Raw genomic sequence first — 70,861 nt, 5'->3', positions numbered from 1 at the left:
CTCTGGGGTCCTCCCACAAGACCACCCATCAACCCCCCCCACACCAAGCCATCACCAAGGGGTCCTCTGAAAAAAGAGGCATGACCCCAGCTACTTATTGGCCCTTGAGTTAGTCAATCACCTTCTCTCTGCCATGAGGGCTGTCTGGGAGCAGCCAGAGAGGTTGAAACACAGAGAAGTGACCAGCTTGGGGGTTGGTGAGGGGAGTAAGGAGGGTATAGGAACACGCGTTAATTAAGCACCAGATATGGGGCAGGCTTGCTCTATTTCATTAAATCCTCCTAACAGCCCCTTATATTATGCCCACTTTACAGATGGAGAAAGTGAGCCTCTCCGAGGTTAAGGCACATGGCTTAACTTGGGATTTGAACCTGGATCTACCTGACTCTCCATTGTTCCCCTGATCCCCACCCCAGGTGCTGAATAGACACCATCAGATGGACTAACCGCCCTGGCGACAGAGCTGGTGCCATTTCCCAGATCTCCCTTGGGACAACCTTGCCAGTGACCCCTTCCTCCCTGACCTCAGGGTCAACAGCTGGCCTGGCCGATCCCAGGGTTGGAGGACGCCTGCTGCCTTCCTGTGGGGCTGTCTCCCTCCCACCCCCCTCTCCATTCTCGCTTACAAATGAGAAAGAAGAATAGAATTACACTTTGGCTACACAAGACACAGAATTAGCAGGATTAAATATAAATAGCTATTAAAAGTGCCTTATAATTAAATTCATTTTCCAGTTATTTGTTTTACACACACACACCCGCCCACACTCGTGCACACACGCATGCGCTCCAGGCCGCAGCTCCACACAGAGTGGGTGTCAGGGCCCCAGCTGCCAACCAGCCTCCTCCCTACTGTTGCCTCTTCTTTGGAGTTCTGGTGCCTGCCTCTCTCCCTCTTCCGCCTCTCTTCCTCACCCCCCTCCCTGGCCCTGTTTCGGGTCCCTCCACGGAAACCACGGCCACTGCTGTTCCCACGTGCTGAGCCTACTATGAGCCAGACACCTGACACCGTCACCTCCTTTGTTCCATCCGAAGATACAGTTTTCATTCAATAAATATTTGTCGAATGCCAAGTACTTAACATGCACGATCTCATTTAATCCACACAATGACACTCATTCCTTCATTAGACAAGAATTAGTTGAACACCGACTACACGCCAGGGTCTGGTAAGTGCTAGCAATACTTCAGCCAACAAGACCGGAGCCTCTGTTCTTGGGGAGCCCACTTTGAAGAAAGCGCAGAGCCAGAGACCAGGCCAGGTGATGGGAAAGATGCAGACGTCACCTGAGTTGGGCCAGGAGGTGGTCAGGTGGGACGGGGACGCACAGAGTGGGTGTGCTGGGGAGATTCTTCCCACTGTGAGCTCCTCGAGAGCCAGAGTGTGTCCCACCATCTCCCTGTGTCCAGGGGAAGAGGTGGGGCACAGAGTGGGCACGTCATTCATGATTGTCAGCCTAAACTGACCTAGCCAGGTGTGAGCCCATCTCTGCCGCCTCTCACGCTATGCCCTCGAGAGGCCCCTCCTCCCCTTTAGGACTCAACTTCCTTCTCTGTAAAATGGGAGTAAACCTAGCCCTATCTACATAAAGTACAGAGATGAATACATGTAGAGAGCTTTGAACTGTGCCTGGCACATAGTAAGTGCTCAATAAGGGCTAGTTGCTTTTATGACTACCATTATTACTACGATTACTGCTATTACTGTTAACCATCTCACCTATGGAGTTGATCAGTCACGATAGGAGAGAACTAAGAAAAAGCCTCATAGAGATGGGAAGGATTATAAGACCTGAAATAGTGGGGGTGGGGAGGATGCCCTGAGAGGAGTACAGTGAAAGTCTATGTGGAAGGGGTCACACAGGGAAGGAATATTTCCAGCTAATCCCTGGAGGGCTTCCTGGAGGAGGGAGCAGTGCTTTTGGCCTCTCCATCTCAGCTCCCTCCCCTCTGCTCTCTTGGCCTGATCTTCAGCTCCTTCCCATGGGAAGACCCCAGCCCCAGAGCCTGGACTCTAAGGGAAGGGGCACTTCAAAACCTTCAGCCTTTGAATCCAGCCATTCAACCAGCCCCACTGCCTCCTGAGCCCTGGGAAAGGAACGAGAAGAAAACCCCATCCTTCTAAGGGATCAGATGGCTAGGAGGAGGGCACATGTGTCCAAGATGAACAGGGTCTGAGACAACACCAAAGTAAGGGCATGACCCCAAGCAGTGAACTGTGAGGCCACCAACATTTTCTAGTCCCTGCTGTGCATCAAGCACTCTGCTCCATCATCTCTCTCAGGCCAAACAGCCACCCTCTCACACAGTGGTACGACCCTGGCCCCTTCGGAGGAAGAGACTCAAAACCCAGAGAGGTCGGCAGTGACTTGCCCAAGGTCACAAGACCTGCAAGTGGCAGAGTCGGGGATGGATAGACCCCAGATCCATCTGATCCAAGGCCTTTCCTTACCCCATGCTGCCCCTGAACCAGAGAGGCTCTGCTGGGGGCCACAGGGCCAAGGAAGCAGCGCTCCTGGACTGCCCACCCTACTCGTCCCCCGCAGAGCCCCTGCACTCAGCCAGCCCCAGGAGCCCAAGAGTAAAGGCTTCTTGTCCTCAAAGTAGGCAGCTGAGCTTGTTAGCACAGACTCCATCCTTTCCTCAGCGAGGACATTACTTCATTATCCAAAGCCAAACATAGCCCCACGGTGTCCAGCAAACACCCTCAGGCACCTGCAAAAGCAGCGCTAATCGATGGGCAGCAAGAGGCCTGCTCTGGCCCAGTTTCCACACAGGGCTTTGGGGCTCTGTCCCACCTTTCTGACAAATACCAGGGAAGAGAAAGGAGCTGTGTCGGATGAGAAAGATTACAGGTCGAGCAATAAGACACAAAGACCCCACAGACAACCCACACCTATTGTCACTTGCAGATGAAATCGGCCAACCCCAGGTGAAGGAGGGAGGGCGGGAGAGGTGGGGGTGGGATTCTGGTAGCAGGCCAGGCTGCAGCACCGGAGAGCCGAGTGGAAATCCCGCAGTGTCCATGGTGATGGACAGCCTTCCCTTGTGCCCACAGGACAGAGACCAGCCCCTCAGCAGGGGCACAGCCTACGTTCTTAGATTCATCGCTGCCACCTGCCCTAAGCCCATTGGATGGGCTTCTCACCATCTCCCCCCCACACAGGTGGCCTCACGCCAGCCCCCTCTTCGGTGACCATGCTCTTTCCCCCTCCTTTCTGTCTGGCCAGAATTGGTGTCACCTCTTTCAGGGGCCTTTCTGACTACTGCATCCTGCAGGGACCTGCTCTGCCTCATGGCTGGAGCACTTCTCACAGGCCCCACAGAATCAGGCACACGGTTCTGGGGTGCCTGTCGTGCCCAGCTCTCGTTGCTGTGGTTGCTGTTGATGTGTGGGTCCTGTTGTGGAGAGAACAGAGATCTGGCTGCCTCCATCTCTGCTCCATCATTGAGCTTGGAATAGAGACAGGCCCACGGTAGGTGCCTGATAAGCGTTGATTGAACACTAGGAAATCCTCCTAAAGCCTCCCTGCGCCGCGACGGGGGACACCTGGGGAGTTTAGAGACCAGGGCTGTAGTCAGCTCTCATGCTACGCTTCTGTGCGCTCTGGGAAAAGTCACTGGCATCCTCTTGGCCTGGGTGCCCTCACCTGACAAAGCAGGGCTTGAGTCAGAAGGACAAGCTGCAGGAGACGGCGAGCCCCAGGCTGAGCTAGGTGCTGTTCGTGGTGCTGAATCTGGGGGTGGCCCTCTCTGAGGCTGGTGGGCACGAGAGCTGAACCGAGCCCAGAGACAGAGGACTGGAGGGAGGGAAGGCAGGCACAGCTGAGAGACAATTTATTTGGACTGCTGGCTCTGGGCACTGCCAGGGTCTGTCAGCATGGGGGCCACATGCTCAAGCCTCAGCCATTGGGGGACCAACAGTCTGGCCAGGGACCCAGAGTCACATGGAGAACACCGGTGGAGGAGAGGCTGGAAGCACACGCATCATAATGTCTCCATAAACAACGTAGGCAAGCCTCGCAGGCATCGAGCTTCCCAGCCCAGAGCGCCCTCCCAGGCATCGCCACGCTCCCTCCCCGCACACCTGAGGCGGCACAGGGAACCCCTTATGGACCCGCTTAAAAGAAGAGGCAAGTAAGGCTCGGTTCCTGGACGCTTCTCACTTCCAGAGTGTGAGAGGCTACTGCCGGATCCCCTCCTTCTCCAAACTGGGCCAGGTGCCTGTCTTCATGAGAGATGAGACAAAGAAAGCATTCGCTCTGGAAGGGCGGGCAGCAGGCCCAGAGCTGGGAGAGAAAGTGTGAGCAGGGAGGGGTGGGGGAAGGGAGGGAGGAAAAGAGAAAGGGAGGGAGGGAGGGAAGGAAGGGAGGAAGACAGATTCCACTGCGATTGAGGAACAGATCTTAGCAGGGCCTTCTGCGGGGCCAGCGACCGTCCGCTTCTGAATCATCTCTCCAGCAGAAACTCCATAATTATGGGTAATAACCATCACTCTGATTTGCACACATTGAGCACCTTTCAGCCTGAGATCTCCAAGTGCTTTGCCAACATTAATTAATTCATTAGGCATGCCTGCTTCCCTGGGCCAGGGTGACATGACGCCCCGCCCAGCAAAGCACAACTGACTCGGCTACTCAGCCGGTGGGTGGCAGTCCCAGCATGGGCACATGTTGGGTGTCCTGGGGGAGGGGCTCTGAGGAGGAGAAGACTGCAGAGCGGCCCCTCTGGCCCTGCATCCTGGCTCAGTTGCCCCCCTCAGAGGTCGAGTCCCTGCCCCGAGGCACAGCTTCCCTGCCCCAGCCTACTAGAGGACCAGGGCCAGAATTGTCCGGCGCACAGAGTCGCGGAGCCTCAGCTGTGCCCTCAGTCACTGGAGACCTTGGGAAACTCACAAGCTTCCAGGAAATCGTTTCTTCACTTGTAAAAAGGGGCCCGGGGTCTCCAGCTGCTAGGGTGGTTGTGGAGATCGCGGCAGGCAATGTGGGTGGGAAGCATTTAGACCTGACCAGGGTTCTGCAAAAGAAGGATGCTGCTTCACCCTCTGCCAGCCTGGTCTGTGGGAAATGGGACCAGATGGTCACAGATGGACGCACAAACCTTCGCTACTGGCTAGGACCCTCCTACGACTATACTTGGGCACTCAGTCCCCTTCAGAAACACGGAGACGCCCCTCACTCCTCACTCAGTCCTGCCCCTATTGCCCACCCCAGGCCCCGTCCCACAGTGGCCTCGGTGTCGGAGGCCCTAGGGATCTGACTGGGAAGGAAGCGGTTCCCTGAAGGCCAGGCTCAGAATCAGGGCCAAAAGGGAACTCAGGGGTCAGCAGGCTGTAGCCCCAAAGCAAGGCCCTCCCCAAACTCAAAGAGGGAGGCCAAATCCAAGTCATATCCTCCAGGTCCTGAGAGTGCAGATGGGAAAAACTGAAGCACAGAAGGGAGACGGATACAAGCTTTGAAGTCCCACCTGGCATGGAATCCTAGTACCACCATTTCTTTGTGCTGTCACCTAGAGCACGTCACTACCTCCCTGAGCCTCCGTTTCCTTATCTGGAAGATGAAGTGGTAAAATGCCCTTGGCTAACAGCACTGCCTACACGGCAGGTGCCTAACAAATGGAGCCGTTGTCATTAATTACGCTGCAGTTATGCTGCCTATTTAACACCTTCCCTAAGGTCACATAGAAAACTCCATAACTGGATCCTGGCTTCACCTCACAACTCTTTACTGAGCATCTACTATGTGCCAGGCACTCTGCTGCCCACCTCTCCAGCCCCTCTGCTTTGTACACGTCCTCTGCCCAGGGGGTTGGCTTCCTCCCTGGGGAGGCAAAGTCTCAACTGCAAGGAACATGCGAGTCCACATCCATGCAGAAGGGCTAGGGTAGGCCACCTCCTGCCCCCCACCACTGGCTACACCCTGCCCAGCTGGGCCCACTTCCTTCCTTGACGGGTCCTGATTTCTACATGGACTTCTCCTCATATGGTGACAGAAGATGACCCCTCATGTGCAAAGAGTGCTTTACAGTTATAGAGCCCATGGTCCCCTTGGGGTCCATGAGGAACTCAGGGTCCAAGGAGCTCAGACACTTGATACCCACGCTCACAAGCACAGTCCCACATGCATAAACAGTAGCACACAATGACACAATCAGGTGTGCACTGTCATACACACAATCACACGAGATACATGGTGACACACACCCATGGACACACCCTCTCACACAGAGCTACACAACACACACTGACACACAATGACAACTACACACCCACGAACACACACCATGAAGGGGAGGCCAAGCCAAAGCGGTGGCCCAGGCTCAGCACGGCTGGTTGGTGAGGCAATGAACACAAGACTGTTTCCCTCCATCTGGGCATCTAACTGGTTTCCCGTCCTTCTTCTGCACATTTTCATCACGGTCTTAAGAACACCTGTGTCAACACGCTAACTTGAAAGATGATCACAAAAGTGCCGCCTCAGGGGAATGTGCCCAGGGCACTGACCCTGCATTCCCCTATTTCCACCCACACATCTTCCCCCACAGGGCACTGGATGGCTCTACACGTGTGCACGCATGCCCAGTGCTCCACTACCCGCACACACTCACAGGCACTCTCATGCACACTCACCCGGGCTCACACATGCTGACCTTAGGGACACCTCGGAGCCCAGCCCTAGGGAATGGCCCCACTTCTGCTGTGCAGGTCTCCCCACACATACCTGCAGCCCCTGCACCCGGGGGAGTGGGCCAGAAACCCAAGGAGTCCCTCTATCCTGGAATAAGGTGAGATGCTCAGGGCCTGCTGCCTCCCTCCTTGGCCAAGCCACCCTCCCTTCTCCCTCCCCAACCAGTGTCCCTGTCTCCGGATCATCTCTTCCAGGAGGCCTCCCTGGTCCCCAGGAATCATCTTGGCTTGATGTTTGAGACTATGTCTTCGAGAATGGCCTTCTCAGGCAGTCTGCCCCGGGGTCTTGGCTGTGGGCTGAAACGGAAGGAGGTCCAAGCCTCTGGAACAAGAATGGTTGTGAACCACTCTTGCGGGATGGTAGGGTGCTTCCCCAGGCTTGGGTTCCTGCCTCGCGCCCCCAGACTGGGCTCCTTAGGCATCGACCATGCGTAGGGGTTGACTCCAGGGACAAGGCATCACAGGGGAGGGGCGTCCAGTCAGCCAGAGCAAATCTGAGGTGGGCATGGGAGCACCACATCGGCAGAGACTGGGCCCCCATAGACCTCATGGTGGTCACTTTCCATCTTTGTTCCTCAGTTTCTTCATCAGTCAATGGAGATATTGTGAAGACCAAGCCAATGTGCTTTTGATCTAAAGATGCCATGTAGGTGTTAGGATCTCATGGTGTTTTCCTGCAGGGTGTCCTCAGGGAAATCTTTTATTCCCTTGACCACACAGGGTCCTCAGTGGACCCTGAGCCACAGAGATGTCCCTTCAAGTCCCCAGAGGAGAAGAAAGAAGGTATGGAGACAGGGTAAAGAGAGCCAGCAAGGGGCGGGAGGTTGCCCTAAGGCACTGATAGAAGGATGAAGAGGAAAAGAAAGGCAGCCATAGGCATCTCTGAGCACTGGCTGCCTGGAACTGCCCAGAACCTGGGGCCCAGGCCCCCACCCCAGCACAGGCCTCAGGGCACAGGGCCCCTGGTAAGAAGCCCAACCACCAGCTTGTTAGCCAAGACCTGCTCTTTAATCACCGCAGCCGCCTCTCTCTGCCTTGGCTGTGTCAGGCCACAATAATATATGAAGAACATTCATTTATTCACCAACTTCCCACTCAAGAAAAGATATATGACGTTGTAGGAATGGGTTTATCCTGACACCCAGCTTTCCGCAAAGTGAGGCTAATTTAAACATTTAAGTCAACAGCTCACCCCTCCCATTGTCTCCCAATTTTTTTTTTTTTAATGGTGGGAGGTGAAGGATGGGAGGGAAGTTGAAAATGCACAGGCCTGCATGGCTTGAGGGTTAGAGGCAATGGAGGGAGAGGAAAGGGATTCTCGGCCGGCTTTCCCTCTGGCCTCTCCCCCCACCACTCATCCTGGCCCCATCTCGGAAATAAAATCAGTGCAACAAGTGGGTGTGGAGGAGAGAGCACTGACCCTGGGGTCCAGAGTCCTGCTCCATCTCCAACTCACTGCACCCTGACAAGCCCCTCCCCGTCTCCGGCCTCCATTCCCTTGTCTGTAGAGCAGCGGGTTGAGCAAACTAGACCGCATCCAGGTCATCTCCAGTTTCTGGAGCCGGGTTCCTTTGTCCACTTCTGGGCATCTCCTCACCCCTGTGGTCCACCTGCACGCTCTTAGGAGACTAAGCAGGACTATAGGCCCTGCCACAGAGAGCCCTCAGGAAGGGCTGGGATGGCCGCCCTGCTAGGGAGAGTCAGCTGAACCTGGGGGAGCTCAGAGCAGGCTGGGCAGTGAGGGTGTGCTTCACGGAGGAGGCAAGGCTTACATTCGGGCCAAGGGAGCAGCTCTTTAAGAGCACAGCCTCTGGGGCTGGATGCTTGGCCTCAAATCCCTGCTCTCCCATCTATTCTGTGGACTTAGCAGATTGCTTACCCTCCCTATGTCTCAGTTTCCTCGTCTGAAACATGATAACGAGAGGGCCTGCCTCACAGGGTTCTTGAGAGCATCAGATGGGGCCCCCATCCATGAAAAGCCCCTGGTACCACGCTCCACACAGAGGAAGTACTCAAGCAACACCAGCATCACCATCATCAGGGGTGGGCCGAGGTGGGGGGGAATATCTGGGTGAGGTCCGTCTGCCCCAAGTCTCCCCACTTCAGCCCAGGCCTGTCTGAGGTGTCCCAGGGCGGGGTCTGCTCCTCTCAGCCCATCGGAAGCCCACCAGGCCTCCGACCAAGGCAGCAAGATTTCTCTTTGCTGCAGGCCGAGACCCAACCACCCCACCCTCCATGAGTAAGAATTAAAATCAGGGGCTTCTCTGAAGCCCTGGAAAGCACTTAATAGCAGGGCAGGGGAGCAAGTAGCAGGCACCCAGGGGGCAGGCATGTGACATGAGTAAATGAACGGCCCTCATGTGTGTGTGTGTGTGTGTGTGTGTGTGCCTGTGTGTACGAGCACACACGTAGGCACACACTAACTTTCCCACAGCTCCCCCTCCCTTCACTGGCCTCTGACCTGAGGTTACAAGCCACCAGCTGCCCCCAGAATCCTTGGGCCTGAGAGTGGGCCAGTGTGGAGGTGAGGTACAGACTGCAAGGGCCCTGTCCAGATGGAAGACTGGAGATCAACTGGGAAGAAGGACAGGAAGCCTGCTAACCCCCTCAAGTGGGCCCGGGGCAGCAGGCCATGGCCAAGTTACTCTCAGAACCTCAGTTTCCTCACCTGAAAAAATGAAGCCAATTAACACCAACTTCACAAGGTGGCTGTAACGATTAAGCGAGGTCATATACTGAAGCTGTAAAGATTAAGCGAGGTCATATACATACCCAGGGCCTGGCACACAGTCGGTGCTCAGTGAGCATCCCCCACTGCCCCTCCTCTAATTTCGTGGGTGCTGAGAAAGCGGAAAGCAGTTTTCCTCTCACACCCCACCGGAACAGGAGACCCCATTAGACAGTGACAGATTGGAGCTGGCGACTGGGGAAAAAGGAGGCAGCTTATGTGGGGGGCGTCTGCATCTCTGCAAATCTCACTCTCATTGAGCGTCCCATGAAAACACGTTGATTGGTAGCACAGCCACTCTAATAAAAGAGTTCCTGTGTTATTTTTACAAGTCATGACTGAACAAACATGCCAGATCCTCTCCCCTGGCCACGCCCGAAGGGAGCCTGGCATCTGAGCCACATCTTGTAACTGGGATGCCACTGCTCACCTGATGCCAGCAGCGTCCATACCTCAAGAGGCCTGGAAGGCGGCCACGCCCCAGAAGGTGACAGCCAGAGGGCCCCAGAGAGACACGCCCCAGAAAGCGTCACCCAGGCAGGCCTGGGTGACAATTCTTAGGAGGCAGCTTTTTTTTTCCTCCTCGAAAGGAAGCTTGTCAGTGACTCACGCCTGTTTCCCCGCAGCAGCCCGCTTCTGTGTTTTCGCTCAAGCACACCTGATGGCTCCCTCCCCTGCAGGGGTGGAGGGCGCCCGGGGGTGGGGAAGGTGACATTTAACAGCCCAGGCTGGGTGTGGAAATGTTCAAGGAGGCAGAGTGAGCCCGACCACTGAGGGTGTCCTGGGCCCCAGCCAGTGACCCCAGCCCCGCTGGGCCTCAGTGCCTATCTATAAAAGCAGAGGTTGGACCATACACAGCGCTTGCAAACTGGGCAACGGAATGCTTTATTGGGCCTGCTCAGTGGTTTTTAAAAGGTTCGAGTCAGTTGCCAACTTTTATGAATCACATAGAAATCTGCACTTCTGGTTTCTCTTGGAAAAATCTGATCTGGCCACAGAGGTCCCGCACTTCCACGTGGCAGCAGTCAGCTGGGGCTGACAGTGGCCCGCCAGGTCCCCACAGTCCCCACCCAGCCTGCTTCGCTCATTTCCATTCCCTGCCTGGTCCCTGGAACCTCTGAGTCTGAGACCCCCCGGGCTTCCAGTTCTGAGGTTCCAAATCTCTAAATCAGTATGAGCTCACTGTGCTCTGCCTGGGGCTGGGGGAAATGAGGAAAAGGAGGAAAAGGAGGCTAACAGGACTCACAGCTAGACCCAGATTGAGGATACAATCTAGGAACATATAAACCGTGGACTCTATTGTGAAAGGTTTTATTTTGTTGCTGCTATTAATAAGTATCCATGTTTAATTCACACCATTCTGTTAAACCAAACACTTGCTCCAGTGTATGGGGTGGGACAGTGCTGGGACCAGCCACCCAACGGTGAGGGACCAGGCCATGACAGCCCAGTCTAGACATAGGACCCCACACGCGATCAAAGGCTGTCCTAGTAATTTGCTGATAGCACAGAAGCTCAGATGAACATTCTCTGTTTTCAAATTTGGGGACATACTAACCACTTTAAAGGGTTGAGTTGTAATTGTGCAAATACACAGAATGAAATAAAAGCTTTTTTCCACTATGATTGTGCTCTTTCCAGTTAAGATGCCCAGTCTCTAAAAATACCATTAATCTGGTCCAGGTCAGGTACAGGACATTCCAGGTAAATAATCTCCCACTGTAATTAAGGGCTGGAAGGAGAGATTCTGACAGAGGAGTTCCCAGGAGGGAGGGCATCAAGGGTTGAGGGAGCCCAGGCAGTTTCTTGGCCTCAGGGCATGAACCCAAGTCCCCTTATGGCTGCCTGTAGCTCCTATGCCCAAGAATTCCCCCAGGGGAGTGATGTCAGAGGAGATGACCCAAAGGAGCTCACTGAGGCCCTGCCACATGCCCAGCCCACAGAGCTTCCATCCCGGCTCATGGCCTCTCTGAGCCTCAGTTTTCCCATCTATAAAGTGGACATGAATGATGGAGTGAGGCTTGGCTTGCAACTGTGTTCAGGGAGCAGGCTTCTGCTTCCATTTCCCTTGTTCCCCAAGAAAAGGCCCACAAGCCACCTGAGACCCAGTTCTAGGCTGTGCTATGCTACTAACTGCTGGCTGTGTGACCCCCAGGCTAGACCCTGAACATCTCTGGCCTCGTGTCCCCCATCTGTAAAATGGGGCTTTACACCCTCTTGGGTCTTCTGAGCCCTAAAACTTGATGAGCCAGCCCTGAAATCACCTGGGCAGTCTTTGTTGAAGCCAGAACAGTCTAAGGCCTCCTGGTACCTGGGGGTGGAAGAGGACAAGGAACAGGCTTGGGAGGTGCTGAGTGAAGGCAGAGCAGGTCGAGGGGTGGGTAAAAAGCAGTGACACGAGGACAGTGAATGCAAGCCAGTCTTTTAGGACCCTGGCTGTGGTGGTCAGGCCTGGATGGAACGTGGGGCAATGGCACACACCAAGCGCATCTTATGCTCAAAGACCCAAGTGCAAGGGCAAGATATAGTCTCAGAGCTCCAGAGGAGCAGGACTTGGGCAAGCCTCCTCCGGTAAGCCTGCACTGATCACCTTCCTCTCAGGACCCCACTCCCCACAGGCCCACATCGATTCCTGATCAGGCCCTCAGTGTACAGATGGAGTGAGGTACCCTGCCCAAGGCTCTCTGCACGGAGCCTCCCAACCATCCCATGTTTCACAGCCAGGAGATCTGGATTGGAGCCTGGGAAAGCAAGACCACAGTGGGAGAGCCCTTTGGGGAAGCTACACAATGGACAAGGCTTCAGCCACCAGGTCTTTGCCCTTCACCCAAACTCAGGCCTCTTATCTACCTGGTCAACACCTTTCCACTTCTAGCACTCAGTCCGTGGGCCCCGTCCTCCACGAAGTCTTCCCTGACCCCCCACCCAAGGGACACACCACTTCCTCCACTGGACCACCCACCCCGCGAAGCAGTCCCTCACATCTCTACCTCTGTCCCAGGGGCCTTCACTGTAACATCTACTCACAAGGCTGCCTCCCCACGGGGCTGGGAGCTCCCTGAGGGAGGGACCAGGTCTGACTGTTCTCTGTCACCCCGGTACCAGCTTCAGGACCCTGCTTGGCACATAGTAGGTGCTTAATAGATGTCTAAGGAACTACTGGAGGACCAAAGGTGAGAAGGCAAGAGAGACCTGGCCCAGAAAGGGAGATGCCCACCCACCCCCGCCTCCCAGGCAGGCAGGCATGCCCCTCCCCACCCCGCCCTCACCCAGTTGGCAAAAGCTGCAGAATTAAGCACAAGTTATAATTAAGACGGGATGTTTGAAGAGAAACATAATCTCCGTTTCCGTGGGATCCGCGGGCACAACAGTAATTAACATCTCATTAACATTTGCCTAATTAAGCAGTTTATGAAAGTGTATGGATTTGCATACTGCCATGCCAGGCTCAAGGCAGCAAAATTAACCCCTCAGGCCCCGGGTCGGGCTGGGAGGCTGGGAGGGCTGGGTGAGGCCTGGGGAGGAGGTGGGGTGGAGTGACACCAGTCAGCAGAGGCTGGGGGAGGGGATGGTCCTCACCTGCCCACCTAGCACCACCCCCAGCCCTGCCTTACCAGCCTCTCCGCCAGCCTGAGGGCGGCCAGTTCACTCCTCCCCTCTCCCCACTCTCTGGGCCAACAGCAGAGTTTCTCAAAAAAGACGTTTTTTGACAAGGAAATGAAGGTCATTGGTCCCACCCCCTTCACTACCCACAAGCTTTTCCCGACCTCCCCACCAACCCCTGAGGGTCTGCCTGGAAGCCCACGGCTCACCCCAGCTCCTGGGTGCCCACCCTTCCCTGTGGCTCTCTGCAGGGAACAGACCTTCTACCTAAGAAAACCTTTTTAGCTTCAGGTGCTTTTACCTGCATTATCTCATCTCACTCAGCAGCTCCTCCCACCACCTCCCCGAGGGCTGTGTGAGTGTCACCCCATTTTATCCCAAAGGAGAGAGGCTCAAGGCAGTCCAAGATCACAGAGCTGGCGGTGGCAGACCCCTGGGCTCTGTGACCCCCAAACCCCTCCCATTTCCCCAGGGGCTCAATTCTGGGGGCACAAAGACTCCCAGCCAACAGTAACAACACACACAGCACACTTGTAGCCCCACCTTGGGAAAAGGCAGTCTGCTCCTTCTCGGCTCCCCTGGACTCCTATTAACCACCCTCCTGGGGGCCTCCTCAACGCCCAGCCCGGCCACCACAGGTGGATCTGAGTCGAACCAGAGTCACCCGTGATGGGCCATGGCGGGAGGCCTCGGTTCTCCAAAGGAGACAAAGAAAGGGGCCTTTTAGGACGGTGTCAAGGACCAAGAAAAGCATTTCTCTCTAGAGCACTTTGAAGCCTTGAGCACTGCGTGAATTTTGGTGTTCATTAATTATCCTCTTACTCCTTGATCTCCGCTCCCACCGCAGTGATGCCCACCGTTCGTGCTCCTGGGACATCTGTCAACTCTCTCCTTCCGAGGGCAGGTTCGGACAACTTTTCTCAGTGAAAATTTAGCAAGATATATCACGAGCCTTAAAAAAATTCTCATTCCCAACCGGCTATAAAAAGCATAAGCCATAAAGGTGAGAAATCTGACTTTGTTACAATTTAAAGCATCTGTGCTATCAAAGACACCACGGAGGGAAAAGACAAGCCAGAGACAGACCCGAGGAGTACACCTGCAGTACGCATAGCCAACAAAAAACTTGTTTCCAGGCTGTATAAAGAACTCTGCAAATCAATAAGAAAAAGACAAATCGCCCACTTTTTGTAAAAGGGAAAAAATAGGAACAGTCAATTGGTGGATGAGGAGACCCAAAGGGCCAAACGCATGACAAGACGTGCCTCAGGGCAGCAGAGTTCCCAGCAATGCCAAGTAAAACGAGATACAACTCTGTACCCATTAAGTGGGTAGGCATCTAAAAAGTCACCGTGCCAAGTGTTGTTGGGGACTATGGGGCAACAGGACAACTCCTGCATTGCTGGTGGAAGCAGAAGCTGTCGCGAGCATTTGGGGAAACAATCTGGCCTTATCTCATAAAGCTGAAGCTGCATACAGCCTACCACCAAGCAATTCCACTTCAAGAGAGACTCCCACACACACACCAGGAGGATGCACAAGCTCACAGCCGCCTTGTTTGCGAGAGTGAAAAAGGGCAGCGCTCTGAATGTCCGCCGGCAGGACAATGGATCAGGGGCAGGATGTACAGATCAACTGTGGCAGGTTGAACACGTGCATTTACCTTCACTCCTTTCCAAAACCCCATTACAACAAGAAAGGATCTTTTTTTGTACATAAATCCACCAGGACAAAGAACGGAAGAAGAGGAAAAGAGCAACATAATTTTGGAAGTTGGAAAGCAGATAGGTGAGCGGTAATTGATTCGGCAGAGCTGAGAAAGCAAGTGCCGGTCCTAGTACCTGGCAGAACCCACCAAAGGCTCGGCAACTGGAGGCACCAGGTAACCCTGCACAGAAGGACTGGTCAGAAGGCAAGAAGCAGGTAGACCCCAAGGAGCTCCCAGCTCTGCCCAGAGAAGACTGGGAGACACCAGGCCGAGTGGGGTGTGGGGCACCATACTGAACACGGAAGGAGTCAGAGAAAGTTTATGCGCTGGATTTCAGGTCTCGGCTCCAGCCTTCCACCCCCACTCAGCTCCAGGAGGCCCTGCCATCAGGGCTCCCAGTGAACCAGCCACAGCGAAGCCACAGTTGATGAGTCTGCCCCCAAAGAGGGGACACCAATCAGCCTTTAGTGCCCCAATGCTAAATAAGAGCTACCAAACAAGCATTACCAGACATTTGAATGTCAGCTCCACCAGCTCGAGGACTTTTGACCATTTTGTTCAGGGCTACAGAATGGGGCTGGTGCAGAGTAGGTACTCCATAAATTTCTGCCAAGTGAATTAACTGAGGAAACCTCTAATAGGCAAGACAGAGTCCCAAACAAGTAAGCAAACAGAAAAAAAAAAAAAAAAGCCGACCTGAAGGAAACAGGCAATGCAGATAAAAGGAAACTTTAAAAAAAATAGAGAGAGAGTGCTATTATTATCCTCAGAAATAAAATACAGTATCCATGAAATAAGAGTTGGATGCAACATATTTTAAAGAGAACATTCAGCAAATAAAAAGGAATCTTTGAAATTTAAAATTTACAAAGCAGAAATCAAAAACTCTATTAGAAGGGTAGAATGATAACACAGAAGAGATCTCCTAGGAACAGGGACAGAAAGGTAAAGAGATGTGACAAAGGAGGGAAAAGATAAGGAAGTTAGGGGTCCCTCCGAGAAGCACAACACGTGGCTAATTGGAGTTCTAGAAAGGGAGAACAGAGAAAATAGAGGTCAGGAAATCACGAAGGAGGAAATCAAAAACTTTTCTGGAGCCGAAGAACATGAACTTCTAGCTTGAAAGGGCAGACCCTCACCAAGGCCCAGCACAGTGAGTTCTCAGAACATGGAGGGAAAGAGAAGGTCCTACAGGCTTCCAGAAAGAAAATCCCAGGTAGGATGCCCAGAATCTATGCCAGAGCAGCCATGGACCCCTCAACACCAGCACCATAAGCAACGTTAAAGCAACAACTTTAAAGGGAGGGCCCCCTCTAAATTCTGGGAAAACAGATCTCTATCTGGAATTCTATACCCAGTCAGACTATCAATAAAGATTCGGGCAGAAGGAAGAATTTTCAGACGTGCAAGGTCTCAAAACATGTACCTCCCACGCACCTTTTCTGGAAGCTATTGGAGGATGTGTTCCACCAAAATGAGAGTGTCAACTAAGAAGGGAAGCAAGACATCCAACCCAAGAGAGGTGAAGGGAACCCAAGTAACGGAGGGGGCCCATCCCAGGGTGCCCGCAGCACAACGGGCATCTAAATAAACTGAATTGGAGCAGGTCAGAGGCTCAGGGAGAAATTTCATCCAGAAGATGAAATTGATAGAGTACTTTACGTGTTTACTTATGTTGAGAGGAGATTACCCAACTGGGGGAGAATTGGGAATCGAATAAGTGATAAGTATTTAAAAAAAAAAAAAAAGGCCCTAATCCCTCCCACCCCTCCAGCCCTGCAAGAAGATAGTGATAAGCTCCAGGGAAAACACAGCTGTCAAGAAAGGAAAAGTAGGGCTTCCCTGGTGGCGCAGTGGTTGAGGGTCTGCCTGCCGATGCAGGGGACATGGGTTCGTGCCCAGGTCCGCGAGGATCCCACATGCCGTGGAGCGGCTGGGCCCGTGAGCCATGGCCGCTGAGCCTGCGCGTCCGGAGCCTGTGCTCCGCAACGGGAGAGGCCACAACAGTGAGAGGCCCCCGTACCGCAAAAAAAAAAAAAAAGAAAAAAGAAAGGAAAAGTAATCAGAGTATTCTATGTGGCTCAGCTGGGAAACCAAGAATGTGGTGCCTGGAGTGGAAGCAGGGGGATGGTGATCAAATGGAACTAAATCCTCAGCTTCTTTTTTTTTTTTTTAATATTTATTTATTTATTTTTGGCTGTGTCGGGTCTTAGTTGCGGCACGTGGGATCTTTTGTTGCAGCGTGAAGACTTCTCTCTAGCTGTGGCGCGCGGGCTTAGTCGCCCACGGCATGTGGGATCTTAGTTCTCCGACCAGGGATCAAACCCGCGTCCCCTGCATTGGAAGGCCGATTCTCAACCATTAGACCACCAGGGAAGTCCCTAAATCCTCAGCTTCTATAGTAAAACTCACTAGGTAATGCCTGAAACTAAACCAAGGAACAGCCATACAAGCCAGTTATTTAGAAGAAGGGAAGTAAACACACAAACGATCCACAAAAGAGTTGAACGAGTTTGCTCCAGAGGAGTGGCAAACGGCCCAGGGAAGGGCAGAGGACTGTAGGGTTTACGACAAAGTAACACACACGGCCTCACCCACTGCCAGTGGGGCCACCTCTGGCCCTAAACACCACAACCCCTGCCCTAACCTGTGACTGTTCATCGTCCCACCAGCACCCCAGCCTCCTGGCCAGCTCCTGCCTCCACCCCTGCTAGGTTTCAACGCCTGGGCCCCTCGCCCTCCCTCAAAGGGGCAGAAGCAGGTCCCCTGGGGCAGACAGGGAGGCCCTCAGCTTCCTCTTCCTCTGCCTCTTCTCCCTGGTTGGGGGCTTCCTGAGGGTGGGGGTCTGTCCAAGCCCGCGGTCTACTGAGTTTTTCTTTCCACTTTTCATTCAACAAATAGTTACTGAGCACCTCCTCTGTCCCAGGCACTGGAGACAGGGCTGTGAACAAGGCAGCAGCACATTAAGCAAATAAAGCAATAAATACAAATTGTGGGGAGAGCCATGAAGGAGGAGAACCAGGTCTGTGGAAGGAGAACTCTGATTTCTTCATGGGGACACTGAGGGGCAGACTGGGATGGTGACAGGGACACAAGTCTCCTGTCTAGAAGGAGGAGAGGAATAAGGTGGTGGGGAAGGAGAAGCATAAGAGTCTCTACCCCATCCCCCCTCACCCGCTCCCCTTTGTTCCCCACCCATCACCCAGAGCTCTACCCCCATCCCCCTTCACCCGCCCCCCTTTGCTCCCCACCCATCACCCAGAGCTCTACCCCATCCCCCCTCACCCGCCCCCCTTTGCTCCCCACCCATCACCCAGAGCTCTACCCCCATCCCCCCTCACCCGCCCCCCTTTGCTCCCCACCCATCACCCAGAGCCCTACCCCCATCCCCCCTCACCCGCCCCCCTTTGCTCCCCACCCATCACCCAGCCAAGACCAGGGCCAGGCTTGTCAGAGGACAGCAGGAGAGAGCAATTCACGGCCCAGGCTTTTAATGGAAATTGATGCCCACCTTGCCAGGGTGTTCTACACTCTCAATTCATTCCTCTCTCAGGTCAGATGAGGCACCTCAGCCCAGTGGGGAGGGCAGGGCAGCAGGGTATGGGCGCAGGGTCCCTCTGCCAGAGAGTTCTCTCTGCCTGCTGCAGCCCTGTCACCGCAGGTCTTCCTGCCCTGTCCTTCCTCCATGAGCCCTGCTTTCATTCAGGTCCCCCTCGCTCAAGATCCTTCCATGGCTCCCACTGCTCTCGGGCACAGTTTATAGGCTCTGGCGTGCAGTCCCGGCTGCAGCCTGCCCCAGGCCAGGCTCATGGCCACAGAGCTGAACTAGGGGCTGATGACCGCTGAGCACCATCCTGGCAGAAACAGAGGAGGCTTCCCATGGCAGGGCGAGGCTCAGAGCAGGAAGCCTCCACCAGCTGCCACAAAGTCAGCAAAGGCCTCCAGAGGGGCCACGCTGAAGCCGGCCTTGGGGTGAGCGGAAGTCTGCCAAGAGCTCCAGGAGAGGGCCAAAACCCCACTTGGCCCATTCCTACCTCCAGGGCTTTGCTCTTGCTGGGCCACTTGCCCAAGGGCCCTCCCTTCTCCCCTCTAGTTAGCCCACTTCAAGTCCTCCTGAGGCTGCTCCTTCAAGCAGCTTTCCATGACCTCTCAGTCTCCCCCGTGACTTGGGCCTCTCTCCTTCCTCCCCTAGCACAGAGCAGGTGCTTTGGGAGGTCTGTCGGCCGACAGAGTGGCCAGGGTCAGCAAGGGGTCAAGGAGGGTACATTCCCATGGGAGGAATCGCCCTCCTTCCCTGCCATACTCCAGCTTGGGCTGGGCAATGTCAAAGCCGAACACAGCCATGGATGGAGACAGGGGAACTGACATGGAGAGAGAACGAGGGAAGGAAGCCAACCCCTCAGCCCCTCGCCCACTGCTGTGGACAGCGACCACAGCTGACGGTGCCGGACCACTGTCATCCACTTGCCTATGCTCCCTCCCTCACCTCACACCATGAGCAGAGACGGTCCCTGGGAAGAGAGGTCAGGGCGGACCCGAAATAGCCACCATCACCCAGCACCTCCTAGGTACCAGGCACCTCACGTAAGACCTGCCTTCTGTTACATGCTCCCTCAGCGCTAAATGTGCCACATACGTGAGCTTGTTTAATTCTGAGACCCTGCTGTGCCCCATTTTCCAGTTGGAGAAATTGAGTTCCAGAGAGGTTTAGTGACTTGCCCACAGTCACACTGCGGTCAGTGGTGGGGCTGGGATCTGGGATCACATATGCCAACCGGGGGAGCTTAATTCTTCCCAGGGACCTCCTGAGATGGGGGTCCCTGGGATGCAGGGACATACAATTTGGGGCCTGCATCCCAGGAAGCAAATTAGCCTTCGTGCTCTCAGCTGGAGTGGCGGTGCCCAGCGGGGCCGATCATTGCTGCCATCTATCACTCCCCATAGATGGGGAAACTGAGGCTCTGGGAGGTCACAGCTAGGAAAGGTGGGTTCAGATCCAAGCCTGACTCCAGACCCAGGGGCTCTTCCCCAGGAACGATTCATCCTCCTCAACTGGGCAGGAGTCAGTAGGCCCTTTCTGAGCCCCTGGACTGGCCAGGGCTGGGCTTAGCCATTCCGGGCCAGGGACACAGGAGGTTGAAGCTCCCAGCCTGGCCTGGCAGGCTGCCGCCCAGGGCCAGAGAGAGCCCAGACACCTGCCCCCTTCCACCCCCTGCCTTGGCCAGTCAAGTGGGTGGGCTGTGAAGAAAGGGGCTGGTCCCACCTTCAGGCTCCCAAGTGAGGACTGCGACCCTTCCCTGGGCTCAAGTCACCCAGAAAGCTGAACCCCACACCGCACCCAACACAACATCTCCTCACCCGCAGGCACCTGGTGAGTGAGACAAAGTCAGAGGATGAAGCCAGATAGAGGTGGGATGAGAGCATCACAGCCCTGGGGGAGGAGCAACCCCGCTTCTCGAGTTGGGCCAGGGGCTCCAAAAATCCAACCTCTTGACAGTCGAGGACCCTGGACCTCAAAAGGTCTGTGATTCCTAGATTTCATGCTTCTCAGAATTTTACATCTGCCATCACTTTTGAGCACTGACTAATGTACAACATCGTATGGCATTTGCCCCCTCCACCATCCCACCAGGAGGTGGGTTTTAACTCACTTTTCTCGCAGGGAGCGGGGACCTGCCCAAGGTCGCCAGTGAGGAGAGGCAGGCTGGGTCAGACTCTGGTGCGCTAACTGGGGCCGCTATGCACTCAGCCCACGGCCCATGAGCCCTCACAAATCCCACTGTCCCAGATGGGGCGGGAGGGGAGGGCAGAGGGTCTGCAATAGATTCCTCTGACCTAGAAAACCAAGGGTCTGAGAGCCAGGATTTCTCAGCCCCGGGATTCTCCACTGAGAGTTCTCAGAGGGTAGAAAGGAAGCGCCCACACTGCCCTGCCCTCCAAGACCTTCTCCAAGTTCTAAAGACAAGAGCTCACAGTGTTGATGGAGTGCCCTGTGCATGGTGGGGCTGGGCCTCAGGGCCCCGGAAGCCGGGCCAGGAGCCTGGGGCGGCACCCGAGAGGTAGAGGGGGCCAGCAAGGACCTCGGAAGCCACTGCCACCCCTCTGCCTGCAGGATGCTGTCGGGCCCATTCCACAGATGCAATAACTCGGGAAGGATGATTCTGGGCTCAGCTCCACATCCTGCTCCCATCCCAGCTCTGGCCCTGAAAATCTGTGGGGGGTTAGGCAGGCTGCCTGCCCTCTCTGGCCTTGAGTTTGTCTCTGTTCAGTAAACTGGGTCATCCCTCTCCAGCCAGGCTCCGGGGTCTGGTGCTAGCCCCGCACTCTGATTCAGAGGCCACTGGGAAGATGGGATGCCCATCTCCACCGTGGGCCCTGCCTCTAGACCTGCAAAGAACACCATTCAGGCGGCATCCTCCGTGTGGAAAGAAGAACCCTGCAGCCCTTCTTCTAGACCAGAGTGACCACAGGTGCTCTGGGGCCAGGGCTGGCCGGTAGCCTGGAAACTCTGCTAGCTTCTCCAACCTGTGCTCCCTGTCCCTGGGAGTGACCTGGGCAGACGGTCCCACTCTGGCTGGACCCCCGCACACCCCTGGTCAGGCAGCAAGATGAAGTAGAAAGAATGTGGAGTTTGGGGTCCCACAGCCCAGGTTCAAAGGCCGCCCACCAACCCCTCCAATTCCAGAGCAGTTTGGGGCAAGTCTTTTAACTTCTCTCGACCTCCTCTCAATTTCCTCCTCCACAGATGGAGCCCACAAGCACGCCCCTAAAAGGAGGGGATGCGTGTGAGCAGGCGAACTGGTGAGACAGAAGCGGGAGACTCTGCCCATGCCTCCCTGAGCAGTCAGCCTGCCCCCAGGTCCTGCCAACCTGACACCTCGGTACCACTTTCAATGCCCAAAAGCCACTGACAAAGGGGGAAATCTGTAGTTTAAAATAAAGTGGAATTTGCCTGTCATTAAAATGAAGTTTGTCACCTCTATCATAAATTGTCCCTCTCAGCTGCAGGAAAAGGTCCATTAACACATTTCTTTTCCTTCTCCAAATGATGTGAGAGTGGGTAGGTTTGAAAATCCCTGTGGACAGTAAAAAAAAGCCAGAAAAGCCCTCCCCCCTACCACCTCCAGCTGCCCCCCAGAAGCCAAAAAAGTCATTGTAATTATCTGGCTGGGAGCATCCTCGGGAGAGTGCCTTAGCAAGGTTGTTAAGGCACTAATTAGCAGGAACCAGCTTCAGCTATGGGGGTTGGGGGCCAGGGGAGCGGCCTTCAGCCTCTCCCTCTCATCCTACCATCCCCCAGCCTTCCACCCACTCAGCTTCACCTGGTTCATGGGCACTTGCTCTCAGAGCACAGGTCCCTGCAATAGCCCTCTCCCTTTGAGGCCTCAGTCTCCACATCTGAGCTATGGAGACTGACCCCTGTGACTGCTGAGGACTCACAGAGCCCTGGATACCCTGTTCCTGGGAGGCTTCATTGACACAGACAGAACGATAGAGCATGGAGGGGGCAGGCCAGTGGGGGGAAGGGGTTGCCTGGAGCTCTGAGCGCTTTCAGTTCCGATGTTAGAACAATGATGACCTATATTTAATGAGCACCTACTATGTGCAGGGCTTGACGGAATGGACTCTTAATCTGGGCACAAGAGCCCCACGAGCTCGTCCCTCCCAATGTCCTTTACAGATGAGGAGGCTAGTCACAACAAAGTTGAGTGACAGCTAGTAAGTGAGATCTGAACAGAGGCAGCTAGTATCCCAACAGAGGCCGGGAAACTGAGCCTGGTCCCCACCCACCCACCACCCCTGGAGCCCATGCATCCCAGCCCCTGATTCCACAGAGAAAGGACATGTGATTTTCTAGCACCTTCCAGCACAAATGACCCTATGAGAGGGAACTACTACTGTACAGTGATATACAGAGATAAAGGCACTCCCCAGGGTCACACAGACCAGGAGAGTGAGGATTTTAAGAATAGTGTCCCTGCTCCCACTTCACAGCCCCAGAAACTCACTTGGGGCCGGGCAGCCCCCCAGAGGCCCTGCCCGGAGCAGAGCTCTCCTCCAGTGCCCTCACCTGGGAACCTGCATGAGGCGCAGCTGCGCCTCCATGGTCTCAGAGACCCCATCTGTCATGCCTACTCAGCTGTCTCCAGGCCCCACCCAACCCTCCCTTAAATTCTGAGAGCACCCCTCGGCTCCAGCCAGCCCTCACAAACAACATCCCTCTCATTCCCACACCTCTGTGGCTCCAAGGGGGTCACTGGGCCATGAGCTCTGGGAGGGCTCCCAACCTCTCCTGAGATCCAACCACCAGAGCAGCTCTGATCCCCGCCCCGCCAGACCTTCTGGGGGCTGCAGGCCAGCCCATGCCCTTTCTGGGGAGGATGGGTAAAGGGAGCCGGAGTCTGTGGAGGGGCAGTCTAGGGGGTGGTGAGACTGTGCAGGGAGGGTGCCTCAATTTCCCAGAAGGTTTTCTTGGCTCCTTAAGTGAGCAGGGAAGTGTGGGCCTTCACTCACACGAAACGATGGCCACACCCGACAGGTCTGTCTCCCCTGCCTGATGCCCACTCTGTCCCCAGCCAAGCCCTCCAGCCCCTTGCCCACTTCACCCAGGGCCCGCTGCCCCTCAAGCACCTTCCAGCTTAGATTCCGCCTCAGAATCAAGGAGCAGCCGCTACCCGATTCCACTCACACCCCCATGGACACCAGAGTTTGTGGGGCATCCTGCAGGAGCCCCGTTCCAACCACCATTGCCCAATGCACACACACACACACACACACACACACACACGCTCATACACACGGTCCCGGGTGCCTGCCCCCGGCAGAGCGTGAGCGCCCACCACCCACGCAATCCACGTGCCACCCAGTTCAAGCCTCTGGTATCAGTAATGAGAGCAGCAGGCCAACAGGTCACGGGGCTGATTGCCACCCAGCAGCGGCAGATGAAGGGAAGCGTCCTGACCCTGGGCTGAGCCCTGACTCTGTTCACAGGGATCAACGATGAGGATATGGGTACTCCTGGGATTCTAGCCTCCCTCTTTACCTGGGTTCAACTGTCTGCAGAGGAAAGTGGCCAAAAGGGGCTGGAGTCAGTGCCTGGCATCAGGCCCTAAGGTTCTTCCTCAGCAGCTCCCAGCCCACAGCCTCAGTGCTCCTTGCTCCTGCCCAGAGAGGCCAAGGGCTCTATCTGAAGTCACACAGCAAGTCAGACACAAGCTGGCACTAGAACTCGGGTCTCCCATCTCCTGGACCTGGGACTCAGATGCAATGCACATTGTAATAGGGGCAGAGCCACAGACACAATTCTCATGTCATGGGCCATCTTATCTCCTAGAACTCAGGATGACAGTGCCTGCCTCGGGCCTAGAAGGATAGGCCCCAAACTCTCCCCTTTCTCTATCAGGAATTCCTTCTCCGGTCTCCTTGGCCATGGTCATTGAGCCCCTGCTTACATACTTCTGATGAGAGCAAGCTCACTACCACCCAAAGCAACCTGTCCATCTGTAGCTCTAATTGGGATGCCCCTGGCCAGACGGATGCCCCTCTGCCATGGGGCAGTTGGTGGCCATTGCAGGTCGGGGTCTGGGGAGAGGGCTCTGGCCCCTCAGAGATTTCTGGACAACAAACGCAGCCCTCGAGCCTACCATTTTCCAGGTCCCAGTCCCTCCTTGCCTTCTACCTCCTGTTAGTGTCCCGGAGGGCCCAGGTGGAGGCCCAGGCTGGAGCACTGACTGGTCGGTGGCGGAAGACTAGTTCCTTGCTCTCTCTGAAATGAGACAATTTAGGTAAAGCCCTGGCCCCAGAGGCTCTGGCAGTGTGGGTCCATCACACTCAGCCCTGGACAGGGCCCTGCATACCAGGCACGACCAAGCCTCCCCAGTCATCTCCTCCTTCACACCAGACTCCCTGCTCCTTGTGATACAGCCTCCCACAGCCTGAGCCAAGGCTCTCCAGCACTCTGCCCTATGTCTGTGTCCCTCCAGGCCTAGAAAAACATTGTGTCTCCCTGCCAGCTTGGCCTGTCTCTGAGGTTGGCCCTGGGCCAGAGGCTGGAGGGTCTCCCCCAAACCCTGGCCAGCCGCAGGCACCCCACTGTCACCCTAGATGCCCAGTTCCAAGCCCCCATCCCTCCATCAGCATCCCCGCCATGCCCTCATTAGCACAGCCGGCTGTCCCGGAGCCCCAAGCTTGCCGAGTTACAGCCCATTCATCCCTTCCAACGTCCTTGCCACCGCCACCGTGGGCCCATATTATGGCATGCACGTCTGCCAGACTGTGGCCGCCACCACTGCCACCATTTCCAGGGAGACAGACTCCGTTTATGACATTATCAAAAAGTCCAGCCCCTCCCTCCCCCTCCCACCTCTTAGCCCCACCTCCCTTTATGGGGACGCAGATTTGGGCTGTAAATATCACCGCATGTCTTACCTGCAGATTCTGATGGGCCTGAATACATTGCTGCTGCGGAGGACACCACAACCAAAAGCACGCAGCCAGCGCGCGCTCATAGGCGCATTAAGGCCTCACTCTGGCTACCCTGGCCACCCTCCCTGCCACACCCAATGCCACCGGAGAGTCCCCAGCCCACCCCTCACCCATGCACCCCATTTCCCTCTAAGCCCTAAAGTAGAACCTGCTCACAGTAGAGGGGGGCTGGGGATGGGTCACCAACCCAGGGCTTTGCGGGAAGGAAGGTAGAGAGCTGGCCCTGACTGAGCCCCCAACTTGGGGGCCCCAACATAACAGACCCTTTACATATCAGCCACCAAGTCCTTCTCCCAGGAACCCCGCAAGCAGCTAGTGTGAAGAGGAGAAAACTGAGCATCTAAGTTCACACGGCTGGGGAAGCTGGGATTCGAACCCAGAACTGGGGACTGCAAAGCTCCTTCCGCCACGGTCCTGGCCCCCCAAGGCCCGAGGGTTAAAAGCTGACATGTTATAAGCATTTTACATGTTTACATGTAATCATTTAAGCCTCACAATGACCCCATGAGGCTGGCACTATAAATACACCCATTTTACAGACAGGACACTGAGGCAGAGCCAAGGCCACCTGGCTTACAGGTGGAGGAGCCAGGATGCAAAGCCAGGCAGGCTGGCCCCAGAGCCCAGCTCTCAGGGGCTCTCCTCAGAGCAGCGTTCTAGCCTGGCCAGGTGAGGTGTTCCCACCACTCCGGGAAGACTCAGCCCCTTCCCTGCACCCACCCCACAGAGATGGGCCTTGTCACCGAGATAACACTAGAGGAGCGAAGCCCAGGCGCTGGGCCTGACACGTTGTAAGGGTTCACCTAGCCTTCCCCAGCCCCCAGTCTTAATCACAGGGGAATCATGAGGAGCAAATGTTCAAGATTTACTCATCCATCAAGGGCTGGGCAAGTGGTACATGGCAACATCATCATCATCATCATTATTATTATTATTATTGTCATTGCTATCGTCACAGCAGAGGTTTGACCCCATCACTGTGGGCTTTCTGACCTCATGCCCCACAGGAGGGCACACACTCCCTCTCTCCATGACCCCGGGACACTGAGGGTGCTTCACTAACTCTCTAGGCCTGTTACAACTGTATTCATTTCCAAGGGCTGCTGTCAAAATTACCACGAACTTGGTGACCTAACAGAATTTTATTCTCTCACAGTTCCAAACTGGTTTCGCTGGGCCAAAATCAAGGTGTCAGGAGGGCTGGTTCTCTCCAAAGGCTGTAGGGGAGAATCCATTCCTGGCCTCTTCCAGGTGGCCTCCAGCATTCCTTGGCTTGTGGCCACATCACTCCAATCTCTGCCTGTGCAGTCACATAGCCTTCCCCTCTTTGTAGTCAAACCCCCCTCTGCCTCCCCCTTATAAGGACATTAGTGATTGCATTTGGGGCCCACCCAGACAATCCAGAATAATCTCCCCATCTCAAAATCCTTAATTTAATCACATCTGCAAAGACTTTTTCCATATAAGGTAATTTTCACAGGTTTTAGGGATTAGGATATGGGCATCCGTGGGAGCCATTATTTAGCCTACCACAGTCACCAAATACCCAACTCAACACCCCTCCTGGACAACTAACAGGGGCATCAAGCGTCACATTATCACAGCTGAGTGCCTTACTTTACCCCAAGCCTGATCCTGCCAAAGTCCCCATTTCAAAAGTAGTTGAACCCCCATCTGCACAGCTGTCGAGGCCAAAAACCACGGGGTCAACTCTTAGTTCCTCCCTTTCTCTCACCCGGGATAGGTGATCCACTGTCAACAAGTCTCACTGATTTTCCCTTCAAAATTGATCCAGGATCTGACCATTTCTTGCCACCCGCACAGCCACCACCTGGTCCAGACACCATCCCTCTCTCCTGGATTACTGCAACAGCCTCCTCCCTGCGCACCTGCTTCCACAGTGACCTCAACAAGGCAGCCAGAGGGACCCTTAAAACCCAAGTCAAGGTGTCACTCTGTCAAAGCACTGCAGTGGCTCCCGACACACTCAGAGCAAAAACTTCACAATAGTCTGCAAGCTCTGGCCCCATTTGCTCTCAGACATCAAGTCCCACCCCTCTCTCTCTCCCTCCCCACTGTCCTGCCACTCAGTCCTCCTCCCTTTTCCTCACACAGGCCAGGCATGCTTCCAACCTGGGGGCCCTTGTTCCCTGGCCTTGAATGCTCTCCCCAGGTATCCACGCGGTTCCCTCACCTCCTTCAGGTCTTTACCTAAAGTCTTCTCAACGGAGCACTCCCGCCGCTGACGTTTCCTTTTTTCCTCCGCCTTGATTTATTTTTTTTCTCCTTGACATTATCACGATCTAACACAATACGTATTTTGCTTATGCATCTTGTTTAATGTCTGTCTCCTCTGCTAGAATGTAAGCTCCACGGAGACAGCCTCCTAGGTCCAAAAAGTGCCTAGAAAGTAGGTGCTCAGAGATAATCATGGAACCAGGCACTGAGGAGGTACTGGGACCCAGTGGTGAACCAGACACAGCCCCTGACAAGGACCATCCAGGGTATCAAACACAGAGACAGGGAAGCACAGAGTGCTGTGGGAGTTCAGAGGAGGGAGAGACTAACTCAGCCCAGAGAGTTGGGGAAGACTGTACTTCAGAGGGTTTTGCAGAATACATAGGAGTTCACCGGCCAGATGAGGAGACAGCTTTCTACCTGGCAGGAGGAACAGCTGGTACAAAAACAGGGAACAAAGTAGTGAGACCTGTTCTTGGTACAAGGGAGAAGGCAGGATGTGAGGCTAAAGGGGTCAAGCAAGGGCCAGGTTCGAAGGACCATGAAGAGTAGGCCAAGGGAGTTGAACTTTTCCCTGTGAGCAATGGTAGGGACTGAAGGGAAGGGTGTGGCAGGTGTGGATGTCTGGAGGCTCCCCTACCGTAGATGACCAGCAAGCAGCCTAGATGTGGGGAGAGGCTGGGGTACAGGGCCCACCTACCAGGTACCAGGGGAAGGAGTAGGAAATTCCCTCAAACTCTGGCCTCAGCCAGGAAGCAGCTCAAGCCACAGTGACATTATGGGGCCCCAGTGTGCCCAGGACTGTGCTGGGAGGAGACCTTGGGGAAAATTAAAGCCAACAGTTTACAACAAATTCTAGACTGTGCAGCTTCGATGCAGCCAGGGGACAGGAGAGCAGGGATGGCATTATGGATGGAATTGTATCCCTCAAAGCTCACATGTTGAAGCCCTAACCCCCAGTATGGCTGTATTTGGAGTAAAGAAATAACTAAGGTTAGAGGAGGTCATAGAGTGAAGCCTTAATCCAATAAGATTAGTGCCCTTCTAAGAAGAGACACCAGAAATACCTCTCTCACCCTCTCTCCCTCTCTCCACGCCCCACTCCTCACTCCCTCTGCCATGTGAGCACACATTGAGAAGGTAGCCATTGCAAGCCACAGAGATTACTCTCACCAGAATCTGACTGTGCTGGCATCCTGGTCTCGGACTTCCAGCGTCCAGAACTGTGAGAAAATTAATTTCTGTTGTTTAAGCCACCTAGCCTATGTTATAGCCACCCAGTATTTTGTTACAGCAGTCAAGCAGACTAAGACAAATGTCAAAGTCAAGGAGAGCTTCCTGGAGGAGACAAGGTTTGGGGCCATCCTAGGGCTTGAAGACAGCTCAGATCCTGGCTGGCTGGCCCTGTGGTCACACAGCAGACCCCAGCCAAGGCCCTCCTTCATCTGGCCTGCAAAGTCTCAGCAGTTTCTTTACGGTTTAATTCCTCTGCTGAGGAGCACAGAGGTAGTTGCAGGATTGATGGAACTTTGCATCTTCCATAAAGTATAGCCAGACCCCTCAAGACAGGGGTAGGAAGTTATGTTATGGTTCCTGAGCACCGGATACCCGCATCCCCCTTCTGCCACCATGAAAGGTAACTCAGCCTGGCCCGAGCCAACCAGTAGTCAACGTGAAAGGGCCTCCCCCCAACTCAGGATCCCACCCCTAAGGGGGTTGCCTGCACATGGAGACCTGGGCTGGACTCTGAATGACAGAAATGATCAGGATATGCAGAGAAAGAAAGGTCTATAAATAAATATACATTTTTATAAAACATGTTTAATTAAAGTGGATTAAAATTAATTTGCTTTAAGAAAATTAGAAGTGCCCTAGAGGATTTCAGAAACAGGGCAGGAGACCCTGAATCTAGAGGCTCCTTAGAAGGGCCTGGGAGTGGGATAAGGGGGGCGCCCATTCCCTGCTCGTGGTGTCCTCAGAAGGAGGTGGCTCTCATTTACACAGCACTCTGTACACCTCAAGGTGTGATCCCGTGGGATGGCAGGCACGGTCAGCCTCACTTTGCCAGGGAAACTAAAGCCCAGAAAGGGCAGTGATTTGCCCAAGGTCACACAGCACAACTGTGGCAGGGCTCAGTGGGAAGCCGCTGGTCCTTTCTGCCAGCCCTGGGCATTTTGTTCACGCTCAGCACTCCAAAAGCCCCTCACCGCACATACAGGCCCCGCCCCCCGGCCTGAGCCGCTGCCCCCCAGGATCCTCCCATCTGCAGGGCGGGGACTCTTGCTCTGTGACAATCTGGCTCCTCTGAGGCCTGGCACAAGGAAGGTGGAGGGAAGCAGCCTGGGGGGTGGGGACAGGAGGCAGAAAGGGAAAGGACCTGAAATCAACAAGCGTTCCAGAATTTTAAGCAGTTTTTGGAGGAAAATGAGGAGCAGGTTCAGCTGTAGCAATTTGCTCCAGGGGAAAATTACGTTCGCATGCTCTATTATACAGAACAGAAGGAACATTTGGTGGGTTGAATACTTGTTAATTTATTTCTCTGTTTGTTAATGGGCCTGACGCATGCGCGTGCTCGCTTACACACACACGCCCCAGGCGTCAGCAGGAGATGATGCCCGGCTCCCAGAGTTTTCCTGCCACCTTCCTATGAAGTATCACTCCTGTTCTTGCTGTCTCCTCTCAGTGTCGACGCCGGGGGTCTAGAGGGAGGCAGTGTGCAGTTCAGGGACTGAAGTGAGATAAGAGCCCCTCAGTTTCCTCATCTGAAAACTGGACTTGGCAATGAGATGACCCAACGTGTTTGACCTTGGAACGAGTATAAAGAGATGCAAGAAGTCATTTTGAGAGTGTCTAGAGACACGCAGTAGGTCCCCACAGGGCCTGAGGGAATGATGCTCCACTGGACAGTTCCTCGGCACCTGAACCCAGCAAGTCCAAATGAGGATTGTCACGCTTCTGCCTGGCCCAGAATCCTATCTCGGAAGTGGGGCCACTCAGGCCAAGTTGACCTCCCCAGACCTGGACTCTCAGCCTTCCCCCCACACGGCCCATCTCCAGCAGCTCCCCTTCCATCCATTTCTCACCATCCCGAGTCCACCTTCCTCCCCACTGTGACCCCACGGCTCCCCTCCAGATCCTGCACCCACCTGCCCACCAGGCTCCCTGCTTTCCCTGCCACTGGCTCTAATCCATTCTCTCCCCGTGGCCAGAACGGAATTTGAAAAGCACATCAGATCCTGTCACTCTCCTGCTTAGCTCTCTCCAGAGCTTCCCCCACCCCCCAGTGCTCCGAATAAAACCTGCTACTGGTAGGGCCTCCCCTCTCCCTCCTTCCCTATCCACCAGTGTGCTGTCTTCCTCCTGGTCTTCACACACACCCAGCTCCTTCCCATTTCCAGGCCTTAGTCTTTCTCTTCAGGCACCTGGAATGCCATTTCTTCTCAGACTTGAGGTCACCTCTTCAGAAAGTCCTGCCTGGATCCCTCCCCCTCCAAAGCCACTCAGCCCATCCCAGCCACTCCCTGTTTCATGGCCCTGTTTACTTCCCTCCCAAAATCATCACAGTCTGACAGTATTGAAATTATCTGAGGTTTGGCTCACTGCCATTCCCACAAGAATGGAAACCATCTGAGGGCAGGTGAAGCATGTATAACTTTCCTCTATCCACAGAACCTAGAAATAGCACCTGGTACTTAGGAGGTATTTTATAAACACTTGAATGAATGAATGAATGAATGAAAAGACAGGTCAGCTCTAAGCCAGAGGGGTTAGTGAGAAGGGGGCCAGGGCCTCCTGTTCCCATTGTCTTCTGTCCCAGCCTCTGAAGGGTGTCAGCACCTCTTCAACTGAGAAAAGGGAATGGGTAGGGATGAGGTTTACGGAGCAGCACCTATGATCCGGGACCTTTTCTCTAAACAATTTCATGAAGCAGTTACAGACCTGAGACTCAGGCCTGAGTCCTGGTCCCGCCACTCTGTGCAACTTGTTTGACCTCTCTGAGCCTCAGTTTCCTCATCTGCATAATGGGGATAATAACAGGACCCATCTCCTAGGACTGTTCTGTGGGTGAATGAGATCTTGTTTTCAAAAATATGAGATGAGGGATTTCCCTGGTAGTGCAGTGGTTAAGAATCCGCCTGCCAATGCAGGGGACACGGGTTCAAGCCCTGGTCCGGGAAGATCCCACATGCCTTGGAGCAACTAAGCCCATGCACCACAACTACTGAGCCTGCGCTCTAGAGCCCATGAGCGGGAACTACTGAAGCTCCCGTGCCACAACTACTGAAGCCCTCGTGCCTAGAGCCTGTGCTCCACAACAAGAGAAGCCACCGCAATGAGAAGCCCGGGCACCACAACGAAGAGTAGGCCCAGCTCGCCGCAACTAGAGAAAGCCCACGCGCAGCAACGAAGACCCAATGCAGCCAAAATTAATTAATTAATTAATTAAAATAAATAAATTTTTAAAAAAATATATGAGACGATGATGATGATAAAAAGATCCCATCTCTTACAGATGAGGAAGCAGGAAAGGTTATGCGTGCTGTCTGGGTCCCATAGTTGGAAAGTGGGGAGCTAGGACTAAATGCAGACTTGCCCCCAGAAATCAGGGCTCTTGCCCCTGTGCTGGTTACCCCACCCCCACTGGCTGGGAGTGGGGAGTGGAGCACAGGAGGCCTGTCTGTCATTTGTGCCTTGGTGGTTGTGTTCCTTTATGTTCCCCATGTGAACTGGCTTAGCCTCCCATTCCCCCAGGTTCAGCACAAAGACACTTCAGGAGGCTGGGAGTGCTGGCCAAGGAGAAAGACGTGGCTCCCACCCCAACCCCCATGCCTGAGGCTAGGGAGCTGGGGAAGAGGCAGTGGCCCAAGCCCTGGACAGGTAAACTGAGGCAGCCTGAGAGCAAGTCTGTGCAGAGACTTCCCAGGATAGTCTAAAGGGGAGGAATGGGCAGGCCTGAGAGTCAGGAAATCTGAGAAGAGTTGGCCCACGCAGCAGGGGAGGAGGAATACCACTTAGCAAACACAGCCCTGTCCCCCGGGCCAAGGGCACAGAGCAGGGGGAGGTGGCAGGACTCCAAAGGCCCTGGGGCGGGGTTCTAAGGACAGGCTCGGGGCACACGCACTCCCACTCAGACTGGCTTCTGGGTTTGGAAGGTCATCACTGAAGGTCCAGAGGCCTAGAGGTAAGGCCGCCCTAGCAGAGACCCCGCTCAGGTCCAGCAAATGAGGGACGCCGCTGCGAAGAGCCAAGGTGCCTTCCGCTTGCAGCCACGCACGTTAAGAATTATTCCTCTCGCCAGCAAACAATTGGTTACAATATCCATCGCACACTTTTCCTAGCTGGGTGCCCTCCCATACATCCTGGATTAATCCCGGAAGTCACTCCATTCATTTAGGGCACACCTGAGTGTGCCTCCTCTTTTATTAGGGAAATTTTTCATTGTTTTCAAGCACTCATAGGTTTTAATCTGGGGCTGAGATTTTAAAGCCTGCTTCAGTGGCTAAGACACATGAGTAGGCTTGTGGCTGGAAAGATTACCTCTGTCCTCAGATCTGGAAGGGCCTGGCAGGGGCCACCAGACCCTCTAGAGGAGGGGAGCAGAGCACCTCCTCTCCGGGGAGCCAGGGACTGCAGACCTCAGTGCTGTGTGGCATTGGGGCACACCCTCGACCTCTCTGAGCCTCCCCAAGAGAGGCAAAGTCAAGGAAGACTGCATATTTGGGTGTCCCTCTACTGAGCCCACCCAGAGAAATCTGGGAGATCATCACCTCTAAAACCCACAGCCCTGGGCAGTAGTGTGGGGCCACTGAAAAAGCTAAAAGTTTGGAGTTCATCAACTATATTCCAAAAAAATTTTTTAAATAAAATAAAAGTTTGGAGTTCAGATCTGAAATGACCTGGGGCAGGTGAGTCATCAGCCTCTCTGAGCCTAGCTTCCAACTCCTCAGGAAGAGTTAAGTGCCACCCCGTCTCTGGGCTGCTGTGCAAGCCCAAGTTCAGAGCAAGTCTGACTCAGGGCCTGGCACACAGTGGGTGCTCAATAAGAATTACTCTCCTGGCCCTCCCAACCCACCACAGACCCCTCCCACTTCTCCATCTCTCAGTCTTGTGGCCCTCAAGAAGCCAGACCCCCTGGTTCCTTAATCCAGGCTTGAGGCTGCCCTCAGGCTGCGGCACCTCCAGCCAGAGCCTCTCCGCAGGCCCATCCCGCCAGTCTGGGTATCTGCCACCAGCCTCCTCCCAGGCCTTGCACAAAGCCTCCATACCTCCCACCCGAGGCCCTGGGGCCTGGGGAGTTCTGTATGTACACAGTGAACCCCTGCCCCCCGCCACAGGCCCCATCCCATGCCAGGCTCTGTGCTGGGATTCAGGCTGCATGTTTGCTGCCCCCTGCCCTAAATCAAGAGATAGCTGTCCCACTCCCAATTTCTAGTCCCCCACCACCACCAGGGGTCCAGGGCTGGGACTTCTCTGGGCTCTGACTGCAACCCCCTCCCACCCCCCACTCCCCACCCCCATTACCATCCCCTTCCTGGTCTGTGCTCGCCCAACCAGGCCTGCCCTCTCTACATTTCTCCCTGCCCCACCTCCTTCCCCAAATCTTCCTGAACACTAAGGTCCAGCTTCCTCCAGGAAGCCCTCCCTGACTTCTCCAGCCCTCATCTCCTTCCCTTTCCTGTACTCCCAGCATTTCTCCTCAGTCCCGCTAAGTTCACATTGCTACCCAAAAGCAGGAACTATGTCACCTACTCATTTCGTGGCCACCAAGCCCAGTACCACTGGGCACTCAGGAAGGATGTGCTCATTAAATGATTCAGAGGGAAGGGTGTAGAAGACTCCCACTGATGGAGCACACACCTCTGTGAATAGGTCTCATCATGCCCATTGAGCTGATGGAGAAACTGAAGCTAAGAGAAGTGAAGCACCTACCAAAGCAACAGGGCTGGCATGTGAACCAGCCCCACCAAATGGTGCTGTTAAGACACAGTCCAGGAAATTCCCTGGTGGTCCAGTGGTTAGGACTCTGCGCTTTCACTGCCAAGGGGGTGGGTTCCATCCCCGGTCAGGGAACTAAGATCCCACAAGCCGCATGGTGCGGCCAAGAAAATGACAGAGTCCACAAATCCACATTCCACTGACATGACCCACCAGCCCTGCAATTCACACACGCTACCCCGTGCGACCCTCAGCACCTCGGCTCCACCGTTATCTGTGTCACCCAGGAGGAAACTGGGATCCAGAGAGGCAGGGTCACTTCTCAAGGCCACACAAACTGTTAAGCGGCAGCACTGGAACTTGAATCCAAAGTCTCTCCGCTCCCAACCTGGTCAGAGGGCCTGATCAAGACCCCCCTCATGGGGTCTGTAGACCAGCCTTCCCACCCTGGTGCCCTCCCCTCCCCAGGCTGCTGGATGGCCCTCCCTGTCCCCAACCAGCACATCACCTGCTCCCAATTATCGGCCCAACCCCAGGACTCCAGGGAGCACTTGCACGGTTGATCGACCTTTTGGAGGGGCCTGGCTCTCACGGTTCTGGGTATTTACACAGACAGCCTTGCTGCGGTGGCTCCCGGAAAGTAGGACATGTGGGGGGAGGGTAGGAAAGCAGGTGCAGACTGAAAACACTCCTGCCATCCTCCACACCACCTGGACAGCAGAGCCACCTGTGGCACGGTCTCCTCAAATGATCTTGACAGGTCCTAGGGGCGGACCCTGTGGGGACTGGGGTAAAGGCCTGGACCGCCCGCTGAGGGAAAGGCCTTGGCCAACGTCCCCTCCAACTCCTCTCTGCTCAGTGACCTGGAAGACCTCAGGGGACATGGGAAGAGAAGCCCCTTTTTAGCAAGCACCCCTCTCTGCGTCTAGGGGTCACTTTACATCACTGCTCCCTCATCTGTAAGTGGGGTTCAGGAAATAGAGGCCTCCACATTCTAGACATTCAGGGAAACTAGGCTGTCTTATCCCAGCAGGATCTGAGGATGCAGCTCTCCTGAGACACCCAGCAGACATTCAGCTCCAAGCAGGACAGATCTGGTCTCCCAGGAAACCAGCTGTGTAGCACTGAGTAGGGGTGCCAAGCTGAAAGGCAGGTGGACACACCCACCAAACAGCTACAAAACCACACCCAGGATGTTACCACGGAGCCCGAGGTCTCAGAAGCCAAGAGGTGCTGCCCCCTCTGCAAACTGTCTGCTCCTGAGCACAAGGTCAGGTCCTGTTCACCATTACAGACTGTCATCACCACACCCCAGCCTCCTCCCAACTCTCTCCTGGCCTGAGTGGAAGAGGACAGAGGGTTCACAGTAGAAGGCACCAGTGTGTGGCGTTCAGGCTAGAGCCAGAGGGGCATAAGGGCTGCAAGGGGTGGAGGTAAGGACAGTTTCCCCCTTTGCCCTCCCCATGCCAATCTCCATCTCCACCGCTGAGCAGAAAGGAGCTGCACCCCACCCCCATCACACACAACCATCATTCTCAAGGCTGGGGGCACCCGTCTTCAGTGTCCCCCACCTTCTCATCTGCAGCTCAGGCTCCACTCTGTCTCTCTCCAAGCCCAGCTCAAGCACCTTTTATTATTCAGAAGAGCCTCTTGATTGAAAAGGGCTCTAAGGCATCTCGCAAATAAGAATCCTTTAATTGGGAAGTTGTTAACTTCTCAAAGAAGAATTTTAATTTTGCTTCCCCACCATCTCCTCTCCCCAAAACCTATGAAAACTGTGGACTAAAAACAAAGACTAACAAAGCCAAACACCCCAGGCACCCTGTCCCGAACGGCACAGCGCCCAAGGCGGCAGAGGCAGAAGTGGCAGCTGCCCCCCAACTTGCACAGACCCCACCCCCCGGACCCCCAGCTAAGACTGTGCGAAGGCCTTGACCTCTCCCTTTGGGCATGCCTGCCCCATACCCCCCTCACCATCCACACAAAGGGTGGCAGATGACTGAGGGGTTACTAGGGTGACAGGGCACCCAGACAGGGCAGGGACTGCGTCTGTCGGGTTCCCAGAGCCAGACTCTCGATGCACATCTCCCCATAACCTCCTCTGCTGTCCTCTATCACACTGTCCTGTAGCTGATGACTTTAAATTATATTTATTGAGCACTTACTATGTTCCAGACATCGCTCTAAGCCCTTATGTGCACCAACCGACTTAATCCATACAAGGTCAATGCTATTATTACTCCCAATCTACTGATGAAGAGACTGAGGCCCAGAGAGCTTAAGTAAATGGCCTAAATTTACACCATTAGTGAGAGGCAGAGCTGGGACTGGATTCCAGGCAGTCTGACCCCAGAGTGGGCATAACCTAAAGTGCCACCTTCACCCGCCCACCCGCCTCCATGGCCTGTGCGCTCCTTGAAGACCAGGGCCATAACCGTCTCATCTCTGGGTTCCTGGGGACAGCACAGAGCCTAGCAAACAGCCCGCACTTAAGAAATCTCTGCAAAAGGAAAGCACTTTCCCAGTGGTTCTCTCCTTCGAGCCTCACCAGAGGCCTGTGACAAAAACAAGCAGGCAAGATGGTCCCTGGTTCACAGTCAAGGTAGACTGAGGCTCAGAAGTGAAAGCAACTGCCCCAGGTGACCCAGCTAGGGAGTGCAGAGGCCAGGGAATTCCTCCTCCAGTCCCGACTGTGCGTACCTGCCTTCCACCCTGACTGTACAGGGACTGGGTTGTTACCGTCACACACCAGGTACCATGTTCCTGGGCCCCAATTAAAACCCCGGCCTGAGGGCTTCCCTGGTGGCGCAGTGGTTGAGAGTCTGTCTGCCGATGCAGGGGACACAGGTTCGTGCCCAGGTCCGGGAAGATCCCACATGCCGCGGAGCGGCTAGGCCCGTGAGCCATGGCCGCTGAGCCTGCGCGTCCGGAGCCTGTGCTCCGCGACAGGAGAGGCCACAACGGTGAGAGGCCAGCATACCGCAAAAAAAAAAAAAAAAAAAAAAACCCGGCCTGAAACAAACACCAGGAAGCCCTGGGGTAGGAATCTCCTCTCTCCATTCCTGACAGTTCAGGGCAGCCTCAGCACTACCTTGTATACCTCAAGGCATGAGATGCTCACCACCACCAGGGCTTCCTGGTCCACTGTTCACTGCTCTGGAAATCCCAGGCTAGTCGCATGCTGTTACCAGTTGAGTTTTGCCCCTCAAATTTATATGTTGAATTTCTAAACCCCAGTACCTCAGAATGTGAGCTTATCTGGAAATGGGATCATTGCAGGTGTAATTAACTAATTAGGATGAGGTCATACTGGAGTAGGGTGGGTATGGCCAACCAGTATGGCTGGTGTCCTGAGAAGAAGGGAAATTTGGACATACACATACCCAGGGAGAACGCCATGTGAAGAGACACAGGGGGAAGATGACCATCTATAAGCCAAGGAGAAAAGCCTGGAATAGATCCTCCCTCACAGCCCTCAGAAGGAACCAACCCTGCTGACACCTTGATTTCAGACTTCTAGCCTCTAGAACTATGAGAAATAAACCACCCAGTTTGTGGTTACAGAAGACCTAGGGAGGGTGAGCTGACAGCAGTTTCTCCAGGCTGGTAAATCTACACAGCTTGTCTGCAAGCCTGGGGTGACAGGCCCACCCATGGGCAAGGAGCCCCCATGGGCTGGATCTCTAAGCAGTAAGGCCCAGATTCCTCCTCTACATGATCTTGTCCAGGCTCTGAGGCTTTATTTTTTATCTTTTTTTTTAAAAAATAAATTTATTTATTTATTTGTGTCGTTATTTATTTATTTATTTTTGGCTGTGTTGGGTCTTCACTGCGGTGAGCGGGCTTTTCATTGCAGTGGCTTCTCTTTGTTGCGGAACACGGGCTCTAGACACGCGGGCTTCAGTAGTTGTGGCTCGCGGGCTCTAGAGCGCAGGCTCAGTAGTTGTGGCACACGGGCTTAGTTGCTCAGCAGCATGTGGGATCTTCCCAGACCAGGGCTCGAACCCATGTCCCCTGCATTGGCAGGCGGATTCTCAACCACTGCGCCACCAGGGAAGTCCCCAGGGTCTGAGGCTTTACACACACCCTTCCCCCCCACACCCCCACCCTGGGTCAGACTGCTGACAACTCCTTCATTTACATGCCCACCCCAGCCTCTGCCCTCAGCTGCAGCTGTACAAACCCACGGTCTGTGCATCCCCTCCACGTGGATACTGGCATCTCAAACATACCACTTCCAAACAGGACTCTTCCTTTCCCTTCCAAATTCATCCTTGGCCCCCTGAGCTCAGCTCAGTCAAAGGCTCTACCAGCCACCCTGTTCTCAGGCTCTGACCCCTCACAGCCCACAGTCCATCCTTCAGTACCCCTTCAGTCTCCTACCCTCAGCCACTCCTCCCCACCCAGGCCCAGTCCGCCAGCTCTCTCCGGACTGATGCTGGGGCCTCCGCATGGGCCTACCAGCTTCTACTCTTGCCCCCGACCCACAACCCCCTCCCCAGTTTTTTCCCCATGAGGCTGTGAGAGGGAGCCTGTGAGCCATGAATAACCTCCATTCACACTCTCTAACAAGAGGCCCCGCAAGCCCATTTCTCAGCCCTTCTTCCCCACCGGCTGCTCCCTGCTCAGAGCCTATCCAGACCTCCAGGGGCCTCTTCCCTCTCCTCAGATCTCTGCTCACAGGGCAGCTCAGCTGAGAGGCATTTCCCAGACCACCCTGCAGAGAACAGCTCTCCCGCATGCTCTCTCCCTTTTCCAGCCTTATTTTTCTCCACGCCTCTTATTATTCCCTAACCTTTATTATGAATTTACTTCTCTGGTCATTTTCTGTCTACTCTGTGAGAATTTAAGCTCTATGAGGGCAATGACCTGGTCTAACTTATTCACCTGTGAATGCTGGGCACATAGAACAGTGCCTAATACGCAGCAGGTGTTCGATAAGTATGTGTCGAATGATGAATGAGCCATGGAATGAATGAATGACTTCAGTAAGCATTTGTGCAGCACCTGGTATAAAGGGAACAGAGGGGCAAATCAGGCTAGGTCTGCCCTGAGGTCCGTGGGGAGAAAGACCCACGCCCATAGGTAATCCCGCCCAGCGTGTGAGCAGTGCTGGTGTGAACACACGTGCACGGGGAAATGAGGACTGGGAGGGGGCCACCAGATGGGCCCAGAGGTCAGGGAAGCTTCCTGGAAGAGACACCCCACCCCCAGCCTCCCTTCCTGGCTCTCCAAGGTCATGGGCCACCTCCCACCCTCCACCAAGGGGAAGAAGGGAGGCCTGTCTGAGCTGCAGCACTGATTCAGAAGTCAGTAAGTGTTCAGAGCTGGTGTGTGTGTCCCTCCTGCAATGAGACCTGGGCAGGGCTCACCAGAGAGAGAGGGGGGCTTGAGTTAAATGCCATTGATCCCTCCAGGGAGTGAGAGGTCAAGGGCTGTGGCATCTGGGACCCCCAGCCGCATCTGCCCTTCCCCACTCCACCAACCTGCCCCCTCCCCTCCGACCACAGGAGCAGCCAGAGGAGGCAGGAGACGGCAAAGAAAGACCTGAGCTCCCTCCAGGGCTTTGCTTAGTCAAGTCTCAACTCCTCAGCAGGTCTCGAAGGCTCCCGGTGACCAGCCCTGCCCCCCTCCTGGGCACCTCACTCCACAAACACTCCAAAGTCCCCCACCTCTATACCTCTGATTAGCCTGGACCCTCCTCCTCCCCCAATCCTTTTCCACCCATCATAACTCTACATACGTCATCTTGTTCATCCAGGCATTCTTTATGATGACACACCACGGGAAACAATCAAACCCTACCACAGAGAATTGGTTAAACATGCTACACAGGCTGGAACATTACACTGCCATAAAAAATCACATTACAGGGCTTCCCTGGTGGCGCAGTGGTTGAGAATCTGCCTGCTAATGCAGGGGACACGGGTTCGAGCCCTGGTCCGGGAGGATCCCACATGCCGCGGAGCAACTAGGCCCGTGAGCCATGGCCGCTGAGCCTGCGCGTCTGGAGCCTGTGCTCCGCAACAAGAGAGGCCACGATAGTGAGAGGCCCGCGCACTGCGATGAAGAGTGGCCCCCACTTGCCACAACTAGAGAAAGCCCTCGCACAGAAACGAAGACCCAACACAGCCATAAATAAATAAATAAATAATCACATTACAGAAGAGTATTTAATGATGGGAAAATGATCTTAGTATAGTATTAAGTGCAAAAGGCAGGTTAGAAAACAGTGCAGTTTGATCCCAATTATGATATAAATATGTATTTTGTAAAAGACTGACAGGTAAAACACCCAAGTGTTCACATTTTCTATGGAGAAATGCAGGCTTTTTTATTATCAGAAAAACAGAACATTTTAAATGAATCCTACAGCCTTCCAGGCTCAGCTCAGGCAGCCCTTCTTCAGGGCTCTCCAGCCCCCCAGCTGAGAGGGGCCCCTGTTAGTTCCCCTGTCTCCCTGCCCACTGAGCTTCCTGGTGCCTCACACTGTCGCCTAGCCAGCGGGAAGGCTGCTGCAGCCCCTGATGGGGAAGTGGGGGGCGGGGGGCAGGGCCCAGCCACCGCCTCCCTGACGCCCCTGCCCCCAGTCCTCCCATCACCCCTGGCTGCCTTGCAGATAACCCTGACCACATCCTCTCTCCCCATCTCCCAGCAGCAATTACAGGTTAAACTGGAGGGGCTAATCAGCTGCTCATTCCACCAGGGGCTGACTGATTAGCAGGAATATGTTGATGGAGGTAACTGGACTTCAAAACGAGCCCTAGCACCCAGGAAGGAAACCCAGCCGTCTGCTCCCTGCCACACCCCGCGGCCTCCTGAGTGGGAGGACGGTGTCGGCTGAGCCGCAGCCATACCACGACTGTCACCCAGTCCTTCAGCAGAAGGGGTCGAGGCCCACTGCCCTGCTGAGCCGTGAATTCTTCTCTCTCTGAAAAATGGGGTTAACATTCCAGTCCAGACTGCTGCCCTGAGCCCTCCCCCAGTGCTCCTTCTGTATAGCAAACTTTCTCAGGGGTCCCAGAGGCCTGTCCAGAACAAAGCACTGGCCGGGAAAAAGGGTGGAAGTCACCTGTTCAAAGTCACAGGCAAGGCAGCAACCCAAGCTCCCCTCCTTCCCCATCTACCACCTCTTTGGGACTTGCTATAGTTTCTCCACATCCCCTCCCGTGAGACACAGAGTGGGAAGGCCTGTCACCTCCCACATTCTGGGTGCCCTGCTCCTTGTAATACAGTCCAAGAGGCCATCTACTCTGCTCACACGGAGCCAAGGTCACCTGGCCCCCAGTGCTTGTCACAGGCACACACCTGGGGCTGAGCCTCATCCTGCCCTGAAGGTGTGGGCACCCACACACTGATTCTGGCTCGGAGCCCCATTAAATTCCACACGTTGGAGCCACTGCCAGCCTCTTGACAGTTTCCTGGACCCTGATTGTCTCCGTCCGCACGTTCCCACTCCCTCCTGACCTAGAGTCATGCACACATTTGGTCAACGATGGGACAGAACCAAGGACAGAGCCCTTCAGCTCATCCCATTAGAGACATGCCATGCCGCGCGGGAACCCAGCAGCCGGCACGCCCGTGAGACCGCGTCACTCAGAATAATGCCCCCGGCTTCTGAGCTGGCTCCCAGGGCCCTGCCGCAGCAAAAGCACTACTGGGAGGTGGCCCAGCCAAATCAAACCTCCTGGACTTGAACTCACGTGGGGATGGAGAGATGGGAACAACCCCCGGAAAGACTGCCCCTCGATGGCCTTCCCACAGCCTCTCCCTTGGGGACACCATATCCACCCCCCATGGCCCACGCCAGCCCCGCTCTCCCAGCGGCCCAGAGCAGCTTCTTACCTCAGGTCGGGCAGGCGTTTGGGGAGTGCAGCTGCTGGGGGATCAGCCTGGTTTGACTCGGTCTCTCTCTTTGCCTGTGGGCACAGGAGCCTCAGGGCCTGTGGGAGCAGGAGGCTGTGGGAAAAGGAGATGGGCCGTCAGCCAGAGCGGAGCAGCAGAGGGCAGTTCTGGGGAGCAGCGGGGGGCCATGCACACAGGGAGTCTGCTCCCACCCGGCTGGGCAATAAACACTCACACATCTCACACACACACACACACACACACACACACACACACTCTCCCTCTTGCTAACACACTCACACTTGCACACTCGCACGTGCCCTCACTCATTGGCACACTTGTGCTTATACACACTCACGTGCTCTCACATGTACACACACATGCACTTAATCTCTGACACACTCACATATCACTCACACACTGGCATTTACACACACATGCTCTCACTCACTGACACTCACATGCACTCACATGCCACCATCTAGGGCAGGTGGGGCTCTGGGAATGATGGAGCTTCTGGTAGCAGGCAGAGAGGGGGGTGTCTGAACATGCCTCCTCCACCCACTGGCTCTGTGACCTTAGGAAAGTCAAGTCCCTGAGCCTCACTTCCCTCATCCGTAAAATGGGGATACCGTCCCTCCCGCCAGGACTGCTGGGAAGATACAAGCAGACAAGGGATGCACGGCCTGAGGCACAGCAGGTGCCCAGCCAACACCAGGGCCTGCCTCCCCCCCAGCCTGGCTCCAGGAAGCAGTCCCTGGGGCTGGCCCCTGAGGGCGGGCACAGCAGAGCACCAGGGGTGCCTCTCCCTGGGCCTGAGCCCCAGCTTCCTGGTTCCCAAGGATGCCCTCTGCTCCCAGCCACCCACCTCCCCTCCTTCCTTCCCCAGCCTCTTCTAGTTCATTCCTTCACCAAACACTCTCCAAGAGCAGCTCAGGTCCCCGTCCCCCCACCCTCCACGAGTGGAGGAAGACACTAGGGAGTCCTGTCTCCTTGCCAAGGGCCCGAGACACAGGCCTGGGGCTGGAAGTCCAAGGAGGCAGGTCGACTCCCAGCTTCCTCACTTGCTGGCTGTGTGGCCCTGGGCCAAGCTTCCCCCTCTGAGCCTTAGTTTCCTCAGCCTCTCAGACCAAGACCCAAATCCCCCTCTCACATAAAGACCTAAATCCCTTTCTGAGCTATTGCCAAGAGGTTCCAACCCCATCAGCGATTCTCTAAGCGTGGGACACGCTGCTGGAGGTACATAAGGGGATTCTAGGTGGGATGTAGACAAACATTTTTATTTTCATAGGTGTGTGTTTATATTTCTGTGTATTTTTTTAAAAAATGACAAGTATATCACGGCTGTGATTTCATGGATGTGTGGCGTGGGGAGCGCTGGGTAATCCACCTTCAAACGTGAGTCGACGCAAAGACAAGGGTTAAGAAAACGCGAGTGCAGGTAGCACCCAGAGGTGGCTATAACCATGATGGTGAAAGGGAGACACAGAAAGTCGGCATCTAATAGGGTCTGGCTCCCAGCAGCCCTCACGAGGGTTAGCAGCTCCCTTCTTCCCTGACAGGCCAGGCAAGCCCCTCCGTTTCCTCTTAATTGCCCACATGGCACCATAAAACACAGGCCTAAGTCCCCAGGGGGATTCACAAGGCCTTCCAGATGGGATGGATGGACGCGTGGACGGAGGGGGCTTGGAGGTAGTTGCCATAACGTGGGCGGAAGATGGCAAAGGCCTCTGAGTCTCTCCCAAAGTCAACATTCCCTCAAGTCTAACATGCAAAGATGGAATTTCTAGCTACATGGTAGGTGAAGTTGGAGGGACTCTCTAAAGGCAAGTCTTCGCGTTTCATGGGCTGTAGACTTCTCCTCCAAGAAAGAGGCAGAGAATTGGGCCGGTTTCAGGGTCCACCTTGGCTTTCCTCTCCTGACAACAGAGCCACAAGCAGTGTGGACCCAATAAGAGAGGCCTGCCTAGCCCCACAGTTCACCAGCCCCAAATTATGCCCCCTGCTGCCAGCAGGTCCCCAGGGTGCCTCCCAATGGCTGCTGACCCTGGAGGACAGGACAGGACAGGACATAGTGATGCTAGCCTGGGAGAGAGGGGTAGCCAGAGCCTGGGCAGTTCCTCAGGCCTGGGTCCTCCAAGCCAGGTCTATCCAGGCAGGGGTACCCTGAGTGGACACCCAAGCTGGCTCCCAGTAGACTGGCACAAGTCAGCAAAGCCCTGTCCCGGGCAGGCCTCCGGACCACCTGGCTGGCAGCCCTGAGCCCATTTCCACCTGAGCTGGCAGGACAAAACATAGTCACAGCTCCTCTCCAAGCACCCAGCTGCCATGTTCCATGATAATGAATGGGCCTCCTGATCCCTTCTTCCCAAACCTTCCTGAAGCTCCCACTCTCCACGGTGGCATCACAAGGAGTTGCTATGGAAATGCAACCACAGGCAGAGCATGACAATGATTTGGGGCAGGGGAGGAGACACAGTGGGAGCCGTGAGCTCTCCTGGACACGGGGCCTGCCTGTGTGCTGAGTCCTAGAAAGAACATGAAATCCCAGCTGCAGGCCTCACAGCCCAGGGGGGTGATGGGGACCATGGCAGAGGTGGTGGTGGGGGGAGGTGCTTCCAACCTGCCCTCCTGGCTCCTTACCCCCTCAGTGGAGCCCAGGGAGCCCTGGGAATCAGATGCCTGCGTCTTCAACAGAATTAACACATGCCCCGGGGAATATGAGACTTCCACAGAAACAGCTACTTCAGGATGCTGCTGAAGTGGCTTCAGTACTATGGGGGGCTGGCACCAGTAGGTGCTCAGCGAACACTGTGATCAAAGAGGATAGTACTGGCATGTGTATATGCAAGTGTGTGTGTGTGTGTGTGTGTGTGTGTGTGTGTGTGTGTGTGTGTGTGTGTGTGTATAAGAGAGAGAGATAGAGACAAGTGCCTGCTCTGGTCAACACAGTCACAGAATCACAGAGCTTGAAAGGCCCATTGTACAGATGGAAAGACTGAGGCCCAGTGAGGGTCAGGGTCAACCCAGCAAGTCAGCCAAAAAGTCAAGTCCAGAACCCAGGTCTCCTCTTCCCCAGACCTGAACCCTCTACCTAATACCCCTGGTTTTTCATTCATTCATTCATTCATTCTACTTTTGGTAAGCGCCTATGTGCTTGGTGACTGGGATAAAGAGATGTGAAGGACACCACCCCTGCCTGCCAGAATCTCAGAGAGGAGAGAGGCCATCATAGTCAGGGGGAGGGGGCTGGGACAGAAGTCCAAGGGGTTGCAGGAGCCCAGGGAAGTTTACCTCAGAGATTTCAGTTATGTGCTTCTGAGTCGTGCTTCAAAGAGATCCCGACTTGTCTCCCAACTGCTCCCTCAGCCCAAGGCCCCCTACAGCCCCCACACAGAGGCCTGCAGTATGGGGCAGTACTGAGCCCACCTGCCCTCACCTCCAGAAGGTCATGGGGTATTCCCCATTAGCACCCCCAATCCCCAGAAATGAGGAAGCATGAGAAAAGTACGTTGCTACACAGAAGGAGCTCAAAGAGAGTTGGTGCCCTGGCTGCCCTTCTCCTCCCCCAGGCTCAGCATCCTCCTGCACTATTCACTCTTTCCTTGTTCATTCTTGCTTTCCTGGGCACCTCCCATGAGCCAAGCATAGCACTGGGCCTGGGGTGGAGCAGAGAACAAGTGAGCGCTAGTCGTCAGCCATCACACTCGTGGAATCCAAGTCCCCATCTCTGTCAGCAGCACACAAATTCTCTCCTGTAGTGGGTTTTTCAGAGGGCGTAGTACTGAGAGAGCAAGAGGGGACACCTTCCAGAGCTTGGCTTGGAAGACCTGCCAGCTCCGCTGTATCCCACACGGGCCACACCTCCCAGCAGCTGTTACATATGCCCACAACCAATTTCACACAGGCGGAAACCAAGACCCTGAGAGGTGGCCAGGTGGACCCCAGGTTGCTCAGCGCTGAGAAGGCAGGGGACAGGGAAAGAGCAGTGAGGACAGAAGGGAAAGGCCAGGTCCAGGGCTGTGGAAGTGGAGGAAGGGGCTGTCTGGGATGACTTCCTGGTGGAGGAGGGAGTGGGGTTAGCTCAGAGCCTTCCCTCAGCCTCCCAACAGGAAATGAGTTTCTGTGAGAAAGAGAACTGAGCCAGGGGCCGTTCTGCCAGCCTATGTGACTTGGGGCTGTGCTGGCAGGCGGAGGATGAGGAGGGCATGTTCCCTAACAGCCACTGTCCCATCCCAACCCACTGAGGGCTGCCACAGCCACCATCTCACATCCCTAATTACCACTGGAAAACAGTAGAGACCAGAAAGGGAGGAACAGAGCACACAAGAGACAGAGGCCCGAAGAAAGAGCAACTGTCTCCCCAAAGCCAGAGGACAGAGAGAGAGTCAGAGAGATGAAATGGATACGCCGATGGGGCCATCCCTCCCTCCCCCAGAGCCAGTGCTGCAGCTGCCAGGAGGAGCCCATAAACCAGGGCTTTGCAAAGATTTCTCAGCAATAAAATTCTTATTTGAAATGAAACCTTACACAGTGGGGGAAGCCTTCTATGCCAGACATTAAATCCAGAAGCCATAAAGTGAAAATTTGATAAATCCGACTATATAAACACGTAAAAACATCTGTACAGCAAAGACACTATAAACAAAGTTAAAAGGCAAGTGAGACACTGGAAGAAAATATCACTAATATACAAAGAGCCCCTACAAATCAATAAGAAAAAAAGACAAAAGAAGAGAAAAATTGGCAGTGAATTAGAAATCCGTAGAGGAGGAACTAAATTGGCCAATAAACATATGAAAAGATGTTCTATCTCTATAGCAATCAGGGGAATGCAAATGAAAACAACACGATATCATTTTTTGCCCATCAGACTGGGAAAAATTAAAATGATAACAACCAGTGCTGGCAAGGATGTGAGGAAATGAGCACTCATGGACCATCGGAAGGAGAGGGAATTGGCTCAACCTTTGGAAGTGTAACTTGGCAGTACTGAATAACGTTGTAAACCCACACACCCTACCACCCAGTAATCTCACTTCTAGGAGCTTCTCCTACAGAAATGATAGCATAGGCACTCACACATAAATATTCTAGGATGCTCATAGCTGCATTGCTGGTAAGAGTAAAAAAGAAATGGCCTAAATGTTTATCAATAAGGGACTGTTTAAACAAAATACAGCACATCCATACTAGGGAACACTCCACAGCCACGCAGCCCTTCGACAGAAGGAGGCACCTCTATGTATAACAATATGAACAAAAATCAAGCTGTATAACGCTATTTCAGAAGGAACCCATTTCTATAAAGAGCAGATTGTTGGTTTATGCCCCAAAAGGCTGGAGGATAATATCCAGACAGTACAGTGATCGCCTCTTAGGTGGGGGACGAGGGGGCTTTCATGGTCTCCATTGCCTACAAGATGTGTTATGGAATTTTCAATAAAGAGTTAATTTTTTTCTTTAAATCCTGCCGGGAACCCAATATAAAATGCAGATCTGAGCAGATCTGCTGTGGTTGAAATGGGAGGGACCTATGCAGCCCCACCACCACCCCCATAGCCCCCAGGCCCCTTCAGGGACACCAGGGCTCTAGGACCAGTTTGAGAACCTCAGCTGGAGAATGTGGAGCCCATAACTTCACTCTCCCAAACCAAGGCCAGCGGGGCAGAGGGTGGCCCAAGTCACACAGGCAGTACAGACAGGTCGGGGCTAGAGGCCTCTGGCTCCTCGGCTGGGCTCCCAGGGCTGGGGCGGGAGGTTTCCCTAGGTGTCCAGGAAACCCTGGAACATCACAGTCTTGGGAACCCTAGGCTGAGGCTCAGGGGAGCCCAAGGGGTGAGGGCAACACGGGAAGGGCCTTGGTAGAAAACTCCAGGGGAGGGGGCTTTGAGGTCCAGCTCTGAGCTCTCACAGGGCTCCTGTGCTAGGGAAGGAGAGGGAGGGAAAGAGGAGAAGGGAAAGCAACAGGGAAGCTGTGGTGTGCTTCCCTCTGTGCAGAGAGAGGCTGGGGCGAGCCCGTGGGTACGGGTAGAGGGCACTGCTGTGTGCAGGTGTGCGGTGCTCGGAGAGAGGGGGCTCGTGTGGGTCTGCGGCAGTGACTGTGAAGGGCGTGTGTGTCGTCGTGTCTACATCTAGAGTCTGTGTGTGTGTGTGTGTGTGTGTGTGTGTGTGTGTGTTAGGGCGTCTGGGCAGCCAGCAGGCCCGTAGAGAGGCCAGGAGCGGGTGGCAAATTCCAGAGACCCATCCCCAACTGGCCCTCAGCCTCATGCCTGACCCAGTGCCTCCCAATACTGCCCTACCCTCCAATGAGAGGAGGCATAAAGGACTCAAGTTTGTGGAAAGAATGAGCGGGTTCTCACAGCACTCAGGCCCCAGCCAGGCACCGGGTGGAGCCGCAAGAGCGTGGCTGCGGGACCGACACGCCTAGCTTCCCATCCTAGGACAACACGACAGGTCACATTCACCATGTCACCTGGGAATCGATTAAAGCAGAGCTCTTAACAGGGGTCCCCTGGGATGGGGAACTTAAGAGGTCTGTGAGCGCTGAAACTGCACAAAACTAGATGTGCGTTTATGCATATGGTGCAGGCAGGGGAGGGTACATTGTTTCGGGTCGAGGGCCGTCTTTCATCAGATTCCCCAAGTGGCCCACAGACCAAAAGGACTCAGAACCACTGAGCAGGAAGGGAGCAAGTCTGGGTGTCCGAAGGACAGAGGTTTCAGGGGCTCGGCGTCTGCCTGTACGTCCATGGGGGGTGTTGGAAGGCAGGGGCTAGGACAGGTTCTGCGGCTCCAGGCCCCAACCAGGACCCCCGCGAGAGTCCCATGGGGTAGACGCTAGCTCCAAGCAGGAACGAGAGCCGTCCAAGGTGAGCGGGGCTGTCTCGGCAACGGGGAAGCACCTCGTCGTGCAGGGGTGAGAGCACAGGCTGGACAGGCAGAGGTCAGGGTGAGCAAGTGGCGACCCTGAGTCTCATTCTCAGACTCTGTGGGCCTCAGTATCCCCATCTGACACCCCAGAGCTACACAAGGTGTACCCTGGGAGTCCATTCTGAGCGTGTGAAAGGAAGGGCCAGGGCCATGCATGGGTGCGGCTCAGGCTGTAGGGCTGCGCGTACAGTCCTGCATTTGGGAGTCCTCCCTCCTGGTGTTGGCCTCAGACCCTCTTCCCTCCTGGGGTAGGGGGGCAGGCTGCCCCGGCTGCCCCACACTGCTGACTAGGTCTGCAGAGTCCAAGACCTTCTTGGGTGTCACCACCTCCCACATGACAGTGACCCCAGAAAGTACAGGAATAAGAGGTTTCATTACAATCCTGGACTGGGGCCAAGGGAGCCCAAGGGCTGGACAGAAGCACTGAGCAGGGCTGACAGCAAGGCCAAGGCATATGAGCTCAGTGGAGCCCCCCAAACTCTCTCTGAGCCCTCCAGGGGCCTCTCTCAGCCTGGCCTGGGGAAACTGAGGCACAGAGAGAGCCCTCTGTCCTGGGTCACACAGGGAGTTGGTGGCAGATCTGGGCCAGGATCCCAGGCCTCCCGCCCCTGGCTAGGTTTACTCTGGGCACAAACGCAGCTCGTCCCCCTCAGGTGACTCAGTGCCTGTCTCAGCACCCCTACTCCTGCCAGAAAGAGGCAGCTCGCACTGGGGCTCCAACACACTGATTCACATGCAGGCCGGCAGGGCCCCCTGGATCCAAACACCCTGAGCCTCAGTTTCCCCCTCTCTAAAACACAGGTACAAAAACTCCTCCTGTGAGGATTAGAAGAGCACAGATGCACAGGCTGCTGAGGGGCACTTTCCAACCTCCCATCTCTGGGCCTCAGTTTCCCCATCTCTAAACAAGAGGGTTACTCTGAGTGATTCCCCAGGTCCCCAGAGCCCCTGAGGCTTCTGGAAAACTTGCCTGGGTGCCCAGCCCATACCCATGTCTGTGGGGAGACAGGCTGCAGGGGCAGAGACCAGGGCCTGTCCTCAAGGAACTCCTTGCTAGTTGGAAAGGGAGAAGTGTGGGGACTTCCCCGGTGGCACAGTGGTTAAGAATCCACCTGCCAGTGCAGGGGACATGGGTTTGATCCCTGGTCCAGGAAGATCCCACATGGCATGGAGCAACTAAGCCCGTGCACCACAACTACTGAACCTGTGCTCTAGAGCCTGCGAGCCACAACGACTGAGCCCACGTGCTGCAACTACTGAGCCCGTATGCCACAACTACTGAGCCTGCGTGCCACAACTACTGAAGCCTGCGTGCCTAGAGCCCATACTCCACAACAAAAGAAGCCACCACAATGAGAAGCCCGCGCACCACAATGAAGAGTAGACCCCGCTTGCCACGACTAGAGAAAGCCTGCGCGCAGCAATGAAGACCCAACGCAGCCAAAAATTAAAAATTTTAAAATTTTTAAAAAAAGAAAGTGAGAAGGGTGACTGTGGAGCAGACTACTTAGCAGAGCTGGGTGTGAAAGCGTCCATGGAAGAGCTCCCAAACATGCCTGCACACTGCCACAGTCTCCACCTCTCCCTTTTGCTTCACACCCAGCCTGCTCCACTCATTACCTGCCCGTCCCCTTTAGACCCCTGCTCCAGGGGCCACAAGAAGCTTGAAAATAGAAAACCCATTGTGAGCTGGGCAGTAATCAAGGAAGGCTTTCTGGAGGAGACAGGACAAAAAGAATCAAGTTCACACAGGGGACCTTGAATACCCAGATGAGGAATCCAGACCCTGAGGAGCCACTGGCAGTTTCATATGGGCCCCCCCACCCTGGGCAGAGATGCCAGACCCCACCCCAGACTGGCCTCAGAGCTGTGTCCCCAGCAGAGGGCTTGAGGGGGTTGGGGACCCAGGCACCAGGCCCCCTCCACCCCTCCTCCACAGCCATGGACTCTGACTCCATCCCAGAGAAATCAGTCCTGGTCGGTGATGCCCAGCGGCCGCGGAGGCCTCATTGCAAACAGCTTTGCTGCCAGTGAATGCCGTCTGGCCAGTGAGGGCTCCCCGACTGATTAAGAGCTATGCCGGCCCGGGACTCATTCATATTCCGGTCTGGCTGCTGGCTTCAATATGGCTGAGAGACGCGAGGGCAGAGGCGGTCCTCTGAGAATGCCCGGCGATGATTCCACTCCGATTCCAATTTATTTTCTATCATTAATGCTTTTGAAAAGCCCCACATGCTCTGCAAACAGGGAAGGAGCACGGGGCTCGGGAGGGGAGGAGAGGAGAGGGCTGGGGGTGGATGGGGGCGCAACAGAGGCGGTGTGGGCAGCCGGCGAGGGGCCCTGAGACCTGGGTTCAAATCCGCACCCCATCTCCACCTGCCTAGAGAACCCTGGGGGTAAACCTGGCCTATACCTGGCAGTGGGGAACGGCCCCTGCTCTGCCTACCTCAGGGCACAGTTTCCAAGATCTTCTGAGGGGTCAGAGGTGAGCAGGCTTTATATATTGTGAAGGGCTGTACACCTTGAGGAACCGAGAGCGAAGCAAACCTGACTGACCATGGCAACAGAGGCCTATGAACTGGACGCCTGCCTCCCCAGCTACACTGGCGGACCCCCACCCCCAGGGTGCAGGAAAGGCCTGGGCTGCCTCTCACCCCAGCACAGGCAGAGGAGATAAGGATTTGGGTCCCCTGTCCCCTGCCTTGTCTGTCTCAGACTCACACTGCCAGGCTCCCTACACCCCCTGCCCCCAACAGGCTTACCAGGACCAAAAGGCCCTAATCCCTCCCCCCGCTCCAACCCTGCAAGAAGAAGAGAGTTATAAGCTTCCCAGCTGAGCCACATAGAAGACGCTGATTACTTTTCCTTTCTTGACAGCTCTGTTTTCCCTGGAGCTTATAACTACCCTTGGGATCAAGTCCAAACTCCCCACCTCCATGCAAAGCTCTCCCAGGTAACTCAGGCCCATCTGGGCAGCCTCAACTCCTCCCTGGCCTGACCCCACCCTCAGTTCCAGCGCTGACCACCCCTGGTCTTCGCACGTGTTATTTCCTGTCTGGAACTCCCTCCTCCTTGGCCACAGTTCAAACTCCTACTCCCTCTTCAAGATGCAGCCCAAGTTCTCCTCTATGCAGCTTTTCCCAGCTTCCCTGGCCAGCCCTGCTCTGTGCTTCTAAGTATCCTGTACCCACCTATGTTACAACTCAGCAATATGGTAATTATGTGTGTGTGGCAGCTCCCCTCCATTCAGCCAGTGGCCAGGGGCTGCGTCTGATTCATCCCCTGCATTCCCAGTGCTTGGCAAAGTGCCTGGCTCACAGTAGAGCCACTGATTCGGTCAACGGATCTTCATAGAGCACCTACTGTGTGTCAGGCTCTGTGCTGGGTGCTGGGGGTGCAGCAACAAAGACAGAGCCCGTCCTTGTCCTCAAGTTCTTCCAGTGGACGTACTCAGGGTAATGTCTGTTGAATGAAGAGACATACGACCACCTTGTAAATGGGAAAACTGAGGCCCAGAGAGGCAAAATGCCCTGTCCAAGGGTGCCTCTGCCTCCTTGCCCACACCTCTTTCTACTCCATTTCTCTCCCAGAACCTTAGCAGCAGTGAGGAGGAACTCAAAACTAAAGGTTAGAATCAAAAAAAAAAAAAAAAGGAAGAAGAGAACGTGGTGGATTTTCCTCCTTTCTCAATAATGTAAAGAAAACTGCGTTTGCCAACTACGGCAGCTTAAAAGCAATTAGAGTTTTTGGAGGGGACTCTGGGCACGAGCAGAAGAGACAGAGTGAGCGCCCGGCACAGAATTTTTCCAGCATTCGTTTGTATCAAGCAAAAGGGGGAAAAAAAGTGTTAAAAGCAGCAATTTCTAGCAGCAGAGATGGTGGAGATAAAATATTTACAGCCTCCAAGGGAGGGGCCTGAGAGGGGCCAAAGACCCCCACTCCTACTTCTCTGGAGGCAGGAAAAGGGAGGGCAAAAAAATGGGAGACAAGGAGAGATGAGTCACCTCCCCACCGCTCCTGTCCCGACAGGAGCCGTGGGGCAAGGAGGGGAGAAGCCCCCAGATGCTCCTACTCTCTCACCCCTTCCCCACCATTCATGGCCCACAGCCACTAATCAGCCCCCAGACATCAGAGATCCATCCCTCCAATCCTCAGACCTGGCTCTGCTCAAAATCCAGAGAACAACACCACTCCGAGCTGGCATTTGAGGGCTGCACAGCCCAGGCCCCTCTCCAGCCTCTTCTCCAGATGCTCCCTACGGGGCACACTGCCCTGACTGTTTTCCGAGGACCCTCGCTCAGTCCCACCTCCAGGCCTTAGCCTGAGGAGGGACTATAAGGAGTGTGCACCCCTCCCCTCAGGGGACGGTAAGTCAGGTTGGAGGGTGTAGACCCTGAGCAGATGACGGAGCCAAGGACACACAGCTCTAGACCGCACGCTAGACTTCCAACCACGCCTCTCCCACTGAACTGTTCCTTCCCTATCTGGACCCTTCACTTGCCCCTTGTCCTCCTCTCTCCAAATACACAGCAGCCTCCAGCGGCATCTTCCTGAACCCTAACTTCCTCCGTCCCAGCTGCAGCACAGACTCCCCTCGTGTGGCACACAAATGACATAGTCTCTGTTAGAAGCAGACATTCCTAGATTCAAATGTCAGCTCCTCCACTCACTAACCGTGTGACCTTTGCAAGTCCCTCAATCTCTCTAAGCCTCAGTTTCCTCATCTGATAAACGGGAATAGTAATAGTACATATCTCATGGGATTGTTTTTAGGATTAAATGAGGTAATGTGTGTAAAGCACCTGGCACTATGACTAACATTTAGTAGGTGTTCAATGAACTCACCTCTGCCCTACTTCCTGTTCAGTCCTCAAGTGTGGCTCTCCAGGCCTCAAGATGGCCCATACAGTTGCACACAGCCTCCCGCGCCATCTCGTCCTCACCTGACAAATGCACGGAAGGCACACGCCAGCTGAGAGCAGAGGGTGGAGGAGGTGCTGAAGGGCTCTGCACACTCAGAGGCCCAATCCCTCTGCACAGAGCCAGGGAGCCTCTCACTTTGCTTAGCTTAGGAAGGATTCCTCCAAGAACAGCAGGAGGCCTCAGTCAGAACCCTGAGAACTTGCCAAGCCAGGAGGAGGTGACTGGAGGCTCAGCCTTCCCTCCAGCCTGTGGCTGCAGCGCCTCCCTCAGCCATCCTTCCAGCCCTACTGGACAAAGGCAAACACCAAGGCCCAGGGAACAGCAGTTAGTAGTAAATCCCAGAGCAGAAACCAAGTCTCGAAGACAGTGTGGTCCAGCAAAGCTGGGTAGTTCTGGTCTCAAATCTCAGTCCCACCGTTGACCAGCTGGGGGACCTCTCTAATCCTCAGTTTCCTCATCTGTAAAATGGAACCCATAATGCCCACTTTGCAGGGCAGTTGTATGCACTAACAAGGGCAGCGCTCTTCCAACACCCTGCCGAGGTTCCAGCATGCAGTCAGTCAGCATGGGGACGTGTGCTTGTTCTGTCCCACCTGCTCCCTGGACTCCAGGCACGGTGCACTCCCTACCCCGCAGCACTGGGAGAGCAGAGGGAAGGCCTGGAGGTGGGGGCAACAGGACCTGCCCTATTTCCTGTGATCCTTCCCAGCCCACTGCCCACCCAGCAGGGGGCTAAAGGACCAGCCAACAGACAAGCCAACAGCCATGGCCAATCCTCCCTGCCCCACTCTCAGAGCAGAAGAAGTCCATTCCCTGCCTCATTTTATCCAGGAGAGGTAGTGGCATGTCCCAGGTCATACAGCCCCCATCAAGCCACTTGGTGGAAGTCGGGTGTCTTCCTCTCCTTCCCCAACTTCGGAGAATACACAGCCTCGATATAGGATCTGGCAGTGCCACAGGGCTGTAGACCAGGAATCAGAAGATGTTTTGAGGTCTCTGTCTCTTGCTTCCCCTCTGATTGCCTTCCTCCCACGGGGCTCTCCTGCCCACTGCCCCTACTCCTGTCCTCAAGAAAGAAGCCCAGCAGTAAGCCTGGCCCTAATCAGGGCTCTCCTCATTGTGGGGGCAGAGATGGGAGCACGTGAAGACCCTCTGAGCCCTGGATGGCTGAGCCTCAGGACACCCTACTGCAGCCTCCTCCCCAACCTACATACCCATTCTCCCCACTGGTAAGTAACTGGGGCGGGGGGGGGTGTGTGTGTGCGTGTGTATGCAGACAGGATCACGGGTCCTAAGAACCTGGGGCCCACCCCCAGGGTGACTGATAGCCCTTCCCCAGCTGGGCCCGCCTCCACCCCTTTGCATCTAGGGGAGAACTGGTCTGTCTGAACCACAAGCCCACAAGGCCCAGGAGCGTTACGCGGGCCTCTCACTCCTGTGGCCTCTCCCGTCGCAGAGCACAGGCTCCGGACGCGCAGGCCCAGCGGCCATGGCCCACGGGCCAGCCGCTCCGCAGCACGTGGGATCCTCCCAGACCGGGGCACGAACCCGTGTCCCCTGCATCGGCAGGCAGACTCCCAACCACTGTGCCACCAGGGAAGCCCTTTGCAGTGCTTTTCAATTGAGACCCAAGATGCAGTTGGCCACTCCCTGTGCCTCAGTTTCCTTATCTGGAACCTAAAAGAATGAGATCATCTCTGAGCCTGCCTTCTCCTTCCCACATTCTCCAATTGCATACCTATGACCTCTGGGACCCTCACAGAGTCAAGAGGTGCTCCCAAGTCACCAAGGGCACTAAGGGCAGAAAAAGGAGTCCCAAGCATTTGTGGGTGCCGGGGGGGCAGGATCACCCTGACCCCAAGGAGACAAGGAATCCCAGAGAGACCTGCACCTACCCTAGGCTGGCAGAGGACACCCATCCTCCCTCCCCAGGGAGGAAAGTGGGCCCAGGCAGGAGAGCGAACATGGCTCCTCAGTGAGGCTAGAGGCAGCCAGAGCCCTCTCTCCTTTCTGCACGTGCCCCAGCTCACCCCTCCGTGCCTCACCTCCCATCTCTGTTCTAGGCTACAGAAGATTTAGCCCAGCCCAGATCTCAGGCTCGGCCCCAAGCTGTCCCACATGCCCCCTGGACTCCAGGCACCGTGCCCTCCCTTCCCTGCAGCACATACAACCCCAGTTCCCCCAAAGCCCCTGGCTGCCCAAGCTAGGATCCTGAGCCCTCCCTCCAGGCAGCCCTCCCCGTGCCTTCCCCACTGGCCTCCAAGGCGGCTGGTGGGGGCAGCCCTACTCCTTGTGCCAGCAGGGGCTCCCCTGGCCCTGCATGGCCAGAGCCTGATAACAGTGTCCTAAATTAAACAATAAACAAGAAGTTGTTCTAGATTTTCCTGACGCTGCAGTTCCTGAGTAATCCCCGTAGCAAACAAAAGGAAAAGAGCCCCAGTTACTCTAAAAGAGACTCACTTCCTGTTTCCAGGCGGAACCTCCAGCCTCAGGCAGAGGAACCCCCAGAGGGGGATTCCGCTCCAGCCACCTGCCCGGCTCCAGACCACTTACCCCCTCCCTTTCCCCCCACCGTCTCAGCCAATCATGGGTTGACACCCTTAGCGGCCTCCTAGATCCCACCTCTCCTCCCCTCCCGCTATGTGACCTTGGACAGGGCAGGTCACCTCACAGGCCTCAGTCTCCGCATCTCTCAAGCATCCTCACCTCTCAAGGATAAAATGAAATATGTGACCACTTGAGGTTAGACAGAAATTTTCTTGTATTTTTTTAGAGATGGATGCTGAAATATTTAGGGGTGAAATGTCATGATGTCTATAATTTACTTTAAACTACTTCAGAAAGATAAAGCAAAATGTGGCAAAATGTCAACAACTGTTAAATCTAGGTGAGCGGGTATATGGGAGTTTCCTACACTATTCCCTCTATCTTTCTGTATGTTTGAAAATGTTCCTAACCAAAAGTTAAAAAAAAAAAAAAAAAAAAAAAGTTGGTCACATGAACCAGAGCCCCACGAATAATGCCTCATGCTCCTGGCAGGCCTGAAAGGCAACTGGATCTCTTAAGTAGGTTAAACGTCCCCCCTGCCATCTCCTTTATGTGGTTTTCCTAGAAATCGCTTTTGCACAAATTCCGCTAAGTCCTAGCTCAACATTTAGAAGCCTTCGCACATTCAGAAGCCAGACACAGTGCTTTACTGAAGCAACTGTTGTCGTCTTTTTTTTTTTAATTTCGTTTATTTATTTATTTTATACAGCAGGTTCTATTTTTTTTTAATTTTTGAATTTTATTTTATTTTATTTGTATACAGCAGGTTCTTATTAGTTATCTATTTTATACATATTATTGTATATATGTCAAGCCCAATCTCCCAGTTCATCCCACCACCGCCAGCGACTGTTGTCTTCTGACCCACCACCTCCCTCCGGCCCACCACCTCCCTGTCCTTTCTGCAAAGCAGCCCTGGGCTAGAGATCGTGATGCTGGCTCCATCCTCATGTGGCCACTACCCTCTCTGAGCCTCTGAATGTCGCCCCCCACCCCGCTTAAGCACAAATGATAAATCAGTGACTGCCTAGCCTTCTCATTCAAAGGCACAATGTTACCGCACAGAGACCGATATCCCCATTTAACAGATGGGAAAGCTGAGACTCAGGCCAGGAGAGACTGGAAGCAGAACACAGAAGGTGGGGACAAAGGGAGGTGGGAGTGAGCAAAAGCTCCCTGTCTGCCCCCTCCCCACTCCTCCCCATTCCTCTATCCCAACCCTGGCAGCACAAATCAGAGAGAGGTTGGCCAGCACCTCCCTTTCTCTGGTTCCTATGTACAAGCTTCCTGGTCAGGAATAAATGGCCGTGATCACAATCTCCCAGCCAGGCCCAGCTGACCCACACCGGCGTTGGCCAGGTCCACCTCTGCCGATCGATAATGGAAGAGTTAACAGTACCCCAAATAATCAATCGCTAATTGCGGAATGCCATGCAATTCATCAGGGAGAGCTACGTGTGGCCAGTGACTGGGCATCCCTGCCCTGGCCTGGCGGAGATGGAGAGGCAGAGGCAGAGAAGGCCTCGTCTGTCGCGAGCACCTCAGCAGAAAAGCCGCCCATAACTTGGAGCTTCACAAACAGGTGTCCTAGGCCCAGCTCACATCCCCAGGCACAATGGAGAGGCGGAAGAGGCAGTGGCCGACGAGGCCCTGAGGGATGGGCCACATGCCCCTGGTCAGCTCATCTGGCCCCAGGTCCCCTGGAAGTGCCAGGTACCCAGTCCCTGTCACCAAGGCATTCCCAGGCCATGAAGAGAGACCAACTGCCATGTATCACGGGCCTTGCACACAGTAGGCCTCACAGCAAACCTTTGAAAAACGTAAAGCAGATATGCTGCTCTCAGAGTTCTGAGGAAGGAGCAGCTACTCCCAGCTAGAGTGACCAGGAGGGGTTTCTAAACATGGCATTTGGGCTGAGTGTTGAAAAGTGGGTGGGATCTATGGGCAGAGACAGAGGAAGGAATCAGGCAGAGGGGACAGCAGAGCGAAACCCTGGAGGAAGGAAAGCCAGAGCGTGTGTGAAAAGGAGAGTGAGTGGCATTTGGCTGGAGCCTGGGTGCACAGAGGAATATGGAGGGAGATGGCTGGGAGAGAGAGTCAGACAGTGCAAAACACTGAGGGGTCCAAACGCCAGTCTGAGGGAATAAGAAGCCCTTGAAGGGTGCTGAGTAGGAGCATGACAACGAGCATGTGTTTGGAAGGACCGTTAAATGCCACGGCGTCCACAGTTACTGCCAGGTTGCACGCCCTAAGAGGGCGGGGGCTGGTCTTATTCATCTCTGTCCCCATAGCAGCCAGCACAGCCAGGCCCAGAGGAAGCACCCAACAAGTGAATCGCTGTATGATTACAGGACCGTCAGATGTGGGACTGGGGACTCCTGGACTCACAGCTGTGGAAGATGCTGTTTGTATAAAAATACATATTTATAGTAGAGTCTCAAACACAGCCTTTTGAGGCAGGCTGGGAGAGAATTATCTCCAGTTTACAAAGAGGGAAGCTGAGGCTCAAAGAGGGAAACAGTGACCTGGCCAAGGTCACACAGCTGGCAGAACCCAGTGCTCTCCCCACCCAGCCCAGAAGGCTGAGCCCTGCTTGCCTTGGCATGGCCCAAGGCTGCCTAAGATGGGCCCAAGGCCCATCCCCTCCTCATTCCCTGTCACCGCCACCGCTAACCTGTGCTGGCCAGACAGAGAAACGCAGCAAATGTTGCCCCATTGAGCATCCCCCATACTAACTCCAGCTGGGACTGGCTGCTGTCACCATGGCAGCCTGTCCCTGCACCTATACTATCAACAGGGCTAGGCAGGGAATCGCTAGAATCCCCAAGCTTGGTCTAGACAGACCTTGTTGAAGACAGACCCACTTCTCCCCAGCCTCCGCCCCTCAAAATTTGGGAAGCATACCAATGGAGCAAGAGTCCTGGACCAGGAATCCAGAGACAGGGTAAAGGCCAACTCACTGTGTGACTCTGGAGAATCACTTCCAAGCTTCCTCATCTGTGAAATGGGTCGGTGCTCTCTGCCTACTTTACAGAACTGCCATGAGGACTAAATGAGGAAGGGAGTATAAAAACTTATGGAAAACTCTAAAGCAAACTGTCCTGGAAAATAATAAGTCTCCTCTCTACTCCAGCCTGGAGATTGAACCTCCAACAGGACTCACTTCCCTCTCCCAGCAGAGGGCAAAACATGAGCTAACATTTACTGAGACTCTTCAGTGTATCAAGCTAGTGCACAGTTTACCTGTGTTATTTCAACGTACACTAATGACACCCCTACAAGGTAGGTATCGTTCTCCCATAATAGATGAGGAAACTGAGGCTCAGAAAAGTGATTTGACCGAACTCATCCCACTCAGAAGGAGCTGAGTCAGAATTCAAACTTGGTTCCAGATGGCATCCAAGCCCAGGCCCTTTGATTGAGGGGTCCATTTCCACACCCCAAAATCTCAGAGCTACAGAATCAGTGCTCAGGGTTAGGCTGCATGTCCACACCTGAGCTGCATGTAACACACATATACTCCTGAGGCCTGAGACCCTGACGTCAGATGCGCCGTGCCCACCCCATGGCCTGTGGACCAGCAGGGTCATCGGAGCGGCATGGGGAATGGGGGTGGGGATGGGGGTAGCTGGCACAGATGGTCTTGAGCCAATTGGATCAGTCCTGGGCATGGAGCCGCCTGTCCGGCTGCCCTGGCAGATGGGTGTCAGAACTGGAACACCTGCCAAGGCTCCACCTCCATGTCCAAACCAACCTGGACACTGAGGTCCCATTCTGGCCCCCTCCCGTCCTGACCCTGGGGGCTGGCAGTGCCTACACAGATCCAGAAGGTCAGGGTGGCAGCCGCTATCTCTCCTTCAGCAGCTGGTGTCTCCCCTGATGTGGCCATATGGCCCCATACGCTCCCTGACAGCTGGACTGCCAAAGCGACTGCCTGAGGATGTCCTCTGCAAAGGCCCCGAGGCCCCAGCCTCCCCGCCCACCACTGCCCTGGCAGGCCACAGGCGCAGCCAGGAAAACCCCAGGCTGGGATGCCCTGCCCCCAACTTGCTTTATGACCTTGTGTAAGTCACTGCCCCTCTCTGGGCCTCAAACTCTTCCTCTGTCAAACAGTGATGCCGACCGCCCCTCTACGCCTTCCCTTTGTATTCCACTTCCAAGGTCACTAACTTCCACCCAAACTCACTCCAGGTACCCAGGGAGAAAAACGTATCCGTTTTATAGACATAGAAACTGAGGCCCAAGGGACCTCAGGGACTTGCTCAAGTGTGCACAGTGGGAGGGCCAGTAGTGAAGGCTCATTTTATGACTCCAGGATGCCTGCCACCTCTGTATGCCCAGGAGGTGGGAGTGGTGATCACCGAGGCCCTGCCCCACTCGGATGGCCTACATCACCCCACCTGGCTCCCCACCCAGTCCGAATTTCTCTCCATCCTCCATCGAAGGGGAACCACGCACGGCCACTTGGCTCTCAGGGAGAAGGCTGACAAGGTGCCTGCCCCTGCCGCTGCCCTCGGCACCAGCCTGGATTCCCAAAGCAGCCTCAGGACTGCCTCCCTGCCTCCGGCTCTCCTGGCCAACCCCTCCCCCGACCACCAGAGGGAGAGGTTTAAATTGCAAATCTGATCGCGTCCCTCCAGAACTTCAACCCTACAACCCCTGAATACGGAATCAGCCCACACTCTTCAGTCGGGCACTCAAGATCCTCCTCCGTCTTGTGCCAACCTGCTCTGTGCCTGCTGTGCCCCTGCATAAACTACTCCACTGCAAACATGTTCCACCCATGCCTGGCGCCTCCCACCTCCGTGCCTTCGCTAACACTAAGCCATCTGCCTGGAAAGCCCTCACTTGGTCACATGCTCCATTCATTCACTTATTCAGCGTATTTACTGAGCATCTACCAAGTGCCAGAAACATCCCAACAGGTCAAATTGCAGCAGCCCTTCCGGTCCATCTGAAATAACCCCTTGCCAGCCTCCCTGCCCCATACCTCTGCAGGGGCCCAGCCCAGCCTGCCTCATACCCAGGGGTGTGGGTCAATGTCTGTGACCCCTTTCAGGGACAGCCCACCCAGGGAGGGGCCCAGGTTTGTCATCAGTACCCCCAGTACTCAGCCCAGGCCTCAAACCAGGAGATGCCCCCAATGTGGAGTGAGCCCCAAGTGAAGGGTTCCAGGCAGTAAAGAGCAAGGCCAAGCAAGACATGGTTCTTGGGAGCAGATGTCTGGGCCCTGGAAGTCCGCAGAAGAGACTCTGATTGGCCAGGGTGGTCCCCAGTTCCCTCAAAAGGAGGCCTGAGTGGTCAGGGGTAACTTTACCCTTTCAAGTCACCCAAGGGCCCAGCCCAATCAACAACTTATCACTGAATTTGTTATAATTTAAAAACACAGGGGCTTCCGTGGTGGCGCAGTGGTTGAGAGTCCACCTCCCGATGCAGGAGACACGGGTACATGCCCCGGTCTGGGAAGATCCCACATGCCGCGGAGCGGCTGGGCCCGTGAGCCATGGCCACTGAGCCTCCGTGTCCGGAGCCTGTGCTCCGCAATGGGAGGGGCCACAGCAGTGAGGGGCCCGCGTACCGCAAAAAAAAAAAAAAACCACAAACATGGCAGGGCCAGGGCCAGGCTGGACACAGAAATTAAGGGGGCCACACTGAGCACTATGCATTCCCAGTCAGGATGTTTAGGGAGGGGAGTGGCTGTCTTTAAAAAGACAGTGGGGGCTGCGAGCACCTGACTGGGATTTTCACCCCTAACAAACAGATCTGGGGCCAAAGAGGTACCATGTTCTCTCCCTCTCCATGGCTTGAGGTCCCATATGGAGGGCTCATCCTGCTGGAGTCAGTTGGGGGCAGTGGGGGGCGGGGGGGGGGTGCGAAGTAGACATCTGGCCATGCTCCAGCCACGTGGGTATCAACCAGGGCATCAGTCAGGTCAGCACACAGGAGGCAAAAGTCCAGACTCAGGGAGCCACACAGGAACAAAGGGGTAAAGAGGTGGGGAGAGAGAGAGAGAGAAATGACGGCTAAGAAAGACTGAGTCAGCTAGAGCTGGCAGAAAGGAAGGGGTAGAGGCAGAGAGAGTCTTCCCCAGAGTGAAGCCAGCAAAGAGGCTAAGGGAGCCGCCACAGGACCCAGCAGGCCACCACCACCACCCCCAGCCCCAGGATGAGCTTTGGTCACTCCTGGACAGCAGCCTCCCCACCAGAGGACTTCAAGGGCCTGAGAGGCCCTGGGGATGAGTCCAGGCTGTCATCGGGACTGGGCTGGGGGGAATGGTCACAGAAGCCTGCCTGGAGTCGATAGCTACTCCAGCCGCCTATGTCTCAAGTGGGCCATTTGGGAAGGAAGTGGTCCCAGTAGTCATCAGACCCCATCCCCGCCAATGCACATTTAGACCTCCGTGTGGAGAACCCATTCACCTGAGGGTGAGCTCTTTGCCCCACAAAGGGACTCCAGGGTAGAGATCCTGAGACAGTGGGAAGGGTTCCAGGGCCCAAACAGGAGGACCTAGAGTGCCAGGCTGGGGTTGGGAAACCACTCTGATTCCCAGAATGATACCGACATCCCAGTGCCAGAACCAGGTTTGCAAACCATCAAGCAGAGCCCAGGCAGACTCTGGCCCCAGATCTAGGAGGCAAAGATGAATGAGGCTGGGGTCAAGCCAGGGAGAATCAGGCTGAGAGTGGCTGCACCCACCTCCCTGCCCATCTGGAGAGGGTGTTGGTCACAGGCAGCAGGAGAGCTGCCCTGGGGAGACCTTCCAGCAGCAGGCCCCCAGAGCCCCGCTGCCCAGTCAATAAAGAGGGCTTGAGGGCCCTCCCTGCCCCCTCCCCACCTCACCAAAGACCGGGTTTAAAGGATACCTTCACAGTGAAAGGGGCTGCCCTGAGACTGCAGATCTCCTGTCTCCATCTCTGCCTCAAAATCCTCTTCTTACAAGGTGGCAGAGAGATTCCAGAAAGGGGAGTGGAAGTAGAAGTGAGGTCTAAGCCTGAAAACTGGTCAAATAAGATATTACCATACCCCAGAGACCCAGGTAGATACTGACTGGCCCAACATCACGATCCTTCACCCAGCATCTAGGTTGAGAACAAGACTTCTGACCCCACGGGCTCATACGCTGAGTCCCAGGAAGGAGGGCACATGGACAAGGGCTGCTGGGGAACTCAGCTGCTCCAGCCCGGAATCCCAAGCCAAAAGGAAGGATTGGGAGCAATCAGAGAAGGCTTCCTAGAGGAGGAAGAACCTGCCTGGAAGCAGGGAGGATTTGGTAATGCGGAGGGGCCTGCAGGGGGCCTGAATACTGACCCTTTCTTGGGCCTCTCACTCCTGGGGACACTGGCCTCCCTCCCTCTCGGGGCACCATCCTGGACCACATCTCCCCATCCTAGCTTCTGCAGGGGCAGGGCTGGCATGGCGGGGTGGTGGGGGGTAGCTAGGAAGTTTCCTGAAGCAGTCAGCAGTGGACAGGAATGCGGGAGGAGATGCAAGAAGATGGAGGTGGGGACCGGGGTACAGCACAATCTCATCACACTGAGTGAGGCACGCAGGATCATGGCTCCAAGCAAAGCAGGGATAGGGGGCGGGGGTGGCACTATGCTGGAGCCCTAGAGGTTCCCCTTCCACTCCCTAGCCTCTTGGGAGCTCCTGCGGGCCAGGGCTGATGGGATGCACTTTGCCGGCAGTTCCCTTCTTCCAGCCGCCTGTCCCACGGAGCAGAAGGAGCAGGGACACACACACACACACACACACACACACACACACACACACACACACACACACGGGAACGTCTCCCAACTCTCCCCACCTCAAACCCGTGTCCTCAGCCTGGCTGCAAAGATGACCTCGCGGCCCTGGGACCTGGAAGCTGTGGCTGTGCCTGACCCTGGAGGGGTCCAGGGGTCCAGCGCCCGGAGCGGCTCTAGAGCGGCGCCGTGGGGCTGGACGGGTGTCCCAGAGAGCCGGCGGCTGCGCTGATGGGGTGGTGGAGATGCACCCATTGGCCCGCCGGGCGGCACAACCCGCGCCCCCGCCCCATTCCTCCCTCTCTCCTCGAGAAAGGAAGGCCGGAGTTCCACCACTAAAGAGCCTCCATCCTCTCCCCCTACACGCAAAGTTGCTCCAAGTCGCCGGGGTTCCCGCGACACGCGAGGGTTAGGCGGGGCCGCCCAGCGGGCGAGAGCGCGGTCACGAACAGGGGTGCCGAGCGCGCCCCCCTGCAGCTCCGCGCGTGCACCCTCCCACAACGGGCGCGCACCCAACACCCCACCCCCAACCCGCGGCCCCTGAGGCTCCCGCCCAATCAGAGGCCGCGCACGCGGCGCTGCCGGCAGGCAGAGACACCCGGGCTCCCTGGCCTGCGCCCCCGCGGCCCCCGCCCCGCCGCGGTCTCTCGGCCCGGCCACACTCACCGTTCCGGGCGCGCAGTCTGCGCGCAGCTCCTCTCCGGGGCCGCATTCCCCGGCTCCGTTTCCCTCCTGTTCCCGCTCCGGCTTGGGTTCCCGCTCCGCAGGGCTCGGCTCTGAGATGGTGGCCGCGGCAACGAGCGAGGCAGGGAGGGCGTGTGCGCGTGTGTGTGTATGTGTATGTGTGTGTGAGCGCGCGCGGTGTGTGTGCGTGTGCACGGGAGGGCCCCGCGCTCCCCCGCGCGCCCCGCTCCTGCCTCCTGCTCTCCACTCTGCGATGCCAGCAGAATCCCTAACGCGCGCTCCCACCCTCCTGGGCGCTCACACTCGCGCACACACGCGCACACCCGGACGCGCACACCCCCCCGCCACCGCACACCCGACTCCGCACTCCCGACTCTCGCCCTCCTGGGGCGCTCACAAAGGCCCCTGGCCCCGGCCTGCCGGAGCCCCCGGAGCGGGGCCTGAGGAGTGGCCCTGCGGTCCTACCGGGCTGGCCCCGCCTTAGGTCCTCCGGTGCTCCCAGAGGGGCCCCCTCGGGCGTCCCTGCTCCTTCACCCTGCCCTGCCGGGCCGCGGCCGTGCTCTAAGCCTGACCCCCGGCCGGGGAGCCCGACTCCGGCTTCCGGCGCTCCCACCCAGAGGCGCTGGCTCCCTCCTCCTCGCCTGCTCCGCCGCCTGCAGCCGCGTGCTCTCCCGCTCCTTTCTTTCCCCCTTTTCTGTCACTGCCTATCCTTTTATCTTCTCTCCTTTCTCCCACCTGCAGCCGCCCCGATCCCTGTCCTCAGTCTCTCCGGCTGCCTCTCTATCTTGCCGACGCCCTCTCCCGCGCCTCCTCCCCACCGCCCTGCGCTGCCCTCACATTCTCCGCATTACATGGGGTGCCGCCCGCCACTCGCCGGGCCCGAGGTGCGGACGCACTGTGGGCGGCGAGGGGACCCGCCGAGCCCGGGCCCCACCGCCCCCTCGGCTCTCCGCTTGCTCCTCGCTCCTCGCTGCGGCCTGGCGGGCGGCTACGTTCCGCGCTAGCCTCGGCTGTCGCTGACAGCTCCCATCTCGCCCGGGCTTAAAGGGATAGCGCACCGGGCTCGACCTGCCCCACCTGGGGGCGCCGAGGAGGGCGGCCTCCTGCGCCGGCACAGTCCGGGGCGGTGGCGCAGCCGGGGCGGTGCGGGCGGCGCCCTGTCCGCCGCGGTTGAGCCCAGCCCTCCCGGGCTGGAGGTGAGTCAAGGAGAGGGCGGTCGGGCCTGACCACGCCATCCAGGGGGCGCTCCGTGCTTGTTGGCGGCTAAGCCTAGGGGCAGGCTGGAGGTGTGAGGCAGTGCAGGCTGGGCGCCCAGCACTGCGGGGCGGGGAGAGGAGGGATCAGGGAAGCAGCTGTCCGGATCTGAGCACCGGGTGAGGACACCTGTCATGCTAAGAGGACAGGGCTCACAGGATGGCCTCCCGCTCTTGCTGTGTGACCTTGGGCAAATGCCTGCCTCTCTCTGGCCTCAGTTTACACTTCCTTGGAAGGCCATTGGCTTCCATCGTCTCTGGGGCTCTGATTTGGTGGTAGATTCCTCCAAAAATGAGAGAGCAGGAGGTATGACGGAACTTCGCGGCGGGTGGGGGTGGAGGACGTCCAGGAAAGCTCCTGGAGGAGTTGACACTGAAGCTAGATATTGAAGGATGAGTAGGAATTGACTGGGCAGAAAGGGCATCCCATGATAAGAGAAGAGGATATACAAAGACCTGGAAGCGGGAAACAGGGAAAATGCGTGTATTTGTGGGGAGGAGAAGCTGTAAGAGCCTTGAATTGAGGAGTTTCAACTTTGTTCTGGGGCAGCAGTGGGGATGCCACTTAGTTAATCTACGCAGAGGCCTCCCCATCCTCCAGCCATCACAGAGGCATTGCTAAGGGCTCCCCAAATCCAGGAGCTTTTGAAAGAGGCCTCCTCTCCTCTCCTGTCTTCTCTCCTCTCCTCTCCTCTTCTCTCCTCTTCACTCCACCCAGTCCCAACTTCCCCCAATATCTCCAGCCAGGCGCAGCACAGCCTCCCCCTGCTGACCAGAGCTGGAAGTGGGAGAAGCCCAGGCCTCGCTGTAGTGGTGCTGTGAGTCCCAGAAGGGTCAGACTTTAGCACCCACCAACCAAGGTGCCCTGAAAAGACCCAAGCCTTTGTTGTCAGGCCATACCCAGTGCCAACTCCAGCTTCACTGTCCTCTTCTGTACAATGGGAATCAAAATACTCAGCCACAAAGGAGGTTGGCGAAGAATTCATGAGAATTCACACACAAGAGTGACCCAGCACGCAGGAGGTATTCAGCAAATGTTCTTTTCCTTCCGCACACCTGGCCTTGGCTCTGTGGACCATCCCAAAGGCCCTTACTCTCTCCCTTTTCCCTTCTTCCCTGGCCATTTTCCTCCTGCCTTCCTGCCAGACTTCCTGGGGGCCTCAAGGGAAATGAGCTCGCGGCTGTTGCCTGCTCTGGTTCAAAGCACCTCCTGGGGAGTCTTCCCAGGGCTTCTAGGTGGGCCCTAGGGAAGCCAAACAGAGACAAACAGCCTTTCCCCAGAGTCCCTGATATCCAAGCAAAGCAGCAGTCTATGACCCCATCCATTTCTCCCACTCTCCTGTTCTGGGAGCCACACAGCCTTTGTGTTTGTGCTTGGGAATTTATGCCCCCAGTTTTGCTGTGCAACCTCAGATAGGCAGCGCACCCTCTCTGAGCCTCAGCTTCTTCCCTAAGTATGGAGACATGCTGGTGTGCCCCACAGGGGCAATGAACATAAATCTAAGTCATTTATTTTCCCTCAGCAGGCCCAGGCCATGTCCCTCTATCCAGGAACTCTGCACAGAGGCAGGCAGGTACAGAAGATTCTTTGGGACCCCCTTATGTCCTGCCATTGTGCTAGTGACCAGGAACTGTTACCACCTCTGCCTCCCAACAGGCTTTACAGAGAGGCAAGGTATAAATATGAACAGACCCGCTTGGAGGAATCACTCTCCACTGCCAGAGCAGCAGAGGCCAGGGGCCAGCCCGCCGTGGGCAGCTCCAGGAAGGAGCTCCTTCACGAGAAGCTGGGAACTAGCTGCTTCCTGCCACAAGGGCTGAGTCAGTGCCTCTGCTGATGTCTGCTCAGGGCTCCTCTGCTGTTTTCAGCCAGGTCTGCAGGCAGTGGGGGAGACCTTGGCAATGTCCCAGACCCAGTCACTAAGCCAAGTCCAGCCGGGGGCTAAGTGGCCCACGTGGAGTCCCAGGAGGCAGTGGGCATTTCCTGCCTGCCTTCTCAGCCAATCCCTGGCTTCCTGGATCAGGCTGAAAAATAAATAGGGTCACTAAGGCGTTCAGAGAAATAGCCCATCCAGGCAGGCTGTCTCTGTACTGTCTCTCATACCATCTCCCCACCTCCAAGTCTTTTCCCACCTGTTCTGCGGCCTCTTGGCTTCCACACACCCATCCGCCTCTCAAGTCCTTGCATCCCTAAGCAGCTTTCCTCAAGTACCCCCGCCCACTCCCATCTCCCTCCTCCTCTTCACTCTTAACCTACTATGTGTCAGGAGTTTTCATACATCGGTTCATCTTTACACTAATCCTGGTGTTATCATTCTCATTTCAGAGAAGAGAAAACCAAAGTTTCGTGTGCGGTTCCAGGATTTGAAGTGAGAGCCACTGTTCTTCATTCTTTCCATGAACATTTGTTGAGGGACTGCTCCATGCCAGCCTCTGTGCCAGGTGTGGCAAATACACATCAGAGGACTTAGAGTCTGGAGAAAGAAACAGACAGAGCTCAAACAGACAGAACTCTTTACATTGCAAAGAAATGTAAAATTACAACTAGGACAAGTGCCATGAAGATCTATGGGGCTGTTAGGTTGAGGCCCAGGCTGGTTTTGGGAGTCAGGAAAGGCATCCTGCAGGATGTGACATTTGACCTAGCACCAGAAGGTTGGGTAGACATTAACTTAGAGAAGTAATGAGCTCCAGAGAGAGGGACTAGCACGTGCAAAGGCCCTGTGGTGAGAGGAAGGAGAGAAAGCCCATGTGGCCAGAGCATAAGGAGAGGGAATTGGAGATGGGGCTTCATGGGGCCAGGACAACAGGTTCTGGTGGGCCCTGCAAGGAGTTGAAGGTTTAGCCTGATGGCTCTGGGCTGGCCCTGGAAGTTTGAAGCAGAGGACAGTGTCCCACTGTTCCTCCAACTGCTTCCCAGACCACCACCCAGCACCTTTGTACCCAGGGACCACTTCTACCCCCTTCTTCTGATGCCCCGGCCCTAGCACAAGGTGGGGCATGCTGTAGGCTCTTGGTAGCTGAGCTGGCAGCATGGTGGGGGGAGCAGGAGACCTTGGTTCACCTTCACTGAGACTCCAACGGAGTGACTCTCGGCAGCCCCCGCCCCTCTCTGTCCCTCATTTAACTGTAAGGCAGAGATTAAGACCGATTCCCTCTGCCATCTCTGGTTGATCTCGGGCTATAGCCCATAGCAAGGGAATGGAGAAGTCACAACCGTCAAAATGACCCCACCTGAGCCAGATTCCAGGGCCTAGAGCCCCGCAGTGGGGACGGGGGTGGGGGCTGCTTGGGGCCTGGGGCTGACCTAGTACCTTCCCATCCCACCTCTCCCCCTGAGCTCACCCTCCCCAGTCCTTCCCAAATGAAGCACTCTAAGGGGCTTTCCTCCTCCCCTCCACCCCCAGCATGGCCCATGCCCTCACCCACTTCTCCCCCATCAGATGTCTGTTGGCCTGTAAGAGCTGAATTGGATTCTTTGGGCCTTTGGTTTTCCCATCTGTAAAAGGGTGTCATTCTTTGCTCCTCCTGTCTCCCTGGGCAGGAGAGAGGATGAAGAAGTGAATTCTTGGTATAACCTCCATCTACTCCATCAGGGGCGCTGCTCCCTTGTCAAGCATCTTCCTGGGACCTTGAAGTCAACAGCACTGGGGGAAACAGACACACCAGCGAACATTCTAAAACCTACTCCTGGCAGACCGTAGCCAGCTGCCCCTCCTTAAGGACACCACATACCTTCCAATAGGACTGCATCACCCTCATGAGTGCCACTGGACAGAGACTGGCTTGTGGGTCCCAGGTATAGATGGGAAAGTGAGGCTCCAGAGACAAGAGGCTGGCCCTGGTCATCACAACAAGCCCTCCTGCCTTGCTTCATCCCAGCCACCTGGGGGGAGTTCAGGGAATGGGGACTCTGTGGAGTGCCACCTCCCCTCCCCCAGTGCTCCCTTGTGCGTCCAGACAGCAGCCGGAGGGGGGCTGCTTCAGAACTTGCTCCCTTCCTGGGCAGCACTGCCCTCTGCCCTGTGGGAGGCTCTCTTCTCTGAGTTGTAATAGCTGCTTCTGAGTTGGCCTTATCTTTTTAAGGGCCCATCCTAAGGATGCTGGGATGGCCCTGCAGGAACCGTCCCCAGGTCAGCAGGGACCAAGCCAGGTCAATCCACTGTTCTGTCACATCAGCTTTTTCTACAATAATCACACCTACCTATAAGTGGGGAAGTACTTTGCTGTCCAGAAGACTATCCCGTGTGCCTTCTCAGCGAAGGCATGCTACAGCCTGGAGAAGTAGGAACAAGGATTATCCTCATTTTACAGATAAAGAAACTGAGGCACAGAGTTAAGGCCAGGATGGACATGGGGGACCTGCAGTCCAGCACAGTCACATGACGGGGTGTCAGGAAAGGACGGTGCCAGGGGCAGCAGGAGTGGTGGCTATTGGAGATCTGGGCAGAGCGGTGACCCTGCCTACTACTGAGAGCTGGGGTTGGAATTGCAGTGTGAGAGGCCAGTGGGGCAGAGGGCAGTTTAGGGACCTGGGAGTGTGCACAG

At 55.5% G+C, this 70,861-nt stretch overlaps 1 long non-coding RNA gene across 2 annotated transcripts; it reads right to left on the bottom strand.

Annotated features, from left to right (window-relative positions):
* Positions 1–29,965: 29,965 nt before the first annotated feature.
* Positions 29,966–66,226, bottom strand: LOC117310429 (uncharacterized). Of its 2 annotated transcripts, none has more exons than XR_012330230.1 (4): positions 65,043–66,226; positions 42,229–42,342; positions 39,271–39,390; positions 29,966–30,252 (listed from the first exon to the last, which is right to left on the bottom strand). It is a non-coding gene; the product is annotated as an uncharacterized lncRNA (long non-coding RNA). The 2 variants fall into 2 exon arrangements; XR_012330229.1 differs by lacking the exon at positions 65,043–66,226 and adding an exon at positions 44,503–44,556.
* Positions 66,227–70,861: the final 4,635 nt, after the last annotated feature.

Source organism: Tursiops truncatus, chromosome 2, assembly GCF_011762595.2.
Source record: "Tursiops truncatus isolate mTurTru1 chromosome 2, mTurTru1.mat.Y, whole genome shotgun sequence".
NCBI lineage: Eukaryota > Metazoa > Chordata > Mammalia > Artiodactyla > Delphinidae > Tursiops > Tursiops truncatus.
This window is presented reverse-complemented; position numbering and strand designations above follow the sequence as displayed.